Here is a 72089-nt window from a genome sequence, read left to right on the forward strand (position 1 = left end):
AAGAGAAATAGTTGTTAAGGAAAAATACAACAGTCTATCTTATCTAATTCATTATGGGGGTTGGTTGGGCACCTGTTCAGCAGGAAGTGAATCTGGGAAGGTTTACATGTTCCTCTGCATGCATTAGCCCTCCCAGAGAAACTTCTCTCTTTTTTCTGTTGGCCGAATACTTTATAGGCTTTTAACTTTAAATAACTAAAAAATGCACAAAAAAACTACAAAAACTACAGAAAACTTAAAAAAATATATATATGTCTGTCTATCTATCGTATGTATGTTTACCCGTTTCTACTGACTGAACGTAGCTGCAGCCTCTTCTTTTGTCTGTCCTCTGTGCTACTCAGCCGTAGGTTTCATCTTTCACCAGTCAGTTGGCCTCGCGTCTGGCGGGCTAGCTTGAGCCGCCCTTCACCGTTGTGATCACTGGCCATGGCGACTTGCGGGGCCAGGCTCTTGGTAGCGTTTTGCGCCTGAGCGTTTAGCACTGTGGTGTAAAGTAACTAAGTAGATTTACTCAAGTACTGTACTTGAGAAAAATATAATGAATAATTTACAAACATTTTACTACTTTTACTTTTGGTACTTTAAGTACATTTTGATACCAATACTTTTGTAATTTTACCCAAGTCATTTTTTTATTCAGGACTTTTACTTGTAACAGAGTACTTCTACATTGCAGTATTGATACTTTTTCTTAAGTAAAACATTTGAGTACTTTTTCCACCACTGGTTTAGCGGCGTCTCTCTGTCTGTCTGTCTGTCTGTCTGTCTGTCTGTCTGTCTATGGGGCGTCTGGGTGAGGTAGAGATAAAACACTCTCCCACCACCACAGCTGGGTTCAACACCCAGCAGCAAAAGCGGTGCCTCCAGCTTGGCCTGGCGCTCCATCAAACACAATTGGCCGTGTTTACGGGTGGGAACTTAAGCTGGCGATGGATCAGGTGACCGTCCTTTTTGCTGCACCGCCGAAGCTACTGACAAGTGTGTATGGGAGGATGCACACAGTAGTTTATACCTCCCCAGCTGTGGAGGTGGTGGTGCCAGCAACAGGGACCGAAGGACACTTGGGGACAATTGGGAATTGGCAACGACTAAATCGGGTTCTCCTCTCATGGGTTGTCACCTTGTCGTGGTGGAGGAGCTTGAGTTATCCCAGTGACCCAGAGAGCTAAGCTCCTGGCAGGTCCAACCATGCCGAACAGCTCGAAGGGTAGGGATCAGACTAAGGACAACCCCTAGTTAAAATATGTTACAGAAATCACCACCAGAAACCAAAGCACTCCAGCAGACGTCCAAGGATTCACCAGCCACAACAACACCTGTGCCAGGTAGGAAGCCCCTTTGGGCATGAAATGGAATCTTCTGGAGCCGAAAGAAACCATCAGAGATGGAGCCTGGTATGTAAGAACCAGAGCCATTTATTAGAGCGTTACGCCACCTCCGTTCATTTCATCATGCCAGGTCTTCTACATAGCCTTCTATTGGCGAATAGTGACAAAGCCCTGAACAGGAAGTTTAGAGAATGCACTGGAGTCTATGAGCGTTTGTCACTATTTCCAGTTACATGAACCACGTGACCGGCGCTGTGACTGGCGTAACTCTGTATTAAATGGCTCTGGTAACAACTATTATATCGTCGGTGTCCAGCCGGGACCAGCTAACTCCATTTTCAGTTTTTTGTTTTTTTTTCATAAATCGACGCTATTGAACACCCTTCACATCTGTGTAAAAAATATAAACATTTGAACCAATGAAAAGTATTAAAAAGCGCCTCAGACGAAAACTCCCAACTCCATTGGATCCTCAAACTGTCCGTCAAAAACAAACAACTCCCCCCTCTCCTCTACACAGTGCTACAGCACAGCATTAGCAGTGCGCGGTGCGCAGTGAACGAGGAGGAACAACACGTAAACAGACTCCCCGTAGTATGTTAAAACTATGCAGTGTACCTGTTTATCAAACAGCACTGACGCTAATGTTATGAAAACAAGTAATTATATTTCTAAAATCTATGAAGTGTTTAATGAGGAGAGCATTGTGATAAGAAGAAAGACGTTCATAGCATTTCTGTCACGCTAGTGTTCTACTACCTCTTAGCAGAAGTTATTGTAATATTTAAAGTCCTGTTTATTGTTGTAGGCCTATATAATAAGTGTCATGAAGCATCAGGGCATTAATTCACACGTTGTTGTGATGCATTGTGAGCTTGGAGATCCATTGTTAGCTTTTGGGAATCTGTACCCTTTTGAAACCTCTCTCAGCAGCGAGTGGAGCTACTGTTGTTTGGACACCTAACTCCATTTCAGCTTGATTTCTGCTCGTCTGAAACTTCTAACTCCACTCGCGCTGGGTAAAGTGTTGATTTACCCGCGATTTGGGTAAAGTGTTGATAATATAATGACACATGCAAGTATCTGACAATATATACAGTCACTATACCAACTTTGACGAGGTAGTATTGCTTTGTTTTAAAAATATAAGGTTTTCTTCATTTTCTGAAAAACGTATATCTTGTTTTTTCGTTTCCTGAACAATGAGCGTTTTGGAGTTAGCAGTTTCGGGCTGGACAGCAGAGATATACACTATGTGACTCATTATGCCAATGTTTTCTTAGTATTGTTAATGATGTGTTCAGAAGCTCTACTGTGAAGGAAACAGGTGTGTGAGCAGTGTTGCCATGTCCGCTTATTATAAGCGACTTTGGGATAGTTATTCTGTAAAGTCACTTGTAAATATTGGTGGTTACTGTTTTTTTAGCTTGTTTCTAAAGAGTAGTTTCTTATTTGGGCTTGCTGTCTAAAGTTGTTTAAACCAGTCATTCTCAAACATTTTGTGCCTGGGGTCCCCAAGACAAGATTTGTGTATTTAAAATCTACAAGCTCACAACCATACGTCATGCGATGCATTGTGAGCTTGTAGATCGGCTATTTTCAACCTTATCATGGCGGCAGCACCATGATTGGAACGTTTGGATTTCAGGAACATCTTCTACATTGTAAGCAGTTCTTTCATTCTGTTGACTTAATTACATTATAGTCAACGTATGGTAGCATATCTAGAGACGCTGTAGTTTATAGCCTGCTGTGTGTGATAATGCTGCTTCCATGTGCTTTTGACAGCTGTCTTGGAGGAGCTTGTGAATACTGGACTTACTCCAAAACACAGCTGCTGAACGGATATCTGGGTACTCTTTCTTCAATGATGTACTATGTTCTCAATATTAAGGTTATGGACATTGGACATTCTTTTTAATACACTATGACAATCCACAATAAAATCATCAGTGTTAATTAGGCCTGTGAGGGTATACATTTCAAAAATGGCAGATCTGCAAGCTCAACACATCGTATGGCATTGGCCACAGTTACATGGACCATCATGTATTCATTCAGAATGAATTCATTCCGAATGAACTCATTCTGAATAGAGGAATCTGATCCACTCACCTGTTTACATGGGACCTGAATAAAAGTATTCCTTGTTTATATGACCAAAGCATTCATTCAGAATATAACTTTTGACATGCGCAAAGTGGTTCCCGCCTACGCCCGGGCATGGACCAGGGGCCACTACCCGGAGCAGAGCTTCCCCTGGTGGGCATGGGAGGAGGCAATAGCCCCCTTGTGCCTCCGCGGCGGAGGTCTATCGGTCGTAGGCAGGCCGGTAAGCAACGCACCGACTCCTGGCCAGGCAGCGTTGTATGCGGTGCAAGCCTGTGTTCCTTTGTCATCGCCGTTTTAATGCAAAAGTAGCAGATCTACAAGTTCAGACCAGTTTCTTTTTTTGTATTGGTACCAGACACGGTAAAACGTAGGCTAGCCTATAGTATTTGTCACATTTCTCATGTAGGTACCGTACGATGATGTCATCGCGCATTCGCACATGGTCATTAGAGAGAGAGAGAGAGAGAGAGAGAGAGAGAGAGAGAGAGAGAGAGAGAGAGAGAGAGAGAGAGAGAGAGAGAGAGAGAGAGAGAGAGAGAGAGAGAGAGAGAGAGAGAGAGAGAGAGAGAGAGAGAGAGAGAGAGAGAGAGAGAGAGAGAGAGAGAGAGAGAGAGAGAGAGAGAGAGAGAGAGAGAGAGAGAGAGAGAGAGAGAGAGAGAGAGAGAGAGAGAGAGAGAGAGAGAGAGAGAGAGAGAGAGAGAGAGAGAGAGAGAGAGAGAGAGAGAGAGAGAGAGAGAGAGAGAGAGAGAGAGAGATCTATGATCAATGCGTTTCTGCGTTTACGTGTGGATAGGGATTTAAAAAAAAAATCTTTGTCATGTGGCCAGGGATTCTTTTTAAAAACTGAGGACTAAAATACCTGTTTAGAAAAAGATCCATATAAGTGTAGCCTAGGCCAGCAATCCTCGGAGCGTCCGTTCTCCTGGACAAGTCTGGGCTTAACCATTACAGGCTTATTAAATGACGCTATTAGAATCATTCATTTTATCCCGCAGGAGCGAGCGCTTCTCAGCACCAACCGTGGCCGAATTAGAGATTTGATAGGTCATTTTTGGACAATTCTGACAGCCCTACTAAGCACGGACATGCGCAAAGGAATGCATGTATTCCAAACAGACAGGAGCGTTTGGAATAAAGTGTTTACATGGTCAATTCCGATTGATTTAACCCGATTCAAACGGTCTATACCACCCCTCCTATTCCGAATGAAAATGCATTCGGGTCAGACTGGAATGGAATATTCTATTCCAATTGGGGTGTTTACATGAGCAAATCTATTCGGAATGAATTCATCCATTCATTCATTCCGAATAGAAGTGTATTCATTCCGAATACAACTGTCCATGTAACCGCAGCCAGTGTGTTGTGATCTTGTACACGTATTTTTCACTTTTCGTCCTATGACGAGGTTTATAGGGCTTAACCACCTGAACTCCAGCATGCCTATTCTGAGTGGGGGGAACATTCGCCAAATAGATCTACAAGCTCAACGTGCAGCATGGCAATGCATTGTGAGCTTGTATATGGATAAGTTTGCTATTCATCATATGACAAAGTTTATAGGGCTTAAGAGGTTAACACTGAAGATTTGACTGTGTAACTGCCCACTATACCAAGACATCAGAGACACATACTTCCCACAGATTACATACACATTAAGTGAGTTTGAAAACAGGACCAATGAAAAAAAAACTCCCATACCTACTGGGAGAAATACTGTACAATGTGTGAACACAGCAGCAAGATTGACTGACTACTACTAACCATTCCTGAAGGACTACTAACCATTACTAACCATTCCTGCACTATCTGTACCGAGTGGGCCTCTGACATAGACCTTCTGGCCATATAAACATACATACGGAGCTACTAGCTCTAAATACTTTTGAAATCTGAGGCTGTTTTCTCTCTCCCTGACTTAGCCAATTGTGCAGAGCTGTCTGTCAGTGGAGGATGGTGTGACGCTGATCAACCAGGCCATGAGGAACGTCAGTGTGGTGTCTTCTGCCAGGGTGCAGGCAGACACGGTGGTCGTCAGCGAGAAATCCATCAACAACTGCCTCTCTATTTGATGACGCCATACAGCTTAAAGCTCAAATGGTACAGCTACTGTATATATCTTTACGAAGATTTACAGAACAGGTGGCATTTAACCACCCAGACGTCTATACCTGGTCCCCTCCTTTTCTTCCTCTACACCAAATCTCTTTGCCAATTGCCAATCTACAAGCTCACAACGCGTCACGTTGTGGTCTTGTGGATTGGCTATTTTTGGTGAATGTTTGCAAATTTTTGCCGAATGTTAGCCTCTTATAAAATGCCCAGAATAGGGACGCTAGGGTTCACGTTTAAGGGATTTAGCAGTGCAACTGTAGAATGCACCTCAATTACTAGATCTGCTACATTACAAGTAACTAAAGTACTAGACAACATTCAGCCACTAGATATCACACTTGTACAAAACCTCTGTTACATGCTATCTGTTATTTCCCCATCACTTAAATAAGGCAGCATTAGTTGATATACTTTTTCAGTTAATTGCGTGCGCTGTTGATACTGTTGGCCAACTATTTTTAATTGTATTCAAATGTCATTTTTTATAATGTGTCTTAATGTTCTAGTAGTAATTTCTGTGGCTTGTTTTCCCCTGTAGTCCACCTGAAGCAGTGCTGCACCAGCAGGGTTCAGAGGAGCAGACCAACTGGAAACAGTCGGACACTCTGCGCTGTGAGCATATTCTCTTGTTTCATTTCCACATTCACTCCAGTGTCAACAAAGAAGGGCTGCAACTGTCCATTATTTTCTTAAAGATGTATTTTTTAAAATTCATTATAGTAGTTTAACCCATTAAGGCCTGAGGTTCCGATTCTACAAAATGTCTTCTAAATCCTAACAGTTTTTTGAAAAAACCCACGTTGCTATGTCAGTGGTTCTCAAAGTTTTTCATGTCAAGGACCCCAAAATGTACTTGTATTAGGCCGCGGACCCCCATCTCCCCAAAAAAATTGTACATCTACAAGCTTGTAGCGCGGCACTCGGTGCCACGCTATGAGCTTGTATATCTGCTATTTTTGAATAGCCAAAGTGTAAAAGAATGCTTTTTAGCTCAAATCTAAAAATGACACAGATGCGTTCCAGGTCTTAATGGTTTAATTAACTGTTGCAACCCTACATCAAAGTCCTATTGTGGGATCCTTTGTTTTTAACTGACCTGAAATGTGTTTTCTCTTCCCTCTAGAACAAAGAGGTGGCAAAGCTGGAGAGCAGTGCACTCAGCAGACCTGGGCTGTATAGGAAGAATGAGCGAAGCCTGCAGGAGCTGGACATGTTGCTGGAGCAGCTGTTCTCCCCCAGCCTGGTGCCTCGTGTACATCTGCCGTTAGGTGGCTCTCTTGTCCTGCCCAAAGAGCTGTAGGAGATCAACATGGAAGCACTGATATTGTCTCGTGGATACCGGAGCCTGCAGGTGTCACTGTGCTTAAGGCAACTTTTTTGCACTCTCCTTGTCGCCGATCTTTTGTCTTGATACCACGCCTGCTGTCCACCAGAGTTTTGGTTCTGGCTCACATGGAGTGTGGTGTTGGCTGGTTCCGGCCTAGACTAGACTTAAAGTGCCAACCCGGGGGAAAAGGCAGGTTATTGCCCTGTCAACAGACTGACATCTGTAGGAACCTCCAGACTGACACGTCGGTCTGGAAAGACTATGTGTGGTTCCAGGCCCCTACAGTCACCAAGGGCTTCTGATGGGGAATACAGTGCTTGATCTTGGGATGATCATTATCATTTTCTTTTCAATAATCTTTTCAATATTTTTTTCTCTCCAAATGTGAATCATACATTTTTCAGTCAAATGTTCAATTCTCAATAATTAGTTTCAAATTGAAATGTCACGAATCAGTCAATTTGTAATACATTCTTTAAAAACGATATATTGTTTCTCTCTTTCATTAAATATAAAACAAAATTGGTGTCATCGATCTGCTATTTTCTGGGGTGGGGTTTAAGTGGTAAGAATTGTATTGTAGATCAGTCATATTCAGTTACATAACCTTTTATATTGGAATTGACAACTCTAATATTAACTCCCTGTTTGATCTCTCAAATATCTAAAATGTAGTCTACTTTTTAATAGCTTTTCATTTTTTGCTAAATGCATTCATGGTGATTTCAAATGTAATGCATCAAAATTCATCATTGTTGCATAGGCCTACATCACACTTGTTAAAAAGGGTAAAGAAAAATGCTAATCCCTTCCATAGGAAGTCTTTGTATCGTGACTCACAACAATGCAATTTGAAAATCTTCAAATATGATTATTAAATGCTCTTCTTAGAGCACAGACTGCATTTGTTTATAACCGAGAACTCACAGTACTCAGTGCTTTGTTCTATGATGGAGTTTGCTCTACAGTGGGATGTGGAGTTTATTTCAAACACAGGGGCGGGTGAAGTGCATAGATTAATAATTTGACAGTACCTATCAATAAAATGATCAATTTAATTAATAGTTAATCTGACGGCAGCCCAAAAGACATAAAATACAGGAGTATATTGTTGTTGTTGAGCAGAAACCTTGTATCTCCATCAGTGGTGGAAACTAAGTACATTTATTCAAGTACTTTACTTAAGTACAATTTTGAGGTAGCCTAGTTTTACTTGAGTATTTCAATTTATTATACTCCACTACATCTCAGAGACAAAGATTGTACTTGTTACTCAACTACAATTATCTAAAAACCTTTAATTACTTAAGGCCAGATTTAAACTTCACATATACTCACAACGTGTCACGATGCTTTGTGAGCTTTTTTTCAAGAACGTTTCAAGAAAGACCAAATGTTTTTTTTACCAACATTTTAAAAATAAATTGTGAAGTGGGCCATTCATAATGATTACTTGTACTTTGGTACCCTAAAGTATATTTTGATGCCAGTACTTTTGTACTTTAATTCAAGTAAAATTGTGAATACAGGCCTGTTACTTGTAACATAGTATTTCTGTATTGTAGTAGTAATACTTTTACTTTAGTAAAATATCTGTCTGAGTACTTGATATGCATATTTCCATCCATATATTTGAACAGTATTATGCTACATGTATTTTAGTGACAATGTATTTTGATGTTCATCCATTCATCCAGTGCTCTTCATAGACTCAATGAATGAGGACACCTGGTGGTTGTTTCTAGTTACTGCATCATGTCACAAAAGGAAGAAGATTGGTCCCTGACTGGCTATGATGAGATTGAGAACACTTTACTGACAACAGTAACACCTGTCATAAACATGACCTAGCAGGCTTAATTATCAATTTGTCTTAACAAAGACTTCCCAAATGTCAACTTTGCATTTAAAGTGACATAAATGACCCAATGACACTTAGTGACAATCACTGTACATAAAATGTACAGTGATTGATAAACTGATCAATACTGTACAGGTATGACACTATAACTACACAGTCAAATCCTCAGTTTTAATTGAGTGTACAAAAGGCTACATTTGTACAGTTAAATTAGTACCAAGGCCTTTACTTTGTAGTCAGTTCATGGTTCTCACACATTTTCATGTCAAGGACCCCCAAAATGGTATTAGGCCACGGAGCCTGTTTTGAAAAGGTTTTCTAGACTGTGAAATAATATTGAAATTAAACTGTTATTCATTTTCCTGGGGACCACCTGGAACCCCCTCAAGGACCATTGGGTGTCCCAGGACCCCACTTTGAGAATCACTTATTTAAAGAGTACCTCTCCATAAAGCTAACAATGTGATGTCATCATGTTCTTGAAATGACACAAGACAGTAAAGAATCTGATCAACAACGGCCAATGTGTCCCCTAGTATAAATACAAATAAACTACACATGTTTATTCATCCTGAGGGTGCAGTCACACCGAACTTTATTTCCACCTATGTGGCGGATTCTGCCAATGCTGTTCAATGGGATCAGAGCGGTTTATTGCCATTTGCGGATTTCCGCAATTAAATGCTCCGTTCCAATTGAAAAGCATTGGCAGATTTGGCACTATTTGGCAGAATCCGCCGCATAGGTAGAATTTAAGTTCGGTGCGAGCGCACACTGATAGAGAAGAATTTTAATAGAATCTTTTTGCCATTTCAGGGGACCGAACAGATGTGCAGGCCGAGCATATCGTGTACTCACACCGGGAGAGCTCTAGAGCCTATTGGAGATCGGGAGAGCGGTGATTGAAGTCAGGTGCTTGTGGCACCATTACCAAACTCTCCCTCCGCTAATACAGCTCCGAGATGAGGTTCCACTGGGCTGGCTAGTGCTACCGGAATCGGTGGAAGTCTTTACACCCCAGCCCCATCCATCCAGATCCATGATCCAGATAGGCGTATATAGCTGGTCCAATCACTGCAGTCTCGCAAAGCATGAACACGTGGCTTGTCTTTAAATTATAATATGGGCTCATATTAAATGTGGAAATATGAAATAAGAAATAAAAGAGAAACAACTTGAAGAATTCTACAAACCTCCTGGTTCGTCAATTTAAATTAAATAATATATTTATACACATTCAACATATTTTGGTCATCTGCGCGAATGCTGTGTGATGTCATCAGTGTTGCCATGTCCGCTTATTACAAGCGACTTTTGACTTGTTTTTCTGGTAAGTTAACTTAACAGAAAAACAAGCCCAAAGTCGCAACTACCAATATTTACAAGCAATTGCTTGTAAATATTAAATTATTTTATAATAATGTTAATAATAATTTTCGAGTATTATTTAAACCAGTGGTTCTCAAATATTTTCATGAAAATGTTTTGTGCTCAGGGTGTTCCAAGCATTCCAAAATATTCCACATTTTATCGCAAGAGTTTTTGTAGATCTGCTATTTTCAAATAGCCAACGCATATATAAGCTCAAAGTTCTCATGTGGCCTAATAGTTGCTTCTTTTAGGCTTGTTTTCCTAGACCGGAATCTCTCTCAAAATCTGGCAACGCTGCTGTGTGATGTCATCTTCATGCGACGCGGTGAGAGAGAGAGAGAGTGAAGTTTGTTGTTAAGCTGGATTGTACTTGGAATGAATAATAAAGTCATGATGACAACATCCTCCACCTCCATCAAACAGGCTTTAAAAAGCAGCTTCGGCTTCGAGGCTTTCAGGTCCAAGCTGCAGGAAGATGTGGTTAAAGCAGTCATCAAAGGTAAAGTTAACCAGGTTACATATGATGGCTGGAGGCTAGCAGATGTTAGCTGTCTGGTAGCCTTGGATCAAGACTATCATATAGATGTATTTGATCGATTTTGACATGTTTATATCTAAAGTTAAAGTCAGACTTGATCAAATACATCTATGTTAGTCTTCTTGATCCAAGGCTAGCTGTGTAGCGTCGTTCTAGATGACAAGAAGACCACATTGGAGTCTTGTAATGGCACTGGGGATGGGGATATTTTCAGTGGTGGAAAAAGTACTACATTTTTTGAAGTATCAATACTGCAATGTAGAAATACTCTGTTACTAGTAAAAGTCCAGAATTCTAAAATGTACTTGTACAAAGTACAAAAGTATTGGCATCAAAATTCTCTTAAAGTACCAAAAGCAGAAAGTACTCATTGTGCAGAATGTCCCCATTTCACACGTTTTCAAATGTATGAAATGTATAAAACATCTTTTGAAAATAGCAGATCTGCAAGCTCACAATGCATTGTGAGCTTGTAGATCGGCTATTTTCAAATGGCCGGAATGTATATAGGGCTGAAGTTGTTAATGTTTGTTTTGTAATAATAATCAAAATCTACAAAGTAACTAGTATCTGAAGTTTTCAAAATAATTGTAGTGGAGTAAAAGTATAATATTTGCCTCTGAGATGTAGGGGAGTAGAAGTAAAAGTACAGACAATTGGAAATACCCCAGTAAAGTAAAAAAGACCTCAAAGTTGTACTTGAGTAGCCTGGTTCCAGACCATAGACCCCGCCCACTCTCTGAGTGAGCTCAGGCTGATAATCAGGCTAGTACTTGAGTACAGTACTTGAGTAAATGTACTTAGTTACTTTACACCACTGAATATTTTGTGAATATACAATATATGGTGACTAACATTCTCAGCCATAGCATCAGTCTACTTGAGGATCAGTTTAATTTAAGACAACTTGTTTTTTTTCTCTTCCTGTTGCAGGAGACAGGGATGTGTTTGTATGCATGCCCACTGGAGCAGGGAAATCCCTCTGCTACCAGCTCCCTGCAGTGTTGGCCAAGGGCATTACTCTTGTTATTTCACCGTTAATTGCACTCATTCAGGTCAGTCTTTGAAAATAAGCTATTCAAATAGATCAGTGGTCCTCAAAGTGCGGTGCAGGCCTGCAGGGACCCTCAGGGTTCCTTGAGGAGGTTCCAATTCCAAATGGACCCTTACAGCAGTGTTTCTCCAACCTTTTCATGTCAAGGACCCCCAAATTGATATATATTTGACCGCGGACCCCCACCTGAAAAGGTTTTGTGCCATGGACCCCCAGAAAGAGAAAATGTATGTTTAAAAAAGTCAAAATCATTCAAACATGTCCAAACATTTGAGTTATTTTTCAAAGATTTTCAAAAATAGCAGATGTACAAGCTTGCAGCGCGGCACGAAGTGACGCACTGTGAGCTTGTATATCTGCTATTTTTAAATAGTCACGGTAACACATTTATCTGGGGACCCCCTGGAACCCCTCCAAGGACCCCTGCCTTACAGGTCCGTAACTCTGAGAGAGTACAAATGGAACCCATTTGGTTCCATTTGTACTCTCTCAGAGTTATGGGGGTCTGTCTGTGAGATTAAAAGGTTTGAGAACCACTGAAATAAATGAATCGGTATTATTACCGCTGCTTCCCCTCAGTGTCACTGTTTGATTCTTCCCCCCCCCCCTGGGTCTAAATAGGACCAAGTTGATCACCTGAGGGAGCTGAACATACCTGCTGCCAGCATCAACTCCAAGCTCCCGCCGGCGGAGCGGCATATGATCCTAGCCGACCTGGAGAGCGAGAGTCCCCGGCTGAAGTTGCTCTACATCACCCCAGAGATGGTGGCCTCGGCTTCGTTCCAGCCCTGCCTGAAAGGCCTCTGCTCCCGTGGCCTTCTCTCTTACCTGGCCGTGGACGAGGCTCATTGTGTCTCCCAGTGGGGGCATGATTTCAGGTTGGCCTGCAGTTATTTTCTTATAGCGATTTATTTTAGCGATTGCTTTTGCGATCAATCGAATAGTCGTGAAGCACATTTAAAAAAAAAAGTTTTATATCTCAACAATATATTTCATTGCACAATTTTGTATACATCAACGATATAGTTGAAAGGGCCTACTCTGTGTGGAGTTTGCGTGTTCTCCCCGTGTCTCCTAGGGTAGTTAATACCCTCAACAAAAACATGTAGTAATCCTGGTCGCTATACCGCCTCCCCCATGACAGCCGGGGCGCCTGATGGAGGGGAAGGGAACTGGTTGGAATAACGTGTTCCTTCCACGCACTACGTCCAACCGGGGAAACTCCCCCCTGTCAGGTGACAAGAAGGTCAGTTGGCTCTCATGCATTGAAGGAGGCATGAGCTCAGCCCTGGGCTCCCTAGGCTGGTGGGGGGAGTGTAGCGCCCAGGATAACTTCGAAAAATTGGCACTGTACCATATAGCAGATCTCTTGTTTTGAGCTTGTAGATTGGCGATTTTCAAAACGTTTGTCATTTTTTGAAACTATTCACCTTTAATGACTTCCAAAATACGTATCAATTATTTGATTTTATTATTGATATTTGTTAACACGATTGATTATTAGTTAGATGAATTGTTGCTCTCCTAATTCCAGACCCGACTACCTCAAACTGGGCACACTGCGTGGCCGCTTGCCCGGGGTGACTTGTGTGGCGCTGACAGCCACAGCCCCCCAGAAGGTGCAAGAGGACATCGCTAAGTCGCTGAGGCTGAAGTCGCCGCTGTCCTTTGCTGCACCAGTGTTCCGCAGTAACTTGCGCTACGACGTGATCTACAGAGAGCTGCTACCGGACGCTTATGCCCACCTCCACGCCTTCATTAAAGACTCACTCAGCAATGGACCCAATGGACCGGTTAGTAATGTGTGCTTTGTGAGTTATATAGCGGCACTGTTAACTGGATGGTGATGGAACTGTATGCTGATTGCTCTTAGGTGGAGATCACCATGGGGTGTTGGTAAGAACAGAGTTCTCTTCGGAGAACAGAGTACTCACCGGAGTTAGCTGGTTTTGCTGACTCCAGGCTCCACCCCCTTTTGACCTTCAACCTCATTGTGAGCTTGGAGGTCCATTCAGCTGTTCTTATCAATGATGAACAAAACCTCCTAACTCCAACATTTTGGAGTTGTATAGCAGAGATATAGTCCACATGCCTTTGTGGTATTTGTCACTGTGTATTTGCATACACAGTGAAATGAGGTATCTGCATTTAACCCATCCTAACAGGAGCAGTGGGCGCTACGGGGGCAGCGCCTCAGGGAGCAGTTAGGGGTTAAAGGGATATTTCACTTTCTCAAACATGTTTGGGATACTTTTTACGTCTACTCTGGTTTTTGTGAGCACCCCAGACAGTTTTTAAGTTGCTTGATTCAGTATTTATATTTGGTATACATTTTTATCAGACACACCCCCTTTCTATACAAACCCATTGTAACTTAAGTTCAAATTCCATTTTAACCATGATAGATTCATTGAAAACACCCGTCCTTGGTTCTGGTGACTGATATTGTCCTTCTAATATGTGAGGGGGTGTTTTGTCAATTACTTTTTTCAAATATATTATTTTATAAACAATTATTATTAAAAAAATCATTAAAAATAAATAAAGTAATTGAAGAAACACAGCACCTCACGCAATAGAAGGCTAATATCAGTCACCAGAAACAAGGACGTGTGTTTTCGATGAATCTATCCTGGTTAAAATGGAGTTCCAATGTGTTTGTATAGGAAGGGGGCGTGTCTGATAAAATTAATATCAAATATCTACATACTGAATCAAGCTACTTAAAAAACTGTCTGGATTGCTCACAAAAGCCAGATTAGACGTTAAAATGCCCCCAAACATGTTTGAAAGTGAAATATTCAAGTGTCTTGCTCAGGGAGGTCTGGAATCAAACCTGGGACTTTTGTCTTCCCAGGCGGACTCTCTAACCATTCAGCTATGGCCGCCTATGACACTGCTTAGATGATACTTCCTAGCCTGGTAAACCCTCCCTCCGGAAGAGATTTCCGGAGGGAGGGTTTACCAGGCTAGATACTTCCATCCTTCTTGTCAACTTTTGACAATACTAACATTTAGGAAAGATTTGTCAACAAAGAGTCCCCACCAACATGTATTCAATAATGAATGGAATGTGGAAGGAAGAATACAGAGTAGCTTTGGATAGTGTTGATGATGATGTTACATTGTGTGATGTCTGTAAGCAGGGCTGTGGGATCGTTTACTGTCGTACCAGAGACAACTGTGAAACAGTGGCTTACGAACTGACCAAGTTGGGAGTGCTGTCCAAGCCTTATCATGCAGGTAACATGCATGACACACACACACACACACACACACACACACACACACACACACACACACACACACACACACACACACACACACACACACACACACACACACACACACACACACACACACACACACACACACACACACACACACACACACACACACACACACACACACACACACACACACAGACGTTACAGAACGCGTCATAGACTATTATTTGATTTCACACGCACACGCACGCACACACTAGGGCTGTCGAATGAGCTCAGAAATTACATTCACATTGTTGCATAGAAAACGATGCCCATAACGTGTAATTCTCTGTTTTGGCTTGTTTAGACACACTGTGGTGCATCAAAGACCGGGCGCTCACCGTAGACATGCTATCTTTTGTTCTTCTAGGTTTGAAGACGGGAGATCGCACAGAGGCCCAGAACGATTGGATGCAGGGGAACGTGCTGGTCATAGTAGCCACCATCAGCTTTGGTATGGGTGTCGACAAGGCCAACGTCAGGCAAGGCAGCATCTCTAAGGATTTCACTATCAACTCTTTGTCATAAACAAGGATGTCATCGTTGTCGGGGAGAAACCCTGTGTCTCCGTATTTCATCTTTTTACGTTTTCTTTATAAATGAATGGCATATTTTATACTCTTTCGTATGACATGGCCAAATTAGCGAGGCCAGGTTGAAAGTGGCTAAGTCTGTCTGTGGGTTTTATACATATTTAACATATTTAAAAGTAGCGCATGTAACAAAATAACTACACTGGATCCATTGGAACACAGGCTCTTTTTCCCATTTCCTGAAATGCTTTGGACAGACACGGTTTACCACCCGACAGCGACAATATATAAATATAGATTTGTTTGTTGTTGATCTCGTAACACAATTTGGGGTTTTACATCTATTCCACAGGTTTGTAGCTCACTGGAACATTGCCAAGTCCCTGGCCAGTTACTACCAGGAGTCTGGGCGAGCGGGCCGAGACGGGCTGCTTTCGTGCTGTAGAACCTACTATTCCCACAGGGACAAAGAGGCGCTGAACTTCCTGATCCGCAAGGAGATTGGCCGTAAGCAGGTCAGCAGGGATTTTACCTCACGATTTATTGTCATACAAATTATTGCGATTAATGATGTAATTGTGTTTTTAGCGGCGCTAGCCGCTCTATACCTTTAGGTATAGAGCGGTAGCCCTCTATACCTGGCTTTTGCGTCAACGTTCTGATTGGTCAGACACGTCAACAAAGTGATTGGTCAAGCTTCACGTGACACGTGGCTATAAACACATTATAAACACTTATTGATGACAAAATGTATCAAAGGCGCCGCTACCTTCACACAGGTGTGATTTTTTTTTGGCATTGGAACGTTGGAGCATAGAAATAAAAAAATAAGCCTTTTAGGCTTTGTAAACAGAGGTTGCACAGGGCGGATACGACAAATAGCTTAACCCATTAAGACCTGAGGCCGATTCTACAAATGCCGTCTGAATCAGTAGTTCTCAACACTTTCAAGATTTTTCTAAAATGTTCAAAAACAGTAGATGTGTGCCACGCTGCGAGCTTGTATATCTGCTATTTTTGAATATCCAATGCAAAAATCTAAAATGACACAGATGCTTCCCCGGTTTTAATGGGTTAAATATACAAAGAAATGGCTGACAGTGATCGGTACCAATAATCAACATAAATAATGTGCTATGTGCTATGGCTAAAACAGTCTTATAAAAATAATACATTTATAATTTCAATTCGAAAATAGCTAAAATAGTGAGCTTGTAGATAGGCTATTCTCGCAGTTTTTCAGTAGATTAATTTACGATTATGCAAAAATAATTTTGATGATCTCAAATAATTGTGTTCAGGCAATGAAGAGATCATAATTTGTTGTTGTGAATGGTTTAAACTCCTCTGTAGAAAAAGCGTGGCTCTGGAAAGGAGACAGATAAATCAGCCAAGGAGACGGATAAATCAGCCATCACAGACTTTGAAGCCATGGTGTCCTTTTGTCAACAAGAAGGGTAAGTGATCCATGCAAAGCATGCATACACGCACACAAATACGCAAGCACGCACGCACACACATACGCACGCACGCACACCAGAGGCTAGATTCACCACATTTATTTGAACAAACAATCAGTGTCACTCAGTATTGCAGTGATTTTTCTATAACATTTGTGTTAAAAGTCATTGTGGTGTCCTTTTTATAGAGAAAATAAACGTTATTGTCTCGTATTATTGTATATTTTTGTATATATATTATTATATTTATATCCACTAGACCATACCCGGTTGACGCATGCGTGGGGGGATATGCGCACATGATCTGGCAACCCGGGAGGAAGTTCGTCCCATAGCTGGGCAGCCCCGTAACCATGGCGACATTCTTTGACACAAAAGCGCTAATAAGAAGCTGAGATTTGATGAAATTGAAAAACGGGCTTCACAGTTAAGTTCAGATGGTAATGGTCGATGGCTGTGTGCAAAATCAGAGCAATTGGTCCAGCCACTGAGGAGAACCGGGTAGCTTCACCGACTCACTCACTCACCACTACAAACGGACAGAGGTTACTAGAATTATAGTAGGATAGCCAGTTGCTCCCCATCTGTACAGCAGAGGGCAGTGTTTCTTTATTTTAGTTGAGTTTGTTTTGTTGAATCTGAAGGAAGTTTGGCCCCTTCAGCAAGAATTTATCAAATCTAAGCACAACTGCCACATGCATGGAGAATGTAACAGAGCAGAGGTTTAGAAAGGGAGGCTAACTTCACTTTCTATCAGTTCTGTTGCCATCTAGGCAGCGTTGTCAACTTTACACTCACACGATTTAATTTCTTACATACCGTAAATGGGTATTTAAGAGGAACATTCACAGGTCTCGGTTCCTCAACATTGCAACAACAAGACAAAATGGCAATAAAAAAGTGTTTTATTTTTTTTGTGAGGTTCAACCACATTGACGGAACACACGAAAAAACATAAAAGACAAAGCACATAAGCAATAGTAATAATACAGTAAAAATAATTAATTTGAATATACAGTAATAATGGCACACTGAGCTTCCTATTGTTGTTTTGCACACGATTCATGTGATAGTCCTTGTATTTGCCTGTACTATTCAAAACCGCTCCTGGCGGTGCATTGAGATGGCCGTGTGCCTTTCTCAGGTGGAAGGCATCGTTGTTATTGGCCGGCCTACAGAGCCCAGGGATGCTCTGGGGAATGTTGCTACTCCTGAATGCCTGGAAGTGTTTAGTGGGTGTGTTTGGCAGCCTGTGTTAACACACCCTCCCAAAGTGTTTTATCAGCAACCATTGTTCAAGGCTTGGGCCCCTAGACACATCTCACAACCCCTGTATGAGGGCCTCATGCCTTATTATAGTGCCTAGAGGCACTAGAAGGCTCCCTGTGAAGTATGTTAAGTACGTTACATTTAACTTTCCCTACTAGAGCAGTAGAGAGAGTCTGTCTGTTCGGAGGACCTGTCTAGAATGTGAACCACTCCTTTGCATGGTTCTCGTCCTTTGGCGAATCGAATTCCGATCTGAATGGATGTTCCTCATGCTGCGTTAGGAAAGGGAAAGGGAAGTATAGTATCGTCGTCCCAACGGGAGGGGAAATGACTTTTCTGCATTCCCGCAGTAGATGACTTGCTCAGATTAGATGGCAGTAGTTCAGACGTAGGGCGCCTTGGTTGTGGTCCTGCGTTGGCAGCAGCAAGATACACAGGTCAGCAATGTCATGAGCACCACCACCACTGGAAGAGAGCACATGAACCATAGAAATAAAAGCATGGAACAGAACAGCTTACATTGATAGCAGCGCTGTGCTTCTGTGTCAATACGGATATGTTTGTTTGTTCAGTATGAACAAACAAAGGTTATGGTATCCTTAGCCATAAACATCACCAGGTTGCCCCAGTAAAGCAGGGGGCTGTGAACAGAACACTGACGTAGGGCGCTTATGACCTATCTATACTTTTATGCTATGACATGGACAGTAGTTATTGTTGTCAATCAGTCATTTCAGATGCATCTGTACTTGTTGTTGTCCCACCCCCTCCCAAATAAGGCCAGAGGGACATTTCTGTTCGACTAGTTTTCAATGCCAGGGGTCTAATTAAATTACACACAAACTTTTGAATTTTCCAAAGGTAAATTTGTTGCATAATGAAAGAGCTTGCAGACTTATTAAACAAGTAAAAACGTTTTACTCTTTAACTTTCCACTTGTAGGAAGTATTCACTGAATATTTGAAATGAGAAAACAAAACACCCAAAACTGTAAACTTGTAATCCAACATTACTGCATTTTCTTTCTTTTTTTTTTGTTTTACGTTAGCGACAGTCCATTTTTCAGTACAACCACAACTCAGCGATTACGACCTCTCGAATCGGTCACTGCAACTTCACAAATGTGCTCTTTCGCATCACAAAGTGGTGACTTTCGCAACATAACATAAGTATGTTGCAAGACATGCACCTGTTGTGGAATTCAGTGGAAATGAGAGGGCACTCTCACTTCCACCACAGCAACTGTCACTGTCAACAGCTATCTACAAATTCAAGTTTTGCAACACATAACATTTATTGCAATAAGTTCCAAAAGTCAAGGCATGCAGATTCGTCACTTGCGAGAGAGCATTTGTGAAGTTGGAAAGTAAAAAATAAGAAATGTTGGATTACAAGTTTGCAACTGTCATTGAATGTACAAATATCAATATACACATTGACATTTGTGAATGTTTCTTTTAGCATTTCCAACAACCGAAATCAATGATATATTGACAGAATATTGATCACAAATATTCTGTTCCTCCAGTTAATCTGTCATGTCATAACATGACTAAAATAATGTGGGGGTGGGTGGAGACCAAATTGTGAGTATACTCTTGCAACATACAGTTACTATTTTACCTTCATAGATACGTCATAGTAATTGCATTTAATCACTGACACCTGTGTAAGTAGAGACACGAGGAAAAGGCAATGCATTCCATTGGCAGGAATCATGATGTAGACGGAACTCACAGATGAAGGTCATAATGATGACGAAGCCTCCCTTGTCCACAGGGTCGGCGGTGGGCAGATTTTGCAGTTTAGTCCAGAGTCTGTTCCAGAGACTTAACGCCTGGTCTTTGGCATCCATTTCTGTTGGGGCAGAGAGAGTAGCACTGGCTGAGCAAGGCTTTCACAGTCTGTTTGTTTTCATTAGAGCTGGTCTCTAATCAAAACAAATGTGAAATATGGCTGGGCATGACCAACCAAATATAATATTATCCAGGGGTATTATCCATAAATATCCATATATTGTGTAATACCCCTGCCCTGTGCAATGTCCTTTCATCAGGACACAAGCTTCCTGGCCTGCGACCAGCTCACCCAGTTGGCTGAGATGATAAGTGTGGCACATGCACACAAGTTACTGTATTGCACTGCACTGTTTGTAAATGCTGGTTGTTTATCCTGGAAGGGGATGTAGCTGTTCCTAATGAGCTGCTGGGCAAACAAATAACCCAGTGGTTTTCAAAGGCCCCCCCATAACTCTGAGAGTGCACAAACGGAACCAAATGGTTCAAATGGAACCAAATGGTTCAAACGGAACACCCGTTACCCCACTGTAAAATTCTCAGGGCCCTATTTTGACAACGCTACTTAACGCCTGGCGCAAGGTCTTGCTGTTTTTAGGTCACTATTTTTGTAATTTAGCATTTTTTTAACACAAATCTTCTATTCTGGGGGTCCCTGGCACAAAACATTTCAGATGGGGGTCCGCGGCCAAGTACACATCAGTTTGGGGGTCCTTGACATGAAAACGTTTTTGAGAACCACTGCTCTAGAATGCCCGTTGCGCTGAGTGCAAGGTGCTGAATGGCCCTGAATTGGTCCTGGATGTGTCTTGGAATTTCTATTAATAAAACCAATCAGAGTGTCAGCGGAGATCCTTGGTGGCGGAGATCAGAAGACTTATCTTCAGTAGCGATGTCCTGCATTAAGTGAAAGCACACAAGCTTAAAAGCTAGCAGCCTAATAATGTGATATAATGGAGATGCAGGGGGAAACAGAATATCTCTGCTCATTAAAGTGATACATGATGGAAACAAGAGTTAAGTTGATGTGCCGCCTAAGAGATGTGATATCTTGACATTTTGATATTAACATGACCATTCTCAGGTAATGTTTTTAAACTGCATATGAAAGCATGAGCCAGTGGGAACGTGCTTCTCTCACACTTCACTGATTACAGAGAACTTTAAATCATAGCAGTCGGTTCAGAATTGCCTGCGGTATGGATGGATTAATGAAACTGAACGGTGTGGTTAGCCCAACTGGTGATACAAACACAATTGACACAAGGAATTAGCAGTCACACTTTTGCGGCTTACATAAACATTTGGATCACAGGTATTAGTTGAGAATTAGGTGTGAGTAAGTGTATCCATGCACGCTCTCTCTCTGAACTCGACTTGGATACGTAATAATGACAGGTGGAGGCTTTGATTCATGACATTCTTACATGAGGAGGTATTTGAGGATATTTTATCAGCTGAAATCAACTGCTTATTGAAATCAACTGCATGAAAATGTCTCTACCTCTGTCTGTCCCCTCTCTTTCTTTCCTCGCTCGTCTCCAAAGACGGATACATAATATGCCTGATTTGGTTGCACAAGCCGTGGTGCTGCTCCAAAAATATCTGATCTTCAAGCTCACAAGGCATTGTGCTGTGACCCGTTGTGAGCTTGTAGATCATATATTTTCTGTGCACACGGCTGCGCCACGCAACCACATAAACTCTTTCCATCACTGCTCGTCTGTCAAGCAATTTTTTTGTTTCATTTCCTGGATTCCTATCGACACAAACCAGGCGCTATTTGTGTGCGTCTTGGCAAAGATATCATAGCGTTGGCACTAATTTTAGTTTTAGCGCCTTCCCGGAAGATAGTGCATGGAAATGTTTTACTCTGAGAATGTACAAATGTAACCACATGAACCCGTAAGGTTCCATTTGTACACTCTCAGAGTTATAGATCTGTATGTGTCCATATTTTTTTCATCAATAATTTAGCTTGGGACAGCTCAAACCCCCTCAAGGACCCATAGGGGGTCCCCAGATAAACTAAGTTAAATAAAAAAAGATGCATCCTGTTCTTTTTTACTTGGGCAGAATAAAAGACTCTTCGGACCTTTCTTCATCTTAGTGTGCGTCATTGTATTTATATATGTAAATGTGTTATTTCAATGGGTGGAGTGAGAGTTAATGCATCAGTGTTGACTGTTCTCCTGTCAGCTGAGTGTACTTTGCAGTAGATTCAAACAACCTTGGGTGTGACAGCTATTAGCTGCCAGGACAGGATCCTGGTCCGGTAGATTACCTCACTTGGCTCTGGAGGCCACTGCAAGTGTACCGGTTCGATCACCGGCTCCCCCTGTGTTAGTGTCGAAGTGCCCTTGAGCAAGTCGCTGAACCCCCAACTGCTCCCCATGAGCAGGTTTGGTACCTTGCCTGGTTTCCAGCGCCACCGTCGGTGTGTGACTGGGTGAATGTAATGTACATTGTAAAGCGCTTTGGATAAAGGTGCTATATAAATGCACCATTTACCTTTTTGACTGGAGAGTAGCTCCAGTCTAATGAAGAGATGTGTAGTAATGATCGGAATGTGGGAGTTAACCTCTCTAGCCTTATAAAGAGGGGCGGGGCGTCAGTGGAAAAGGGGCGGGGTTGGGTAAGAAATTCTCTGTTTGTAGGAAAAAGGGGGCGGGTAAACTAAAAAAGGGTCTGGAATGTGTCATCATTTGTTGGCCGTCCACCGATTGGTTGTGATATTGCCCTGACAACCAACAACAACCAATCAAACCTATGACTGTCCCTTCGGGCTATAGCATCTAGCTCCATGCTAGTAGCCCCTCCCCCGTGACAATCTTGTGTGTGTGTGTGTGTGTGTGTGTGTGTGTGTGTGTGTGTGTGTGTGCGTGTGTGTGTCTGCAAGGCAACAGCGCGAGCATTGTTACTCCTCCTCCCTCTCTGTCCCTCTCGTGTCTGTCTCTCCCCCTCTCTCCCTCCCCCTCTCTTTCTCTCTCCCTCCCCCTCTCTTTCTCTCTCCCTCTGTCCCTTTCTTTCTCTCTCTCTCTCGCTCTCTCTCTCCCTCTCTGTCTGGGACGCTCCGTGCTCACTTTTTGTCTGTGTGTGTGTGTGTGTGTGTGTGTGTGTGTGTGTGTGTGTGTGTGTGTGTGTGTGTGTGTGTGTGTGTGTGTGTGTGTGTGTGTGTGTGTGTGTGTGTGTGTGTGTGCTCGCGCGCGCGAGCCCTGCCAGCAGCCACGCTAGTAGTAGTCACGTGACAACAACACACACACATGTTGCACACACACATTAAGCCTGCACTTTTTCTTCACGGCGCTTGTGACTCAAAATGAGGAGTTTTTGTTTGTGTGTTACACACTGGATTGGAACTATTTTTGCAATATTATTCTTCACAGTTGACCTCAAAGAAAGGTAGGCCATAATCTTTTTTTGTTGCTGGCTGGGGTGAGGATCATGACGCTGCTGTCTTGACTTCTTGTGTGTGTGTGTGTGTGTGTGTGTGTGTGTGTGTGTGTGTGTGTGTGTGTGTGTGTGTGCGTGCGTGCGTATGCGTGTGTGTATGCGCGTGTGTAGCATGCGTTATTGTGTTTGCCAGAGATGTCGTATATGTATGGTTCCTCATCCGTTTATTCCGTGTTGTTCAATACAAAGCATTTTAATTCGATCGACGGCCATTTCCTCATACAGTTACAATGTATCAGAGTGCAATACACCTCCCAACCGCTAGGGTCGCTTAGTTGAATGCATGGAGAAAATTTGGAGAAAGAGGCCACTGATCGAATTAGAATGCTTTTCATTGAACAATACGGGTGACACGGGTACTTCTGATGGCCCATATATAATTGTAACATCCATGGCCATGTGGTAAGCACTTTATATTTGGAACCTGAACGTTTATGTAGATGTACGGGTTGTAATGGAGAAAGTGCAAAAAACAGGTTGACGTTCAGCCATGACGCTGATGACGGACGATGCGATCGTGTTTCCACAGTGTGTTTCTTTTTTTCTGTATAGTTATTGTTTTGACAAGGTGTCACCTGAACTACAACAGTACTAGGCTAATGTTAACCTTGCTAGTTATAGTGTTATGTGCACACTACAGTAGGTCTATGTACATTATGTGAAGGCCTGTTATGTGCGCAATAGGCCTACCTTTTATTATTTGACAACTTCAGTTACTAGTTCCTTTGTAGATTTCGATTATTATTACAAAACTTACATTAACCACTTCACCTTCATATACATTTTGTCCATTCGAAAATAGCTGATCTACAAGCTCACAGATCTTGTAGATCTGCTATTTTCAAAAGATGTCATACATTTGACAACTTTTGCAATGGGATATTCTGCATAATGAGTAGCCTACTTTCTAGTTTTGGTACTTTAAGTACATTTAGATACCAATGTTTTTGTACTTTTACTCAAGTACATTTTTAATTCCGGACATTTACTTCTAACATAGTATTTCTGCGTTTTCTACATTGCAGTATTGATACTTTTACTAAAGTAAAAAATGTGAATTATTTTTCCACTGACTGTATGTCCATGTCCAACCACAAGGTTAGTGCCAGGGACCAGCATAACATTTGTGGTCTAAAAATGTTTGCAAAAACATTCCACGTTTTTCACATTTTGTCAAAAGTTTTTGTAAATAGCAGATCTACAAGCCCACAACGCGTCACATACTCTCACATTGGATAATATGTTATTCAATGTATTAATTCAGATCCAAACTATGGTAAGTACGTAGCTACAAAATACTACATTTCACCATAGCAGATCCAAACTATGCCATCAAAATGTATTGAAAGTATTAAACGTAAAAATGCTATATGTCACAATAGCAGATCCAAACTATGCTAAGTAGGTAGCTAAGCTACCGATCGTCCATACTGCCAGTAAGTACATGTTTACCATAAATAAATAAACTTCCTCTATTGTCTACATGACGAAAATGTGCTAATATATGTAGGGCTAAATCACCTGTTGTCGTGGGTTCCTTTTGTGGACCTGTAATGTTCATATAATCATCATAACAATAACTTGATATAACATGCTACTTGTGGCCACAATTAATTTTGTAAGAACAAATAAAACATTATCAACCTGTAGATTCATGTTACTTGAATGCTGTGATTGGTAAGCTAGGAAGACATAATAGTCTACTATGTGGTCATTAGCCTAAATGACTATCTAGGCCAGTGATTCTGGCTCTTTAATTTATAGGACCCCCGTTTGATATGTACCAGGGCACAGGTCCCAACATTTTCAGAGAGAGAGAGAGAGAGAGAGAGAGAGAGAGAGAGAGAGAGAGAGAGAGAGAGAGAGAGAGAGAGAGAGAGAGAGAGAGAGAGAGAGAGAGAGAGAGAGAGAGAGAGAGAGAGAGAGAGAGAGAGAGAGAGAGAGAGAGAGAGAGAGAGAGAGAGAGAGAGAGAGAGAGAGAGAGAGAGAGAGAGAGAGAGAGAGAGAGAGAGAGAGAGAGAGAGAGAGAGAGAGAGAGAGAGAGAACACACAACTTTGTGTGCAGCTCATTCACACCTCGCGGTTAATTCGCTCATGCGTTAATGTGTCAATAACGCGCTAACTTTGACAGCACTAGTTCTGTGTCTTTCCTCCAGGATCCTTCTCAGATCATGAACACAGAAGCCACGTCCTAGCTCTCCAGTCAAAATGACATCTATTGTATGTCATTCCTCCTTGTTTTCCTTTATTCAGTATAACCTTTTTTTTTTTAAATTGAGACCTAGATCTGCTGGACTGTTAAAGGGATAGTTCACCCCCAAAATGTTTATATCGATTAGTCAACCCATGGAGATATTTGTTTAGCTTTTGTCAAGCCAATAATTTGATGACCAGTAGCGGTTCCAGTAGGAGACACAAAGAGTGTCCTTTGTGTCTCCTACTCCTAATTGTGTCTCCTAATTATTGGCTTAGGAATGCGACAAAAACAAAAAACTATCCATGAATTAAAGTCTCTATGGGGTGACTAATTGATAGAAAAAAAAATGTTTTTGGGTGAACTATCCCTTTAAAGTTGGTGCATACTACATTAGCTAGGGTGACCAGATGTCCAGGATTGTCCCGCTTTTGTGTCCCGAGAAATATCTCTGAAACACCAATATGTCCCAGTTTTCAACATTCACCACGAAATTGCCCCAGTCCACTGTTGGAGCATCACAAACTGCATGCAAAAGTCTGTTTAAAGCCGCAGTGATTAATCGCTCATTGCTTAACAAAAGGTGACTGGGATGGTGAGTCACCCAAAAAATACTCCCCAAAAATGTTAAGTACAGAAATGGGTACCGATTTTGGTACTGTATCGATTCAAAGGTGAACGGTACTCATCCCTACCTACTCATAGCATGAGTGTTCTTTTGTAAAACCCTTTCCCCCTTGTTGGCCAGCATTCTAATGCCCTGGTTCTAATTCTACCGAGTCCAAATCCTGATAATACAAGGATTTTTTTGAAACAACTGTAACAAGTTAGTCTAATCCCATTTAGTTTTGCTAGTCATCAAGAGAATGAGAACCCTGTCCCTGGCAATCAATGACTGTACCAGTTGACGATGCCAGGCTATTTATTGATAACAGACTTGATTCTTTCCCGCTAAAGCTGAAGCACCCACACACAACACAGTGTTTTATATAGTGTACATATTACGTTTATAACGCTACGGTCTACTTCAGGTCTTGTCTGCAAATGTGTTTATTTTTTCTCACTCATCACTTCTTTCTACACCCATTACATTCCCCAAGGCAGACTTGCATCCTGTTTAATCATTGACATGTCTGACTGTTGTGGTGATGGGATTAGGTCCGACAGTGAGTGGATTCAATTCTTTCAGGGTTACGTGGTTAACAGGATCTTTAACCACATCAACCCTAGCGCCCTAGTGTCCCTATTCTGGGGTGAGAACATTAGGCAAAAATAGCCGATCTAAAAGCACACAGCACGTCACTTTGCGGTGCATTGTGAGCTCATAGATAGGCTATTGTCAGCAAAGAGATTTGGTGTAGAGGGAAATACTACTGGGCCTTAAGTTAAAGTGGTTAACAGCTAGTCTTCCCTCAGCAAGAAATGAATAAGAAACTCATCGCACATCCGGCTGCAGCATAATGACTAACCCCTCTAAACTGTGTAGTTATTGTCACTATTTTACACCTAACAAGGCTGTGTATCTACTACGGAAAAGCACATGTTGACATTCTTTGCATTCTTCTAGCTGTTTAGTCTCTTGCACTCACCCTGCACATAATACAGACACGCTATCGCTATGACTTCACTCACCTGAAAGTTGCGTTGTGCTGAGTCAACTAAGTCCAGGCTGATTATAAAATGATGATAATAATCACATTAGCGCTCTGAGAGCTGAGCGGACCAGTTGGTTGAAGACGAGACGGAACAAGCGTCTCTTGTTACCTGAGGGATTGAGACTGTGTGAGATTGAGCAGCACATGCAGCCTCCTCAGCAGAGTGGGAGTGTATGTTGTTGGGTTGAGCGACGCGTGTGTGTTTGTTGTTGACTGAGCCAGCGGTGTGGGTGCGTCAGACAGAGAGAGAGGAGGAGGTGTCCTGAATGAGGTCCAGCCCCGAGCCTAGCAGTCAGTCCAAGATTAGGGTCAGCAGCCGGGATAAGTCCTCAGGTATTGATGGTACTTACAGTAGCGTATACACTCAAAGAAAGAGAAACAATGAGAGAGGCTCTGCTTTAAAAAACACTTTGCCGTTCTAGTGTCTTGTGTTTGTTTTCCTGGGACTCACCGGGTCAAGAATGTCATTACGCAAAGTTACAAAACAGACTGAGATAGAACCTTTCCAGTCCTGTTCCTATTTTTCAGGAACCGGTTTTACTTTCTCTCGGCGTGTACCAGTCTCTTCAGGTTTAGTTGTCCTGGAGTGTTATAGTTGTGAAACACAGTGCTTAGATGTCTCCGCTCAGAAAGGACCCCTGCCGTGGTTCTGTGAAGTCTGGACTGTTATTAGGCCATTTTCTGTCTTTATGTCCTTGAGAATGACCGTTGCTTCAGAGTGTGTCTCTCTCTCTGTCTCTTATCTCTCTCTGTCTTTCTCTCCCCTCCTCCCATGATGAGACTGCCCACCCCCCTTTGATAGTTGTGAAGAGTGGGTTTTCATTTCATGTATTAATGTAGAAGGGGGGGGGGGGCTTCTAAAAGCAGGCTCTGCCCCATAGTGGTCGTCTGTGTTTGTGACTGCATGTGGTTGTGTGTGTCGCGTGAATACAAGCCATTACATAATAGTGGATCAGATACAAGTGGTGAGAGGGATCACAACAATCCCTATGTAGAGTCAAAACGCAACAAAGCAAAGGGCTGTCTTCCCATTTGAAATGAACGGCAACGCTGTGTCCAAAAGCCTGATATCACTTCTATCTGAGAAAACAAAATGGGTCAGGTGAATTGACTTTGATAGCTTCTTGCAATCAATGAAACCCACACAGATCCACATTAGTGAGTAACATTTTTCATAAATGACCCAAAAGAGCAGAAAATAATTTTGGTGCCACTTTGCCCCCATTTGATATCCATATATTTTTAAATAGCACTTTTGAAAATGTTTTGAAAACTTTCACCTACAATAGGGACTTTGAAATTGAAAGTGGTTAATTTGAAGCCAGAGCTTCAAGTTTGTTTTTCTTATTCAGTATTTGCTGAGAGCTTGTCAGACACTCACCACCCTTTAGTCCTCATCAGACAAGTTTCTCTGAATGCTATGAAGGGGTGTGGAGTTAAAAACGGCTTCATATATCTGTGTGGCAGACAGTGGTGGACAGTAACGGAGTAAATGTACTTGAGTACTGTACTTAAGTACAGATTCTGAGGATCTGTACTTTACTTGAGTATTAGATTTTTTGATACTGAGTGCTGAGTGCACTCAGTATCAAAAAGTGCTTTTAAGCCACACCACACCAATCGCCAAGCAACTCCTTGCAACAACATGCAACTACTTGCAATATCCCCAGAGAGTGTACTATTGGCAGTTGCAAGGAGTTGCATTGGTGCGGTTGACCTTACAACGGTTTTGTTGCAAGGAGTTGCGACTAGTTGCATTGGTCCGGTTTGTCCTTTAGGTTGGCTGTTTTTTTTCCTTCCCTAAAATGCAATTGGCCACAATTCTGCTCTCACACTAGCCGTGTTTCTGGCTTCCCCCTCTACTCCGCTTGCCTCTTTGTTACATCTTGCATGGGTGTATTGGAGTAAAAGTATTTAGTTCTGGTTCCTCAGTGATTTCTATGTTTTTATAGGTGTTTCTGCAGGCTTTGTAAAACGTAGTGCTAGCGGTTCTACAAGCAAGCACATCAGTGCATGCATTGCAGGTGGTTTCAGAGAGGTACAGTACTTCTGTGAAACAAGAGTTACAAGGTCCTATAGAAGGTCCAGCATATTAAGAAATGTACTTCTACTTTTACTTTAAGTATTTTTCAAAGCATGTACTTTTGAATACTTAAGTATATTTAAAAGCAATGACTTTTCTACTCTTACTTGAGTAGCTACTTTTACTTGTAGTGGAGTAAATTTGACCAGGAGTATCTGTACTCTTACTCAAGTACTGGGGTTGAGTACTTCGTCCACCTCTGGTGGCAGACAGTATACAGTGCTGGTATATTATTTGACTTGATGCTGTATGTGCTTATGGTAAATGTAATGTTATTTGATTTACTGATTTACTAATTTCGCACAGTACTATGATTATCAGAAGTGCGTTTTGATTATGTAGGAGCCTCATTTGATGACAGTCACACATTGATCACGGTAGTGGACCATAGTTACACAATAGCATATTGATTACTGCTGTACTAGTTGGTGTAGCCAAATAATATTGTGTGCATGACAATGAATGATTTTGTATGTTCCCAAAACATAGTGGATGGCAAGATCTTTGATTGAACTAAAATGTTTAGTATTTTCTTTTACATTTAGTCTTTATGCATTATGCCACATTTTATTTTATCTATTGTTTCGTAACTGCTGAGACTCATTATGTCAGATTTAGCTCATTTAGCGTGTGTTGAGGAATTCTGTATCAATCGCTAAATATTGAGGCAATAGAATCCTGGCCTGATGGATCCAGGCAATTGAGGCAAAACCTCCAATTAGAAATGTGGTGGCTTAGGCAGAGGATGAAGAACAGGTCACACTCTAATCTAAAGTACTATCTCTTCACCCTCAGCTGCCGCCATGCAACCATCTCCAAGTTTTTTGGGGACCAGAAGCCGGATTGTGCCGGTGCGTGTGACTTCTGCCGCGACCCCAAGGCCGTACGGGCTCAGCTGGCCAGGGCGGCCAGCCTCACCTCCAGAACCACTGTAGCCGCGAGCACGGAGTCCAGCGGCCCGTTCGGCTTTGACCGCGGCCTCTACGCCGGAGGGAGGAAGGGCTACGGCTTTGAGAGGTACAGTAGGGTGCAGGGCCGGGGGATATGACTTCAAATCAATATCAGGATTATTCCAAACCTTTGCCTCTCACAAGCTCGTATGACACTATTGTATGTAGTGGTTGATCAGACTAAAGAAGTTGATCATAAAAAATAAAAAAAAACAATAAGTATTTTTTTGTTTTGTTGATTTATAAATAATACAAATAAATAAATAAAACCTGCTTCTTTTTTATTCAATTAACCTACATGAGCAGTTATTGGTTCATTGTGTGCTGTCAGTGAAAATGTCTGGACTCATTTTAAATGTATTTTTTGCAACAGCTGTTGCAACGCGAACGCCAGAGAGTACGGATGAGTAGAATAATGGCCGACATCTCTGCCCTTAGGCATGATGAGGAGGATGAGGAGGGCAACAATGATGAAGATAATGCTGAAAAGAGGAAGAAGGTGTTCGGTAACACCTTCAAGAAGCAGATGAACATGCGGAAGGTGAATCATCGCCAGAACACACACTTCCTGTTTTTAACAAATCCATGTCTGTAGGTTCACTCTGGGAAAATAACCCCATCATAATGTTGCTGCTCTCTCTTCTTGTCCACATCTGTCTGCCAGCTGTGGGCATGCAGGAAGGCATGGTATGGGTATTTGGGGGCCCTGCCGCAGCTTGTGGTAAATTGTTCCCACATGTGCGGTGGAACTGCCACAGGGCTGTAGGAAAGTTCCACTGCAGAGCCGAGTGCAGCCTGCCCAAAAGAATGTTTGTAACACAGGATCAATACCCGGACCACAGGTCCAGAGAGCAAATGGTCTCTCTTAGTCGGCACAGGGCCCGTCTGGCCAATTAAGGAAAATTGGTTTGATAAGTTCCAGGGTTTGAAAAGTTTCAAAGCGCCAAAATAAGTCTGGAGAGTATTAGGGCTCTTAACATGATCTTTGTTTTGAGAATGAAGTCCGGTCGTCAGTCTTACTGGCCGACTACCATCAACATGCATTCTATTGCAAACTGAATGTTGTTTACCACACAATTTAGAAGTAGAACATAGCCTATTCATCATTACTGACAGTACGGGCAGTAGCACATTTAGAAACCAGAGAAGCTATACAATCTAGACCCACTAAAGCAAAATGTGTACTTTTTTAGACTTCATATACACATTTTGACAGATAAACTTGCTAAAAAGCCTAGCAGTGGAACCTACAGTAGCAAGTTCATACATTTGCATAATGTCCTCATTTCTAAAACCAGACTTCACACCCACATATGTCTCAGAAATGCTGAGGAGATGTATTTGTTGCTGTGTGTTATTGGAAGTGTTACATACAGTGCGTATTTCACACTGAGGAAACCAAAACAACCTGGCCTAGAATTGTATTGAATGAGAACAGGGCAGAGAATATAAATAAAGTTATATTTAATTGCGCTCAGGTGTTGTGCACCGAAAATAGCCGATCACAAATAAACACAATTAGCCTTATTTACAACGCGTCGCAGAGCGATGCACGACACCCGCGCGTCCTTCAGTATAAATCAGCCTTAACAAGGCCATTCTTTACATCTCTGATAGTAATCATGATGAACAAAAACACATGAGGAGGTGATCTACGATGTAGAAACTGTTGATTTGGCAGTCGTGAGGTTTTGGGGCTTGGGGTGTGAATAGCTTAACACAAGTCAGAAGGAGAGAGATGGAACTAGTGTTGGAGAGAGGAAAACATCCCAGAGAGTCTCTCCTCTTTAGCAAGCAAGCATGTCCCAAGGAGATGGAAGCATGCCAAACTTTGTCCAATCCTTAGATAAGATAATAGATAACCTTTGACTACAATACTATCATCAACTCCTGGCTGGTGCTCCGGCATCTGCCATCAGACCTCTGGAGCTTGTTCAGAAAGCTGCGGCTCGTCTGGTGTTCAACCGCCCCAAGTTCTCTCACACAACTATCCTTCTCCGTTCTCTACACTGGCTCCCCGTAGCAGCTCGCATTCAGTTTAAAACCCTGGTGCTAGCCTATAGGGCAGTGAAAGGAACAGCTCCTTCTTACCTCCGGGTTTTGGTCAATGCCCACACCCCTGCCCGACCACTCCGGTCTGCCACCTCGGGCCGACTGATTCCCTCGCCACTCAACGGTCCTTCTGGTCGATCGACACGGTCACGACTTTTTTCTGTTCTGGCCCCACAGTGGTGGAATGAACTTCCCACTGATGTCAGGACAGCAGAGTCACTGCCCATCTTTCGCCGCAGGCTGAAAACCCACCTCTTCAGGAAACACTACCCTTCCTCTTTGCCTGGCCTACTTGTTGTTAACTAGTTGTAGGAACTATTGTTGTATTGCTGTATTGGATCTTGCTTAGTCGATACACTTTTGTATTAGCTCGTGCTCATCTGATTTGGCTATTTTATCTCATGTGTTTAAGAAAGTAGGTAGCTGATATATTGCACTTTTACCTTAGCGCTAGGTATACTCTTGGTTGCTTGTTTTTACAGGAAATGCACTTAAGACTTCTGGTGATTAGTAGTTTCGTTCCCTACCTATGTTGAATGCACTTATTGTAAGTCGCTTTGGATAAAAGCGTCTGCTAAATGACTGTAATGTAATGTAATCAACATGCATCTAGAGGGCATTCTACTGCTACTGCCTTTGCAAATGTAAGTGATCAGTGGCTAGGACAGGTGGAACTTTATCCTATATTAGACAACCTTTGGTTGTGGAAAATACCTATTCTTGACCTATTACCAACTGCAGTTGTCCCTGCATCAGTCCCTGATTTACACGCGACCAGCGTTCTCCCCCCCCCGCTCGCAGTAGCGGGGGGCCGGGGGGGGAGAGAGCATAGAAAATAATCGGTCCCATGAGGTGTGGGTAGGGAGTCTAGTGATTAACGAGGCAAGCCACTGAGGCGGGTGCTGAGATAGGGTATTCGGGCTGTATTAGTATGTGACAACGCCCACAGTTCCCAACTCTTCTAATGTAGAGCGTAAGAAGCCCCGCCCAGTGTTATGTGGAGTGTTAACTGTTAAGTAATACGGTTTCTGGTTATTTTCAAAGTTATTCACCTTTTTGTAATGATCTTCCTTCGCCTATGACAAACTTTTCCACAAAGTTAAAGGTGGTGTAAGTTATTATTAATGTAAAACAGCTCTTTACTGATAGTTATCATTGGTAAAGAGCAGGGGTCTTCAACGGTTTTCAGTCCAAGGACCCCCCATGGTACTGCACAGTTTTATGAAACTGCTTTTTTCACTTTATGGGAGAAAACTGAAGACAAAAGAGATGTATGACTAAGTTACAGAAGTGGTCAGTTTTATCACCAACTTCATGTCATGGGTGGACTGGAAACAAAAGTTGGCCTGGGAATATTAATTACAGCGGCCCTCATATTTGTTATTTTAAAAATTAGTAGTGAAATCTCATCTGTCAATCAAATGAATACAAATCAATAAGGGCCCCAGCATGATAATTAATCTATAGGGGAAGGCCCCTACGGTCTGTTTTATAAACCAGTATTGTACTGCACATGATTATGAAACTATTGTCATATTTTTTTATACTACTTGACTTTTTTTCACATTGTGGGAGGAAACTGATTACAAAAAAATAAAATAAGAGAGAAGTGACCAAGTTACAGAAGTGGTACATTTTATCATCAACTGTATGTTGAAATGTATGGACCAGTAGATCATATCTCACACTAAATATAAACAGTGTTAAATAGCATAAAAAGTGTCTTGTCTGTGCGTGCGTCCACTATACAGAAACAAGAGGCTACGTAGAAGGAGGCATGGCTTGTACAGTATCAATAGTGCAGCAACTGTGTTGCAAATATTCAGATGTATTGAAAAACGTATATATTTGTGACAACACTAAAACTGCAGATTAGAAGCAAATGCATAAAAAATGTCCACTGAAAAAAAAAAGTTATATCATAATGATTATTATTATATGATAAATGGACTGCTTTTAAATTTAAAACTCCGATTGCGCGGAGGGAGAGATTCCAAATGGGTCTAAATTCCAAATGGATTTCGCATCATAACATGGGAATTAATGCCCTGATGCTTCATGACACTTATTATATAGGCCTACAATAATAAACAAGACTTTAAATATTACAATATTTTCTGCAAAGTGGGGTTCACAGAGTTGGAGTTGTTTCAGTAGAACTAGCGCGACAGAAATGCTATGAACTCCTTTCTTGTCACAAGGCTCTCCTCATTGGAGTTGCATGGTTTTGATGGACAGTTTGAGGATCCAATGGAGTTGGGAGATTTTGTCAGAGGCGCTTTATTAATACTTTTCATTGGTTCAAAACATTCTTTTTTAATGTAAACATAAAGGATGTTCAATAGCGTTGATTTAAGGGGAAAAAAAGAAGCTGAAAATGGAGTTAGCTGGTTGGTCCTGGACACCGACGATATGCAGACCATGTTTCACTTTCCTCAAATTTAAGCTGTTTATTCGAGTTTTTGTGTAAACACCGGAGATTCAGATTTCAGGCTATAGGATCTGTTGTCATGGTTACAGCTGGCTATGGGATCTCTATCTGCTACATAGACTTGTCTTTTACACCCACGCTGCCAGAGAACGCCAGGACAGACAGACGCTGCCTGCAAACTTATAAAGGACTGTTTTATGAGCGGGAGGGCGCTTTATCATCTCCATAGCACTAGCACACAGACTGACACGTGCAGTGTTCAAATCCAGGTTGTATATTATTAGCACACATAGCTTAGCTGAAACAGCGTAAACATCAACTTCTCATGGTTGTGGGTGGCAACGATTCCATGTCGGGTCATTGTTATAAAGCATTATGCGTATTTACTTATTTATGAGTTCTCGTACAATGTTATAAGCAGATTATAATGCATTTTAAAGTATGTTTACTGTATAAGGTATTATAGACAGGATTCATTGGAAGTGTCACCGGTTAGGTCACACTTTCCCATTTGCATGTTACGAAAAGATATAAGAGGTCTCAGTGTCTTACCTGTTTCAATGTTGAAAGCCTGATGTAGGTCTGGAGAGACAGAGGAAACACAGGCTATGAAGGTTCATCAACAAGGACCAGCTCACTCGCTTACACATCTCTGGTGTCTCCCATCTCTGGTGTCTTTTTATATATTTCAGTGTGCAATTCCTTCAATGAGGGAAGTCACAAGTCAGAGATCTATCTCTATTGTTTACATGAAGAGAGGCCGTTAATTATAAATACTGTGAAGGGATCATGTGACCTGATTAAGCAAAGTCACATTTGCATCAAGGAAGACGAAAGTAGGAAAAACACAATCAAGGATTGATCTAATAAAGGTTCAAGAGTTAACTACTGTAACTTCATAGTAACATTTATTTGGAATTCTATCCGTCTGTCTGTCTGTCTGGACTGCAAGTTCATCCAAACTGATCAAATCTGCATTCTCTACAGGAATATATCGTTGCTGTCGGACAGAAACCTATTATCTCCATATTTTAACTTTTTGTGTATTTTCGTAAATGAACGCCCTACTTGATCATACAACAGCGTCACACAAAAGCATCAAAAGTAGCAGATCCACACGCTCGAAACACGACGCGAAGCGAAACGTTTTGAGCTTGTAAATCTGCTACTTTTGATGCTTTTGAATTTGAATCCTGAAAAGTAACAGTTTTGGACACATGAGGTGTCCACCCGACAGAGACGATATCCACCATTATGAATAAAATGATTTCTGTCATCTTGTCAATCAATCATGTTCTTTCACCAGAAAGGAGTGCATTCCATACACTGTAATTATGATTTTTCTCTCTCTGTGATCCATCTGTTCAGAGGCAATATGCATAATTGTTGTGTGAAACTTGTGTGTGCTATTGTCCTCCTTGGCGTAGCGGATAGACTTTTAGCAGAAGAATATTTGACAGCTGGACAAGGGCAATCTAGTTGGAAGTGTATTTATTGATTTCACTGCCTCATTTGATCTTGCAGATCATAATGTATTATTGGGAGACTACTGGAGAATCTGTTATCGTTTTGCCTGTAATTTGTGCCTTGTCTTTCATTTCTCTCTTTTTTTTTCTTTAGGGGTCTGAGGGTCACAAAGAAGCCTTTGTTCCCCCAGGTGGGCACTCTGTCTTTAATTTAAACAGACTGAAAATACATACAAGAATAAGTTAAGGCCAAATCTGCATGTCCAAAACAACAGCATTCTTCCGCCCTAGTCTTGTGTATGTTTATTTAAAACGAGTGATGTTGTGTAGACTAGAGCACTGGTTCTCAGCGTAGGATCCAGGGATCCCCAGGGGTCCTTGAGGGGTTCCAGGGAGTCCCCAGCTAAATGATGGATAGTTAGGAATAGGAACCAAATGGACCCTTACATATCTGTAACTCTGCTCAGTGTACAAACAGAACCAATTGGACCTGTAAAAGTGTCATTTTGTTAAATTAAAAGTGTTGATCGGAGCCTCAGAGATAACCAATTGTATCAAATAAGGGTCCATGGCCTTAATGCATATCAAACTGGGGGTCCTTGAAATAAAACCGTTTGAGAACCAGTGTTGTAGAACTCTCAGTACTTTGAGCCAAAACCATAGACCTTTACTTGGGAGCACTACAAAAGCTGTCAATCTGCTGTTTGGAATGTTGATATTGTAATACTTCAATGACCTTACGGGTGGGGCCTTTAATAATAATGTACAGGTTGCTAGCTGGCACATCCTTGCATGATGTAACACGTGTTCTGATGTAACTAATGTTGGTGTTTGTAGATGATGACTGCCCCCTCAGAGACGCCAGCAGCCAGAGGATTCCCAGGCTCACAGTGAAGGTAATGTTACTCACACATAACACTGCAATATTATAGAAGAGACTCGACACATTCCTCATGCTTGCTCTGTCAATTAACACCTCCATAGCAAATACAGTGACTCATCGTGCCCTTTGAAACGCCAAAGTATGGCTGCTTGTTCATTCATTCATTACTTATTTATTTATACAAAAAAATGCCCAGGGACAAACACATCAATCAAAACATCAGTGATGTAAATGTGCCAGAGAAACAAAACATTACAACAAAACATATACAAAACACAACGGTTACATTATAATGAAAAGAAAAATGTCAACAATTGTTGTCATTGGTGGTATAATTTTCCATGATTGCAAATTTGGTTTGCTTTAAGCCATCTCTTAAAGTTTGAATTTAAAAGTTACATAAATGGTGCTCTCTCTTGATTCGGTGGGCAGACTGTTCCTTTAGTGGGAACAGAGAAGACTGTTTGTCCAAACGTGCCACATCTGTGTTGTCCAGTTATAGTCCCCTGTGGTAGTTGTCCTTGATGCCCTGCCACCACTGTCCGTCCGCCCTGTGAACTGACTCAGTGGAGGAGGTGCAAGTCCATTTAAAACCTTAATACAACTATCAACATTAAATGAACTGTACTGAACTGTATGGCAGTGATGATAACTATTGGGCCTTCTATCAAATACGTTTAATGTTTGTCTGTAATGAGACAATTTCAGAGTTGTCAGACTTGTCTGTGACCAGGTTGTAAAACAATATGTAAAATGAGAAACGATCATAGCGTGCATAAAGATGTTAGCTTTTCAGGGACGTTTATGTCCCTGAAATTAAACTGATTGAATTTGATTGTATTTGCATTTTTTTAAATGTGAGGTTTGAGTCTAATGTGATACCAAGATATTTAAAATCAGATGCTACCTTAATACTTTCTCCTTTAACAAAACTGTTAGGTTCATGAGTCTCTGTAGGGTTGCATGGGGAGAATAACATACAGACATACAATATGTTGTACAGTACAGCCTCTCCATAACCATTCAATGACACCATGTGCAGAATAGAATATGTTATTGGCAACAGTTAAAAGCATACAGCATCACCGTTAAAAGCGACAAAATGGATAAAATCCCCCAAAAAACGAAGCTTGTTTGAATTGTGGTCCATTTTACAAACTATGCAAACAGTGCAAAAACAAATAATAATACTAACAATTAAAAACGTTACACATAGCATCATGTGTCACATATGTCATGTTCTGAATGGGTTATCATCATAGCACGGCAGGAATTAAACTAAATCACATTACTTTCAACTAAGATGTTTTCTGCCACCATGTGGTGCATCTTGGCATTACACAGCTTTGAACCAGCTCATGTAATAAATGGCCAAAAGAATATCAATACAGTAAATTCAGAAATAGATTTTGACTAATTGTGCATAATGGCTAGAATTTTGCTTAAGATGCATGTGACTAAAGGCATTTTAAACGACATATAGTGTATTTTCCAATGCACGTGCAAGTCGTGCATGTACATTCTATATTTGAACTTCCGGCTGGATTCTCGTTAATTTACAGTATTTAAACATTTCTCTACAGATATACTTACATAGTTACCTACAGTATTTAATGATTTAAAATACTCAAAACAAATTTTAATATATTTCAGGCCAGAGAGCACTGTTTGTCTCTCTTGCAAGATGCGCTGAGCAGCCAACAGAGGGCAGACCACTCATGGAGGTAATCACCACAATATAGACTGTTAGTTTATATTGTGTATATTGTACACACAACCGGCATGCAGTGTCACTGCTATATCAATAAAAATTGGTTGACACAGACAGACACAGAGTTTTAAAACAAAACATGGTGACCAACCTTGAGTCATTATGCTACACATAGTTGGAACAAACTTCCAGAGGATCTAGGACTTGCAGCAGTTTAGACTACTTTTAAATACAGGCTAAACATACTCTATTTCTACACTACCTTTCAAATGATCAATCAAATGTTTTTGTATTTATCCATTATTATATGCCTGTTTTGTTTTATGGATTTTGTAAAGCTTTTGTAATTGCCATTGAGACGTGCTATACAAACACATTTTCCTTCCCTTCATTCTGCTCTTCTCCCGACCCCCCACAGTGACGACCTCTCCATGGCAGTTGATGCTGAATATGAGCTGTTCAAGAGCAGCAAGTCTTCCAACCTGTACAAAGCAGCCGTCCTGAAGAAAGTAACTCTCACCCCTTTTGTTCCTTTCCACAATGTTATTATACACTATGGTTGATGGGTCAATAACCCCACCCACACCTTATTCCACAATGTTATTATACACTCCACTTGATGGGTCAATAACCTCACCCATACCTTATTCCACAATTGTATTTGACACTATACTTGATAGGTTTATCACCTAAACCATCCCTTATTCCGCAATGTTATTTTACACTATACTTTATGGGGGAAATCACTTAACCCATCTTTTATTCCAAAGGTAACGGAGTTTAAGAAAGGAGCGGTGGCTCCACCAGGAGATAAAGGAGTAGAGGATAGGACCTGCGTCGACACTCATGTCACAGAGCTGGAATCGAAACCCAAAGAGGAAGCAGCCTCTTCCTCCTCTTCCCTCGTGGAGGCGCATCCTGGGTTCACGACTGCCTCTCATGTCTACTCGGTAAGACGCAGGGTGCTCTGGAGCTCTGCTTTAAGTATTCCTCTTGTTTTCACCTGCCTGCATCAATGTTTACGTCGCAACATCAATGCACTGCTGAGACTTAATTCTTATGCTATTAGGACAGTTTTTTCTCCAATGCTGGTTGAAATGTGTAACTGTGTAAGCCATATTCCTGTGTCTGTTTCCCACACTAGTTGAAGCGTAAGAGAGTAGGAGCTGGCCTGAGGGGCTCTTCCGACCCATTCCAAACAGCCAGGGAGCTGCTTAAGTCCTCCGACCAGGGAACGGAGAGTGGAGGAGGGTTCTGCTCCGACAGCCTCGGAGGCTCTGGACAGCCAGCTAGCCAGGAAGAGGAGGAGAAGAAAAAGAAAGGCTCGAAAGAAGAGTCAAAGACAGATGCGTGTTCAGCAGTGACCTCGTCCATCAGAGCCAAGGCCAGTGCTGTGGCTGCGTCTCTGAACAGCCCCACCAAGGGGGGAAGAGCCCTCAGCAAGAAGCAGCAGAAGCTAGCGGAGGCCGCCAAAAACTCGCGCAGCATTTCCCTGTTCTTCGGAAAGCAGCAGCAACCGGAGAAATGCAAGGAGGCAGAGTCTGAGAAGGGAATTACCTCGTGTAGGACTGGTGCTTTGAGCCCCGCGGCGGAATGTTCACCCGCCTCTGCGGAAACCACTGTGGATGCCATTTCTATGGATACCAATTCCATGGATACCAGTCCTATTGAACCATTTACAGAGGACACTGCCAAAGCAAAGGACATACAAACAGAAGTCATTTGTCTGGGTGACGACGATGATGATGATGATGACGATGAGAATGTTTTCCAATCTGAACAGATGGAACTAATTCAAGATAATCCTCAACAGGATACAGAGTAAGATGCCGTTATTGTTCCAGGTTATCAAAGTGTTTGCATTTTCACTGTCACATCAAAGTCCTTGTCTCCTCTCACTTATTAAAAATGATAATTTGTGTCTTGCACAGGCCAAATATACTTGAAGAAAAATCTAAATCACCTCTAATAGAAAAGGTAGGTGATTCTTGACTACGTGAATCATATATTTTGAGTACGTCAAAATCTGACCACGCTTAAAACATGTTTTACATATTGTAGGCTGGCAGTTTTTCCAGTGCCTTATAAGAATGCATTGGGAAGTGTTTCTATCAGAGATGGCCTCATAATAGAACTCTATAGTTTCTCAAAGTGGGGTCCAGGGATCCTTGCGATTCCTTGAGGCGCTTCCATTTGTACACTCAGAGTTATGGGTGTCCTTGAAATTAAAAGGTTTGAGAACCACAATAGAATGATAGGATTCTGGTGAAAACTTCAATGTGACGTTGGTGCTAATGTGATACACTTGCATCTTCCAGCTGTCAGATGACAGGAAAGCCAACAAGGAGGAGTCTTCCCCTCCAGCAAAGTGTAGCCGGACCACCCAGGACCGAGGAGGCAAGAGGAGGGTGACCTTTAACCCCAACGTACAAGAGAGCATACTGGACCTGTCTAATGACCCCCCCAATCCTGCCACCAAAAAGGAAGTGGCTGACATTGTTGTGCGCTGCCTGGACCCATTTTACTCTCAGGGGAAGTTTGCCACCAAGGTGAGAGTGAGAGACGCCTGACTGGAGTCAACCTTTTTTTTAAGGGATGGGGATTATTAAGTCAATTAATCGATCGACAGAAGAGAGGTTTAATTACATTTTAGAAATAATCCAATAATCGTTCACCAAAAGTGAAGTGTGAATGCTTGTGTTTGTGCCATATTAAAAAAGTTATGTGTTCGATGGCTGGGTAAAGATATTTATCATTTTCAAGATGTTTGGGTTCAGTACTTTACCTTATTTTACCATTATTTCATGATCTAAAAAAGTTTATCACATAGATAGATGAATCGAATAATCGGGGAAAATAAAGCGATCAATTGAAGAAAATCATTCATTGCAGCTGCTTTATTTTCCTTGTTTTGGGGGTCATTTTAGGAGCTGTTCAAGTCATTTGCCCGCTACTTGTCCCACCTTCTTGCAGAGGGGAGGAGTCGGGGTAGAGGTCAAGGTAAGTAGGGCGTCAAATATAACATGGCACGTGCCTAGTTGCACATGAGGGCCATAATCTAAAGCCTCATTTATAAACTCTTTTGTATGTTGATTGCTAATAAGGGTTGATCTTCAAGCTAACCTCAAGCTTGTCGGTGTAAACCGTAAGCTTGAAGATCAGCTTTTGTCAGCAAGCAACACTGCCACGTGATGGAGTATAAAGGAAGCTTAATGCTTGTTTTTTTTTGTCTACAGTGAAAGTGGAGACCAAGGCTCTGGTGAAGAAGTTCTTCAGCAGCGTGAAGCGCTGTGAAAGCGAGATAGACTGGAAAGACCTCAAAAGACTCAACAGGTCCGATAACTCCTAGGTGGAGGAAAGGGTGATATTGAAGTCAAAGACCATCCTCTTCGTCAGTGCCTCCCAACTTCAAGCATCAATCCATACAAGGCTTTTAAACAAGCCTTTAATGACCAACATGATTTGCTGCTACACGCTCACTGTTTCCAGCCTTGTTGCTGCTATCTTAAGTGCATCCCAATAACGAAGCAATAAAACAGGTTTAGCATACACTATACTCTGGCTGCAGACGAAGACCAGGCCTAGCTGTGTTTGACAAGTTACATACAGCAGGAGTGTCAGGTCTTTGGACTGCTGGTACATGGACTTTCACTGCAGGAACGCAGAACAGAGGAACTAATATGAAAGTGCGTCACTCACCGACCGTCTTGTTATATTTTATTTAAAAGCTGTATTTGAATATCATTTTTTATCTTTGTTGATAGCTGTCCTCATGGCCGTAACAATGACACTGTAACACAGACAGTGGGCTTTTCAGTTTTATTATTTGAAGACCTGCAAAAAAAAACATTCTCAGATGTAGGGAATTAGTGGTTGGTGGTGTTTCCCGCTGGACATTGTGGTTCACTGAGTGCCTGTTGGGGGGGACAGACTCCTAGATGCCATATTCTGTCTCTTTCTAAAAGCCTAATTCATTACTTTGTTGCACAAGGAACTGTAAATTAGGCTCAAGTCATCTAATGAAATCCAAAGAGCACTTTTGAAGCACCAATGAGCGCGAGGGCCTGCCACGCAAAGAGATACTTAGCCGTACTGTTTGCTCGTAAATGTTTACAATAAAATCCAATGCTGTGTGTCAGTCACGCTTGTGTGAGACGTCTCTCATTGTCAATTCATGAATGGGTCCTTGAGTCCGTCTTGAATTATAGGGGTTTTATTAAACAGAACGGGCCTGTGTGTGTGTTTGTGTGTGTGTGTGTGTGTGTGTGTGTGTGGACAATTAGGTTCTCATACACTACAGTGAGTGGGACTGGACCCCCAGGGGACCAGTGGGGGCGGGGTGGAAGAGGAGAGACATCGGCGCAAAGCACGCTCTTGCAAGAGGCGTGTCCATTGAAACAGCTGGGAGGAAAATAGCAGATCTACAAGCTCACAGCGCATCTCACCGCAACGCGCGGCGAGCTTGTAGATCGACTATGGCCGGCTATTTTCGGCATGATGACGGTAGTCGGGACACCGTCGTACGACCAAGTATGTGATTCAGGCTGACTGAGTGACATCATCGTCAGTGCTGGCACAAGTGATGCCATGTCCGCTTATTATAAGCGACTTTGGGCTTGTTTTTCTGTAAAGTTGCAGGTTGCGGTTTTTTGGGCTCGTTTCTAAAGTGTAGTTGTTTATTTGGACTTGTTTCCTAATGTTGTTTGAACCAGTGGTCCTTAAACATTTTCATGTCAAGGAACCCCACATCAATATGCATTTGTCACCACGGACCCCACATCTGAAAAAAAATTGTGCCAGGGACCCCTGTACCAGATGTGTTGTTAAAATGTTTCAAAACACTTTTTTTCCCAAGATTTTTTTCTGAAAATAGCAGATCTACAAGCTCACATCACGACTCGATATGCATTGGCTATTTAAAAATGGCAGATTATTAGGCCACATGAGCACTTTATAAACCGATATGATAGTAAGAAGTGTTATTGTATAGTGTCACTTACATTAAAGTAACACATAAGGGTCAGTCGGATATATAGAACTGAGCGTACTGGCCAATACAAAGCCAATACGTGAGTGCACTCCCGGTGCGCATATTATGCATTATAGTAGTATAAAGTGCTCAGTGGCCTAATAATAGTCGCTTCTTTTGGGCTTGTTTTCATAGACCCGGTTGCTTATTCCTCACGCACAACCTGGCAACACTGGCCTGGCACACATTTCTCATTCATTAAGCTGAGTCTGGCTGATTGGCAACGTCTTTCTGTGTGTGTAGTGTACCTCTTCGAAGAATGATATAGGCTATTGATAGATAAAGGGAACAAAAAATATACATTTGTTGTCAAGGTAAATTGGATGTCGAAGTTATTCAAAAACGACTCTCGTATTTATCGCAAGCTGTTCGTAATTCCGATTTGATTGAACCGGGTAAAGGTTGTATTAGTCTCCGTCGGATCGCAGCAGATGCTGAGCTAGGGAGCAGGTGCGCTGAGTAGAGCTTCCAGTAAAGGGTTAAACCCCGGCCGTCAGGGAGGCTGCGTCCTAAAGGCTTTTTGTTCGCTGTCTTCCGGACCCGGCCGTCGTCATCATCATCATCATCATCAGAGCACTTTGCATGGCAAGAAGAAGACGCCGGTGAAGCAGCGTCTCCATCATCGCTCCGCCGAGCCTCGATGCTCCGTGCAGGCGGGATGGAGGAGTTTGTGACGGAGGACGAGGAGCCCTGGTACGACCAGAGGGACCTGGAGCAGGGTGAGTGTGGAGACAATACAACACATGGTTGTTTCAGTGAGACTGACTGTTCATACGAGCTTACACACGGGAGTGTTGTGTTTTCACTACAACGTTAGCTATCATGATCGCAGTGGGCTTTAGGAAAAAAAAATGCATTCGATCATCAGTGAAGTAAAAGCCTACAGACAAATTACTCTTGAGGTAGTCGTCTATCCATGTTTTTATACGGTGAGATTTGTATGGTATGGATATAATTATACTTTAAATACATCAATTATAGTGCCTCTTCTGAAGGGAGAGTGTCTCTCTCTCTCTCTCTCTCTCTCTCTCTCTCTCTCTCACGCACGCACACACACACACACACACACACACACACACACACACACACACACACACACACACACACACACACACACACACACACACACACACACACACACACACACACACACACACACACACACACTAGCCCTCGATCACTGCTCCCATGGCCAATTATTCAGATCTTGTCAGTGATGCCTCCTAGAATAGCCCCTCTGTCTGACAGATTTCTGTCCTCCCCTTCACCACCAAGCCAAGGGATAGAGAGAGCGGTGGATGGGGGTGATGGAGGGTCACATCATCCATTCTCTCTCCATTGTCCCTCCTTAAAGATGTATTAATAATTATAATTCCCTCTGGGCTCTAATAATGTTGAGTTGGAGAGGTTGAGTGACATGGAAGGATATGTGTGAGTGGACTGACATCATGGATGGCTATGTGAGTCAGATGCCAGTGGCAACACCATGTAGGATGTTCTGAAGAAAAACAGACAAAAAACATGATTGGAATTCTCAAAGATGTGGAAAATGTTGGAACAAAGAAAGAAGTCATTGTGCAGACTGTTCTGAAAGGGCGTAATACGCCGTAGTTCGTACCCTCCCTGCCAGTGGTGGAAAGTAACTAAGTACATTTACTTAAGTACAATTTTGAGGTATGTATTTGTACTTGAGTATTGCCAATTTCCAATACCTTTACTGCTACTCAAATACACCTTGGATCCAAAAATTATACTCTTACTACAATTATTTGAAAAGTTTAGTTACTACTAGTTAAAAATTGGAGTACTTTTACCACCACTGCTCTTTCAGTCATTTTGACAGGGACTTTAGAGGGACACTGAAATAGACTCTAGCTTGTTTGTCTCTGACCATGACCTTTATATTTGACATGAACAGGCTACAGGTTAATGAGATTATTTGGAGAGAGAAAAACATCCTTACCGTACATCACAATGATTATTAGATTTATCTAATTCAATTGGCCCTGATATAGATCTGCCTTTCACTAAATGCTTGTGTGCGCGTGTGCGTGCACAGCATATCCTGAGTGTTAATTTAGCTCTGAGAGGAACTGAGTTCAATTAAGCTGCATCAGGATTTCACTGTGGTTCTCAAAGTGGGGTCCAGGCACCCTCAGGGTTCATCGAGAGGGTTCCAAATAGACCCCTACAAGTCTGTAACTCAGAGTCATGGGGGTCCTTTAAATTAAAATGTTTGACAAACAATGTTTTTTAGACTAATGTCCATCTGAGAGAAGAAAGAGGCTGTGAGTAACTACATGAATGGTTGAATACAATTTGTGTTAATCATCCCCCACTTTTTGTTCCATGTAACCAGCAACTTCATTCGCTCATCTACATAGTCCTTCCTCCTCTCCCCACTGCCCAAGGACAGTCTGTCATTTCATGTTTTATCTGATAACAACACACTGGTCTGGGCCGCTTGGTGATAAGTGTGTGTGTGTGTGTGTGTGTGTGTGTGTGTGTGTGTGTGTGTGTGTGTGTGTGTGTGTGTGTGTGTGTGTGTGTGTGTGTGTGTGTGTGTGTGTGAGCGCTGTGCATGCGTGATCGCCCCGCCCGTCTGTGTTAATACAGAGCCAGTGCAGTGAGTGTTCGCCCCCTCTGTGCCAGCAGGACAATTTCCATTCCTACATGACTAACCCACACGTGCGCATCTAAATGCATCGGCCTCATGTCTGGAGCTCACATCTAGTTATTATATAACTTGTTTTCCCTCAAAGACCACACAACAACACGGCTCCTTAAGGATATGGCAAGCAATACACTGTGGAAACCCCAGTCCTTGGAGATCAACACCTGTTGCCTTCAGGGAGGACAGAGAATGTGATTTTCTCTACTCAATTTGCTAAATAAACTCAATAATGCCATATTCAATTGCATCCATCTATCCCCAGTTCAGTCACGCTCTGAATCGTGCATTAACTGTTGGCACACATTATGTGTTCCAACCGTTGATGCACGACTCTGAGCGTGACTATGGAGATACGTGACATATCTCTATATTCCCTTTGATGTGTGACTCCCATTCAGTGGGAGGGCCCAGGGGGGTGGTGGGACATCACAAACACAATGTTAACGGTTGCACACATGATACTAACGTGACATTTCTGTCCAAATCCAGACGTCACGTTTGTGAACCTGGAGTCGCATATATACAGTATATTATGTCACGTGTTGAAACTGCATTTCCAGACCCCACGAGAGGCCTAAAAATGTAGGTGTGAAGGCTGCTCGGTGGCCTGAACATCTAGTATCTATATATTCCCTTTGATGTGTGAATCTCACATTCTGTGGGAGGGAATGGAGCTGAACTAACTACAGCCATTGAACATGACATCATCACACCGTACCATCTGCCCAGAGATGCTACTGTTCAGTTACTAATGAGCGCAAGGCTCACCTGTGTACCGTAGAACTTGCATATAACAGCATTGTTCCCAAAGCAAAATGTGCCTGCACAGCTTGCAGCGATTACCATGCATGGTCACAATATGAGGTCATTAGTTTGGAGCAGTGAGTGTTTAGATCAGGATTGCAGAAAAGTTTCCCACATAACCTCCAAAGCCTGAAATGTCTGATCGTGGCACTGAGAGGTGCTTTTGTTTATAGACTCCTAATCAGATCAGCTCAATGCTTCGAGGCCCGATATTGAATAAAGCCCAGATCAGATACCAAGCCCAGCGGACACACACACACACACACACACACACACACACACACACACACACACACACACACACACACACACACACACACACACACACACACACACACACACACACACACACACACACACACACACACACACACACACACACACACACACACACACACACACACACACACACACACACACACACACACACTAGCTGAGTACACCTGCCTGCCTCTTTTCTCTCTTACAGGTCATGTACAGTGGGATGATGAGGCTCAAAGCTGCTTTGGTAAGCTTTGAGTCGGGTGCTGAGGTCTATCCCACAGAGAGAGACACTCACACATATACAGTAGTCTAACAAGTCCATAGACACCTCTGGAGATGTGTTGTTACAGTAGCACGCTGGTATTTTGTGCATTTTAGAGATTCCACAGAGCCAGTATCACAAAACCTCGGTCACGGTTTGGCATAATTTGAATGTAGATGAGGTCCACATGTGGCTAGACAATATTACAATGACCTATTTGTATAATTCGGCTTAATAATCGGCGGGTGATTTCTCTCTCGCGCGTACACACACACACACACACACGCACACGCACCCCCACACCTACTCTAAGCACATTGCTGAGACACACACACAGCCAGCCTCCTCTCCAGACGGGGCAGACAGTAAATCATATTACTCCCAGGTGACTTACCCCTGTGAGGAAACATCCTGTATGTGTGTGTGTTACTGTCAATGCTGACACTGTACATTGTGGTGATAAAATGCTGCATTACTACTCTATAATGGAGGTCAATGCCTTTCACTTTGTCTTCCCCAGTACCCCTCCCCTGCTGTAAGGGCTGTTAGTACGTTGGAGCCAGCAGAATCCTCGGGCCAACTAGGCCTTCTCTCTGTGAGAGGTGAATAATGTATACGTACGCCCAACTGAGGCTGTAGAGCAGTGTCTCTCAAACATTTCCATGTCTAGAACCCCCAAATTGATATGTAATAATAGGCCACGGCCCCCCATCTGAAAATATTCTGCGCCAGGGAGGGACCCCAATAAGATAAGTTTGTGTTGTTAAAGGTAGGGTAAGTGATTTGCTTTTGTTAAAATAAGTGTTAAATAGCTCTATATTCTGATAGTACTCATTGCTATAGAGTGTTTGTTCAGTAACCGGAGTCTCCTTGTCTCTCCACCTCTTTATTAAACAGAAAATGCATTTTCGTTTAAGTTTCATTTCCAATTTTATCCAACCAGGACAGAGAACTCAATCAGGATACAGATTAAACAAGTGAAATTGGAAGTGATGACACTAAGAAATGAGCTGACAAAATTGGAACTGGAACACTATACAAATGAAGCTTAAAAATGGGTACTTTCTCCTGATTGGCTGAGATTTTGACACCTACCGGAAAATGTATTTTCTGTTTATTAAAGAGCTGGAGAGACAGGGAGACATCTGTTACTGCACAAACACTTTATAGCAATGATTACTATCAGAATATAGTATTTTAACCTTTTAACAAAATACTTTTTGTTTTAACCAAAAAATATCACTTACCCTACCTTTAAATGTTGACCATTTTGAATAGCTGAAGTATCAATTTTAGTTCAAGAGGTTGAAGTGATTTTGATGCGATATTAACTAATTTAGCTGGGGACCGCCTGGATCTCACTTTGAGAACCACTGCTGTAGAGAACAGGAAAATCCCCGGGGATTTTCGTGTGTGTGTGTGTGGGGTCTTATTAGGAGCTCAGGCTCCTGCTGTAGATGGCTTCCGGTGTGTGTTGCCCTGTATTGACTGGCTGCACTTATACAATAGATCAAACACTGAATGGTCCCATTCAGTGTTGTGTTGACGTCCATGACTCCATGCCCAATTCACGTTCCCCACTTTCCTCAGCTTGTTGTTGGGAAATTGGTTCAGCAGGACTCAAAGCCTAGGTTTTTTTGGGATTGTTGACTTTTAGTTACTTTACGCAGAAGCAGGTTTACTTCATTGTCAGCAGAGCAGACAACTTGTCTTATACCCATGAACTGTAACAAAGAAAAACACCACACCCCCACCTCCAGGTACAGTACACAGTGAGTCCCCCCGCGTGGTAAAGAGACAGAGGAGGTAAACTCATCCCCTGACATCTAGATCACGTTAGTCTCCGGATGCTCAGAGTAGTCTTACATATATGCGTCTCCTGTGCCTTTTTAGTATTCCAAGTAAACAAGCCCAGTTGCTAAGTAGGTCTTTCCTCCCAAGGCCTTCCTCTTTCATCTAGGTTTTCTTGAGCTCATCTTGTATGGGGTCACGGTGGCTTGTCTTAATCAGAAAAGACAGGATTTAAACAGAAAAAGCCCCTATAGGCAGAATAGAGAAAGGGATCTTCTCTTCCCTTGTGATGCATTTTCAATTAATTTGACCTGAATCGGGGGTGGTTGCTGCAAATGAGCATGGCCTTGTCAATCATGAAAGTCTTTGATTTTTTTCCCTCCTTTTTTTTAAAGGCTAAGGGTGATGAAAATATGGTGTCACATCATAAAGTTTAATCATAATGTTATCACTAGGGTTGGGATCCTTTAGGATTCCAACCCAGGGTTGGGATCCGATTCCGGATCCCAACCCTAGTTCTCTCTAACCACTACTGTATCTCTTGCATGTTTGTACTCATTTGTTTGTGTCTTTTATTAGACCTGCACCTGGCAGCAGAACTGGGCAAGACTCTGCTGGAGCGCAACAAGGAGCTGGAGGACTCTCTGCAGCAGATGTACATCAACAATGAGGAGCAAGTGCAGGAGATTGAGGTAACCGTGGTCCAGAGTGCAAGCCATCATGTGTGTGATATTATGAACATCAAGGAAAAATGCCCCAGTTCGATTCACTTTCAGTGCAGTTGAGGACCTGCACTTTAACCCTTTTAAGACCTGGAACGCATCTGTTTAATTTTTTTATTTGAGCTAAAAAGCATTATTTTACACTTTGGCTATTCAAAAATAGCAGATATACAAGCTTGTAGATCTGCTATTTAAAAAAAAATATGATTCTGGGGGTCCCTGGAACAAAATATTTTGAGATGACGGGCCGCGGCCAAATACATATCATTTTGGGGGTCCTTGACATGAAAAAGTTTGAGAACCACTGATATAGCAACATACGTAAAAAAAAAAGAAAACAGATTTAGAAGACATTTTGTAGAATCGGCCTCAGGCCTTAATGGGTTAACATACTCAAATGTCTCTCCCCTCTGCAGTACCTGTCCAAGCAGCTGGAGATGCTGAGGGAGATGAATGAGCAGCATGCCAAGGTGTACGAACAGCTGGACGTCACGGCCAGAGAGCTGGAGATCACCAACGAGAAGCTGGTGCTGGAGAGCAAGGCCTCGCAGCAGAAGATAGACAGGTGAACGCTCGAGTAGTTCACACTGAACCCATTCAATCCGGGAACACATCTGTGTCATTTTAGATTTTAGCTATAACCATTATTTTGTACTTTGGGCTATTCAAAAATAGCAGATATACAAGATAATAGCACAGCACAAGTGCCGCGCTATGAGCTTGTAGATCTGCTATTAAAAAAAAAAAATCGTGAACATTTCTGCAAATCTTCGAATATATATACATTTGTAACTCAAATCTTTGCTTCTGGGGGTCCCTGGAACTAAATATTTGGAGATGGGGTCCTTGACATGAAAAAGTTTGAGAACCACTGATATAGCAACATCGGGGTTTTTCAGAAACCTGTTAGGATTTAGAAGACATTTGTAGATGCGTTCCCAGAATCTACAAATGCCTTCTAAACCAGTAGTTCTCACTTTAAAATATTTTTCAAAAATGTAAAAAAATAGCATATGTACCACGCAGTGATGCGCTGCGAGTCGTTTTTGAATAGCAAACGCAAAAAATCTAAAATGACACGGATGCTTTCCCGGTTTTAGTGTTAAACATCCAGTGCATGAGTGCAATGACTTCAACTTAGGCAGGAGACGTTTGATATTGATTTCAATGCGCATCGTTCCATTCAGGTCTTGACCATTACATTTTGATGCAAATACTTGTAGGACTGGAGACCTTCCCTAGCACTTCACTGTCCACTTCTTTCCCATCATATAGTTAGGAATATCCAGGGCTGATTAAAAGAATAGATTGCACTATGAAGATTTCTTATTTCTTTTGCCCCCTAGTCTAGTTTGGTAAATGGCTGGCTGTTGTGTGTCTGACAGACTGATTAACTATGCATACTGTCGACCAATCAATGCATTCATTAAAACCTGGACAGTAGCCAACACCACCACCCACACACAGAAGTTCTTTATTTGTATGCTGGCTATTATGCTATTTGTATTTCATACGAAGAAAACAGCTTTACAAGCAGACACGCGACAGATGCAGACGGAATGGGTGAAACGGAGGGCAAATAAACCCAAAATTAACAGGAGAGATGGTATGAAGGCAACTGTGGCATTTACAAAACATACCAGTCAAAGGGATGGTGTGCAGTGCACTCAAAACATGATCGAGTTTGTTTCTGTTTTTGCTCATTTCCGATGCAGATAAATCATGCACAAACGTGTCTGCCCTCTGGCCAGCCTAGCCTATGTCATCTTTTCAGTTCAGAATGTTTTTACCACAGTAAAGTGGTTAAAAAAAAGTGACAAAGACAAATAATTAATAAATAAACTGTGTATCAGGTGTTATTTTCTCCATAGTGATTTCCTAATCACAATAATTAGGGATTTTAGATTCAGATTACTAGTCTTAGCAATGGCTAATAAGATTACTATGTGAATGGTTTCCTCTGTTCTTAATGCCCCATCCAGACCTTCTGTTCAGAACACTGGCTTTAGGAGAATGTTATGTTGATAATTTATTATTATTTAACAGTATTGTTACATTTGCACTCATGTGTATGTACGCCCTTGTACTTAATATTTCTGATGAACAGCCCACACAATAAGCCCTTGTGCTTTTGAGAGTGAGCTCTGGAGACACAAAACATATCGGGAAGTTTTATATGAAATTACACAATCGGTGAAGTCACCCTTTACAGTTAGGGTAAGGATTAGGGTTAGATACTGTATGTCATGGTTCTCAAAGTGGGGTCTAGGGACCCTCAGGGTTCCTTGAGGGGGGTTCCAAATGGACTCTTTGAACGGTGAGGTGTACAAATGGACCCTTACCAGGTACATTTGGTTCCATTTTTGTAGTTGTTACGAGGGTCTTTGAAATTCAATTATTTTGAGAAACACTGCTGTATGTAGTAGTGAGGGTCCTCGCAAGTATAGTTATGCAAATGCATGTGTGTGTTTGTCTTGTGTGCATAGGTTGACAGGCACTATGGAGGGGTTGCAGAATCAGGTGGACAGTCTGACCTCTCGAGTGGACGAGCTGCGTTCCCTGGAGGAGCTGAGGGTCCGCAGGGAGAAGAGGGAACGACGCAAGACCGTGCACTCCTTCCCCTGCCTCAAAGAGCTGTGCACCGCACCCAGGTTAATACCCAATGAATGCAGTCGCTGAGTATAGTTTCAGTAAGACTAGTGTTAATCACAGTGGCGTGACGTAGTGACGGCGGGCCCCAGTGCAAGCTACTTGGGACAGGCAGGCATGTGCCATTGATGCACATGTAACTGGAACCGAATGTTTGAGGGAATGCATTGCAGTGAACGAGGGCCAGCTGGACCGGCTTATGAATAAACAATAGTTTTTGAATGAATGCGAATTCTGTCGTATAAATTAAAGGAAGACCATTTCACACACCGTTTTCTGATCACTTGTTTTTCATAGTGCACACTGACTATGTTATTTCATGGAGGCAAATCTAATCATCTATCGTTTCTGGCTTGGCGGTATTGAGAGAATTGGTTGATGGGCTGTCAATGATTGACAGTCTTGACAGCTCATACTTACAGCACAGTCAGAAACGTTCGCTGTGCCGTACGAGCTTGTATATCTGCTATTTTTGAAAAATCGTGAACATTTGTGCAAATCTTTGAATACATGTATTTTTTAACATAACATTTTTAACTCAAATCTTTGATTCTGGGGGTCCCTGGAACAAAATATTTTGAGATGGGGGTCGGCAGCTAAATACATATCATTTTGGGGGTCCTTGACACAAAAGAGTTTGAGCACCCCACTGATATGGCAACATTTTAGGACACAAATTAGGATTTAGAAGATATTTTGTAGAATCGGGTCCTCAGGTCTTAATGGGTTAAATGCGTTCCCTGCTCTCTGGCAGGTACGAGGACGGCTTCCTATTGGCCAACCCGGGCAGCGTGGACCTGGCGGAGCGCCGCCCGGCGGACGAGGAGAACGACCGGCTGCGGGACATCGTGGCGTCCCTGCGCGCCGCCATGGCGACCGAGCGGGGCAGGCGGGAGGGCGCCGAGCGCGAGTGCACCGCCGTCCTCCAGGAGTTCGAGCGGCTGGAGCAGCGCCTCCTGGGGGCCGAGGGCTGCCAGCTGCGCGTCCAGGAGCTGGAGGCCGAGCTGCAGGAGATGCAGCAGCTCCGACGCTCCCGGGTCTGTCTGATGGGTGGCGTGGAGGTAGGCATGTCATCGCCATTGTTATTATTATATAATCACATGACTGCTGTCATTTGAGATGATCACAATAGGCTCTATGCACAGCGGCCATTTTGGAGAAAAATTGGGTCTCTTCTGACTTCCTTCACAGGTGTTACCAATGATACTAATGAAGGCTCTGTTCCATTCTGGTCAAACAGAGTCAGGGTGCTGATATTGTGCATGTTGGCTCACTAGAAATACTAGTGGGTCTCAAAGTGTGGTCCAGGGACCCTCATGGTTCCTTGAGAGGGTGTAACTCTGAGAGTGTACAAATGGAACCAAATGGACCCTCCCGGGTCCATTTGGTTCCATTTGTACACTCTCAGAGTTATGGGGGTCCTTGAAATTAAAAGGTTTGAGAACCACTGTGCTCCACTAAATTGGAACAGAGCCTTCATTAGTGTCATTGGTAACACCTGTGAAGGAAGTAAGGAAGGGGCCCAATTTCTGTCCAATATGGCTGCTGTGCATAGAGCGGTTACATGGCGGCTTTCCGACAAAAAACACTCCGCCTGTAAATTCACCAGAAGTTCACTGATTTACTGATTTCATATCTCAGTTAATAAATCAAAAGGTTAGATATTAGATATTTTAGAAAATCTTCAAAAAGAATACAATGCTTAAATGCATGGCACGTTCTGGCCATAGTACATTATTCATTTTGATTATTTGTAAAGGTCATTGTCTGTCAATTCTGTGTACATTTAGTTATTTGTCTTATCTGCTCTTATCTGTTGTGTTTTTGGCATTGAACAAATCAAATTTACAACTAAAATATCCTGATGTTGACAGCCCTACGCGGAGGACGGCCTGGAGCAGACGCTGCTCAACAACGCCCCAGAGACCGACACGCCGGACGCGGGCACGGGGCCGCAGGAAGGAAAAGCGGGCGGCGCCGGGGAGAGCGCGCCCGGCCAGCAGGGGGTCCCGGTGAGGAAGAGCTGCAGCGACACGGCCCTGAACGCCATCTCGGCCCGCGACGCTTCGGGCAGGCGCCAGGGCAGCTACGCGCTCCACGCCAACGGCGTGCGCAAGCGCGGCATGTCCATCCTCAGGGAGGTGGACGAGCAGTACCACGCTCTGCTGGAGAAGTACGAGGAGCTGCTGGGGAAGTGCCGGCGCCACGAGGAGAGCATGTGTCACGCCGGGTCGCAGACGTCGCGGCCCGTTTCCAGGGACCCGTCCATGAAGGACTACAGCATGGTCTCCTCCTGCGGAGCCTCCACGTCAGGGGCCGCCTGCGCCTCCTCCTCCGGCCCTCCCACGCCCCCTCAGACGCCCTCCACCCCGGAGGCGCTGGAGGGGATCAGCCGGCAGGTGGAGCAAGTGGACAAGCGGCTCGGCCAGAACACGCCGGAGTACAAGGCTCTGTTCAAGGAGATCTTCTCTCGTCTGCAGAAGACCAAGAGTGACCTGAACCCCAGCAAGGGCAGAAAGGCCAGCAAGTCGAGCAAAGGAAAACCACCCAAAAAATCCACTCTGACTGAAGATGAGACTTCATGATGCACTGAAAGACAAAACCTCAAAGACAAAGTTATTTGTCTCCCTGTTTTGACTGCTGCTGGTTTGGCCACTCATGTCTGAAGCCTAATCCATGCTATGACACTGCCTCTCAGCGAAAATCTACACTTTTTGCCAAGCAACACCATCGGGCGACAGACTGTAAATTAGGCTTTAATGACAGGATGCCTGTTGTCAGGGCAGAAGGTGTTTAATGTTGCATAGTCTGTTGTGGATAGTCTCACATGGCCACACGATGTGAGATCTCTGCCTACCGAAGTGTCTGGGGAAATCTAAAGTCATTGTAGGGGCTAGAACAGCAGAGAACTCTCTGCTAACCACCCTAAGTCTACTGCTTTGAAAACCGATACTGTCCCAATACAAAAGATAAATCTCTGAATTGCAGCCACCCAGTTTTACTCCCTACAATGAATTGAGATTTTTCACCTGTCGTATTGGAAGGCGGAGATGTCTGATCATGTGGCTATGTGAGTTGTTATGGATGCCTTCTCTGCACTTAAGACACTAGCTTGATTCAACTTCAAACTGCCAAATGTTACATATCACTACATAGATGAAAGGTTCCACTGCTTTGGCTGGGTGACAGGTTGTGAGATAACAATTCTAAAGACTTTAAAGACAATCCAGTGTGATCTACATGGGATTTGTTATTGATGGAGGATGGTACTAATGCAAACATGATTTAACTCTATTGCCAATGACTCCTTTGGAAACCATGATTACTTATGCCAAGTCATTTATTTAAAAATGGATGGAAATAATTTTTCTGATGTTCTGATACTAATTATGCCAAGAAAGTACATCCGGCATGATGCATGAATGGATCCATTAAAAGAAGAAAGACATAGGCCTACTATTTTACCTGATTTAAGATCAACAAACGGTCAAAACCTCAAATCCGTTGTCTTGAATATATAGAAGACTCAGTGTGACGATGCAGATAGAAGTAACGTTAATGATGTATAAAGTTGGGGGTGTTTTGTGTGTGGATTTAAGGAATTGTCTGGATAGCATTCCTTCACAAGACCTCCCCGTTATGTTGCCAAAATGTGTTGCACATAAATATTCATTACATTCAAGTAGACTGGGTTATCTTGTTTGTTTAAATGGTTTACCATAACGTATTTGGTGAAGGCACTGACTCCGGAAATGCTAATGCTACAGAGGTGTTGTTTAACCACATTTAACCCTGACGTCCATATTTGTCAAAAATAGCGAAAATAGCCGATATGCAAGCTCACAACACGTCACGTTGTGACGTGTTGTGAGCTTGCAGATCGGCAATTTTCGGCATTTGTTGTATGACCAATTATGTAGCGCTTAAGTGGTTAGCAACTATTAACGGCATGCATTATTACGTAAGGGAGCTTTTAGCGGCCATGTATTGTTGCATTTGTACGTGGGGTTTTGATTTGTGTTAGATGTTACACACTGTGTACACTGTGAAATCTCCACGTCAACGTTGACATCTTATTTGTAGTTGTAATGAATGAGTCATTTAAAATGTGTTCCCGCACAATTAAAAACATGCAACACCTGGAGGCTTTGGTGGTTTAAAGTGTCCAGGGCCAGCTGGTCTGGAGCTCTCAACAATGGAAAAACAATGTTAAACAAAATGAGTTTGTTTGACTCTCACACACACGTTCATATTACTATACTAGTAAGGACATCAACACTTAAGGACGGCGATTTTATGAATGACATTTTACATTTTTTGACCATTTATCTAACCCTAAAGCTAGAGAAGATCTACGTATTGTAGTGAGCTTGTACTGTAGATCGTCTATTTCCGGTGCGTAACACTGCCATCCAAGTATAAATCAAGCAGAACTCCAACCTTAACCTCTAAATGCCTAATCCTAGCCCTGATTGTAAACCTTACTCCCCAAACATGTTTTAACCCAGAAAACAACTTTTGTGACAGCCAGTAAAATTGTGCTTAATGTCTATGTCTATGTCTATTTCGTTTCGGTAGTGACACAATGGTGAAAAAAAAAAGTCACTACAAAGTACTACCAATCAACTCTAAATTGCCTGAAACGTACTCCGGACGATTTTGGCCTCCACACTTAGTGATTTTTTCGGATTTAACTTTCGTTTCGGTAGTGACAAACTTTCGTTTCGGTAGTGACACAATGGTGAAAAAAAAAGTCACTACAAAGTACTACCAATCAACTCTAAATTGCCTGAAACGTACTCCTAACATGTTTTTGGAGGGACTATTTTGGCCTCCACACTTAGTGATTTTTTCGGATGTAACTTTCGTTTCGGTAGTGACAAACTTTCGTTTCGGTAGTGACACAATGGTGAAAAAATTAATTTACTAAGTCCAGAGCTCGATGAATGTTAGGGACCAAAAAAAGTCACTACAAAGTACTACCAATCAACTCTAAATTGCCTGAAACGTACTACTAGGCGTAAGTATGTAGTTGTAAGCCTGCCTTTAAATGTCCATTGGCCGCATTGACAATACATTGGGCGCTTAAAGTTAAATATCTCCAAAACTACAAATGATTTCAAAGAAAAAAATCTCAAGCATGCATGTCCACAGTAAGGTGGATTTTGAACAGTGAATGGAGTTTCTAGGTGAAAGTGTTTTTTTGAGGTCCCAAATTCGTCCATCGACCTCCATTCTAAATCTCTGAACTTTTAAAGGAATACAATTCTAAAACTATTAAACATTTCAAAGATTCCTTTTCAGGCAAACATGTCCATATTAGGATGAACATTTTAAAGTTTGAATGGGGTTTCCATTCTATATATGACATTTTGAATCATTACAGTCAGTTCACCTTCTTTTGGGTCTTGAGTCGAACCAATTACTCCCGCGGAGACATCAAATTTCTCTTTTGGTCCTTGAGTCTTGGGACTCAAGGCCCAAAAGAGAAATTTGATGTCTCCGCGGGTGTAAATGGTTCGACTCAAGACTCTTTTGGGTCTTGAGTCTTGGGACTCAAGACTCAAATCCTGGAAATGGCAAATCAGCATGTGTGGGATTTGAAGGTGCAAGAGTCAGGTAAAAGTTGGAAAAATGTCCAAGAGGGATTTGAACTGGGAACCTTCCGGTTGTAAGCCCTGTACCTTAACCGCTGCACCACAGTGATTTTTACTGACTTTGTCCACTTGCGTGTTCTTCACTAAAAGATTAGATAAAGGTGCAGGAGTCAGGTAAAAGTTCAAAAAATGTCCTTGTTGGATTTGAGCCAACAACCTTCTGGTTATAAGCCCTGTATCTCAATCACTGCACCACTGTAATTCATCCTTATTCTGTTCACTTGCATGTTCTTCATTGAAAGGTTAGATAAAGGTGAAACAGCCACGTAAAAGTTGGAAAATATTCCTTGTTGAATTTGAATCGACCTCCATTATAAATCTCTGAACTTTTAAAGGAGTACAATTCTAAAACTATTAAACATTTCAAAGATTCCTTTTCAGGCAAACATGTCCACAGTAAGATGAACATTTTAAAGTATGATTGGGTGAAAAAATAAATGTACTAAGTCCAGAGCTCGATAAATGTTAGGGACCAAAAAAAATCACTACAAAGTACTTCCAATCAACTCTAAATTGCCTGAAACGTACTCCTAACAGGTTTTTGGGGGGACGATTTTGGCCTCCACACTTAGTGATTTTTTCGGATTTAACTTTCGTTTCGGTAGTGACACAATGGTGAAAAAATAAATGTATTTGTCTTGTTTGTTGTTCAAGTCAAAGCACCAGGAAGGCTGTATTTCTTGTCCAACAGTTAGCTCAATGGGTTGAGACACAGTATTCATGATCCAGAGGCCATGAGTTCAAATCCCACTGGTGTCTTTACTGTGATGCTTCCCTTTGCAGACTAACTTCTAGAAAAACAAGTTAAAATCACCAGGAAACCTGTAACTCTCAGCCAACAGCTTAGCTCAACTGGTAGAGCGTCTGTCCAATAACATGTCTTGAGTGGGTTCGATTCCCACTCGAGTCAAGTGTCCCCGGTAACTTGGGGCAACGGATTTAATTGACTGATATCCTTAGTGATGCTTCCCTTTGCAGACTAACTTCTAGAAAAACAAGTTAAAACCACCAGGAAACCTGTAACTCTCAGCCAACAGCTTAGCTCAACTGGTAGAGCGTCTGTCCAATAACATGTCTTGAGTGGGTTCGATTCCCACTCGAGTCAAGTGTCCCCGGTAACTTGGGGCAACGGATAAATTGACTAAAACCACATCCACAGCATCTTTAGTGATGCTTCCCTTTGCAGACTAACTTCTAGAAAAACAAGTCAAAACCACCAGGAAACCTGTAACTCTCAGACAACAGCATAGCTCAACTGGTAGAGCGTCTGTCCAATAACATGACTTGAGTGGGTTCGATTCCCACTCGAGTCAAGTGTCCCCGGTAACTTGGGGCAACGGATAAATTGACTGATATCCTTAGTGATGCTTCCCTTTGCAGACTAACTTCTAGAAAAACAAGTTAAAATCACCAGGAAACCCGTAACTCTCAGCCAATAGCATAGCTCAACTGGTAGAGCGTCTGTCCAATAACATGACTTGACTTGAGTGGGTTTGATTCCCACTCGAGTCAAGTGTCCCCGGTATCTTGGGGCAACGGATAAATTGACTGATATCCTTAGTGATGCTTCCCTTTGCAGACTAACTTCTAGAAAAACAAGTTAAAACCACCAGGAAACCTGTAACTCTCAGCCAACAGCATAGCTCAACTGGTAGAGCGTCTGTCCAATAACATGACTTGACTTGACTTGAGTGGGTTCGATTCCCACTCGCGTCGTGTCCCTGGTATCTTGGGGCAACGGATAAATTGACTGATATCCTTAGTGATGCTTCCCTTTGCAGACTAACTTCTAGAAAAACAAGTTAAAACCACCAGGAAACCTGTAACTCTCAGCCAACAGCATAGCTCGACTGGTAGAGCGTCTGTCCAATAACATGACTTGACTTGAGTGGGTTCGATTCCCACTCGAGTCAAGTGTCCCAGGTAACTTGGGGCAACGGATAAATTGACTGATATCCTGATAACATGACTTGAGTGGGTTCGATTCCCACTCGAGTCAAGTGTCCCCGGTAACTTGGGGCAACGGATAAATTGACTAAAACCACATCCACAGCATCTTTAGTGATGCTTCCCTTTGCAGACTAACTTCTAGAAAAACAAGTCAAAACCACCAGGAAACCTGTAACTCTCAGACAACAGCATAGCTCAACTGGTAGAGCGTCTGTCCAATAACATGACTTGAGTGGGTTCGATTCCCACTCGAGTCAAGTGTCCCCGGTAACTTGGGGCAACGGATAAATTGACTGATATCCTTAGTGATGCTTCCCTTTGCAGACTAACTTCTAGAAAAACAAGTTAAAATCACCAGGAAACCCGTAACTCTCAGCCAACAGCATAGCTCAACTGGTAGAGCGTCTGTCCAATAACATGACTTGACTTGACTTGAGTGGGTTCGATTCCCACTCGCGTCAAGTGTCCCTGGTATCTTGGGGCAACGGATAAATTGACTGATATCCTTAGTGATGCTTCCCTTTGCAGACTAACTTCTAGAAAAACAAGTTAAAACCACCAGGAAACCTGTAACTCTCAGCCAACAGCATAGCTCGACTGGTAGAGCGTCTGTCCAATAACATGACTTGACTTGAGTGGGTTCGATTCCCACTCGAGTCAAGTGTCCCAGGTAACTTGGGGCAACGGATAAATTGACTGATATCCTGATAACATGACTTGACTTGACTTGAGTGGGTTCAATTCCCACTCGAGTCAAGTGTCCCAGGTAACTTGGGGCAACGGATAAATTGACTGATATCCTTAGTGATGCTTCCCTTTGCAGACTAACTTCTAGAAAAACAAGTTAAAACCACCAGGAAACCTGTAACTCTCAGCCAACAGCATAGCTCAACTGGTAGAGCGTCTGTCCAATAACATGACTTGACTTGACTTGAGTGGGTTTGATTCCCACTCGAGTCAAGTGTCCCCGGTATCTTGGGGCAACGGATAAATTGAGTGGGAATCGAACCCACTCAAGTCATGTTATTGGACAGACGCTCTACCAGTTGAGCTAAGCTGTTGGCTGAGAGTTACAGGTTTCCTGGTGGTTTTAACTTGTTTTTCTAGAAGTTAGTCTGCAAAGGGAAGCATCACTAAGGATATCAGTCAATTTATCCGTTGCCCCAAGTTACCGGGGACACTTGACTCGAGTGGGAATCGAACCCACTCAAGACATGTTATTGGACAGACGCTCTACCAGTTGAGCTAAGCTGTTGGCTGAGAGTTACAGGTTTCCTGGTGATTTTAACTTGTTTTTCTAGAAGTTAGTCTGCAAAGGGAAGCATCACAGTAAAGACACCAGTGGGATTTGAACTCATGGCCTCTGGATCATGAATACTGCATCTCAACCCATTGAGCTAACTGTTGGACAAGAAATACAGCCTTCCTGGTGCTTTGACTTGAACAACAAACAAGACAAATACATTTATTTTTTCACCATTGTGTCACTACCGAAACGAAAGTTTGTCACTACCGAAACGAAAGTTAAATCCGAAAAAATAAATCAGACAATTTAGAGTTGATTGGTAATTTTTAAAAATTTTAACGAAACGAAAATTACCAATCAACTCTAAATTGCCTGAAACATACTCCTAACAGGTTTTTGGGGGGACGATTTTGGCCTCCACACTTAGTGATTTTTTCGGATTTAACTTTCGTTTCGGTAAAATAAATTTTACCGAAACGAAAATGACCTATCAACTCTAAATTGCCTGAAACGTACTCCTAACAGGTTTTTGGGGGGACGATTTTGGCCTCCACACTTAGTGATTTTTTCGGATTTAACTTTCGTTTCGGTAAAATAAATTTTACCGAAACGAAAATTACCAATCAACTCTAAATTGCCTGAAACCTACTCCTAATAGGTTTTTGGGGGGACGATTTTGGCCTCCACACTTAGTGATTTTTTCGGATTTAACTTTCGTTTCGGTAAAATAAATTTACCAATCAACTGTAAATTGCCTGAAACGTACTCCTAACAGGTTTTTGGGGGACGATTTTGGCCTCCACACTTAGTGATTTTTTCGGATTTAACTTTCGTTTCGGTAAAATAAATTTTACCGAAACGAAAATTACCAGTCAACTCTAAATTGCCTGAAACTTACTCCTAACAGGTTTTTGGGGGGACGATTTTGGCCTCCACACTTAGTGATTTTTTCGGATTTAACTTTCGTTTCGGTAAAATACATTTTACAGAAACGAAACATTTTCCTGATTTTTTGGGGTAGGCTAGAAAATTGGAAAAATGGCAAAGACATTCTTTGATTTTTATTCTGGGATGAAAGATTTGAAAAAAAAAAATATTTTGAGCTTTTCTCAGTGTCAGTCCCAAATCAAAAGAAGCCAAAATACTAAGCAGAATATCAGAAAAATGGAGCATTTTCCTGATTTTTTGGTGGGATAGAAAATTGAAAAAATGAAGCAATACGATACGATACGATACGATACGATACGATACGATACGATACAACTTTATTGTCAGCTTTCACCGAAATTTGCTCTGTGTCCATGACGTCACCGTTCAAGATACAGGCAGGACATACACAATACATTACACAAAGTACATTACAGGACATACATCACAGAAGCATACAGAAACAAGCAATGTTTTATTTAGGTTCTGAAACGAAAATCAGTAAGATAGACTTGAGAAGTGAATTCGAATTGAATCTCAGATTATACTAAGATACCTTCACAGGCCCGGGGGATCTTAGTATAATCTGAGCTTCAAATTGGAAGTGAATATTTGAAAAATTGAGCAATATCTAATTTGGGGTCTGAAAGGAAAATCAGTAAAATAATTGTTTAAAAAGTGAATTGGAATAGAATGTGAGATTATTCTAAGATCCCCTGACCATGCATGCTTGAGATCTTTTTCTTTGAAATCATTTGTAGTTTTGGAGATATTTAACTTTAAAGGACAACTTTGGTTTTTTACAACCACGGTTTATATTTTAGCTTGTAATTATAGTAAATAAAAGATGAGTGTTATTTTTTTTTCATTTACTGCTTTCTATAGTTTTAGCAATTTTCGCGATCTTTTTTACAGTGGGCGGGGGCATTCTGTCCGGTGGCTAAATATGCCTTTTTTACACAATAAAAAAGGTCCTGTGGTCTTTGATGGCCAGATGTGAGTTATTGGGGGCTAGAAGAGCTACTGTTAATAATAATAAAGAAAACACCGGGTTATTGTGTAAAAAAAGATATTTAACCACCGGACAGAATGCCCCCGCCCACTGTAAAAAAGATCGCGAAAATTGCTAAAACTATAGAAAGCAGTAAAAAAAAAAAAAAGGTTAACCCTCATCTTTTATTTACTTTAATTACAATCTAAAACACAAACCATGGTTGTAAAAAAAACAAAGTTGTCCTTTAAGTCCATTTTGATGCCAATACTTTTGTACTTTTACTCAAGTACATTTTGAATTCCGGACTTTTACTTGTAACAGAGTACTTCTACATCGTAGTATTGATACTTTTTTTAAAAATGCTGGTGACGAAAAATGACAAAAAATGCTGGTGACGAAAAAAATGCTGGTGACGAAAAATGACGAAAAATGCTGGCGACGAAAAAAATGCTGGTGACGAAAAATGACGAAAAATGCTGGTGACGAAAAATGACGAAAAATGCTGGTGACGAAAAAATGCTGGTGACGAAAAATGACGAAAAATGCTGGTGACGAAAAATGCTGGTGAGGAAAAAAATGCTGGTGACGAAAAAATGCTGGTGACGAAAAATGACGAAAAATGCTGGTGACGAAAAATGACGAAAAATGCTGGTGACGAAAAAATGCTGGTGACGAAAAATGACAAAAAATGCTGGTGACGAAAAATGACGAAAAATGCTGGTGACGAAAAAATGCTGGTGACGAAAAATGACGAAAAATGCTGGTGACGAAAAAAATGCTGGTGACGAAAAAATGCTGGTGACGAAAAATGACGAAAAAATGCTGGTGACGAAAAATGACAAAAAATGCTGGTGACGAAAAAATGCTGGTGACGAAAAATGACGAAAAATGCTGGTGACGAAAAATGACGAAAAATGCTGGTGACGAAAAGTGACGAAAAATGCTGGTGACGAAAAAAGCTGGTGCTATCGTCACCAGCATTTTTTGTCATTTTTCGTCACCAGCATTTTTTCGTCACCAGCATTTTTTTCGTCACCAGCATTTTTCGTCATTTTTCGTCACAAGCATTTTTTCGTCACCAGCATTTTTCGTCATTTTTCGTCACCAGCATTTTTTCGTCACCAGCATTTTTCGTCATTTTTCGTCACCAGCATTTTTTCGTCACCAGCATTTTTCGTCATTTATCGTCACCAGCATTTTTTGTCATTTTTCGTCACCAGCATTTTTCGTCATTTTTCGTCACCAGCATTTTTCGTCACCAGCATTTTTTCGTCACCAGCATTTTTTCGTCACCAGCATTTTTTTGTCATTTTTCGTCACCAGCATTTTTTCGTCACCAGCATTTTTTTCGTCACCAGCATTTTTCGTCATTTTTCGTCACCAGCATTTTTTCGTCACCAGCATTTTTTGTCATTTTTCGTCACCAGCATTCTTCGTCATTTTTCGTCACCAGCATTTTTTCGTCACCAGCATTTTTCGTCATTTTTCGTCACCAGCATTTTTTCGTCACCAGCATTTTTCGTCATTTTTCGTCACCAGCATTTTTTCGTCACCAGCATTTTTCGTCATTTTTCGTCACCAGCATTTTTCGTCACCAGCATTTTTTCGTCACCAGCATTTTTTCGTCACCAGCATTTTTTTGTCATTTTTCGTCACCAGCATTTTTTCGTCACCAGCATTTTTTTCGTCACCAGCATTTTTCGTCATTTTTCGTCACCAGCATTTTTTCGTCACCAGCATTTTTTGTCATTTTTCGTCACCAGCATTCTTCGTCATTTTTCGTCACCAGCATTTTTTCGTCACCAGCATTTTTCGTCATTTTTCGTCACCAGCATTTTTTCGTCACCAGCATTTTTCGTCATTTTTCGTCACCAGCATTTTTTCGTCACCAGCATTTTTCGTCATTTTTCGTCACCAGCATTTTTCGTCACCAGCATTTTTTCGTCACCAGCATTTTTTTGTCACCAGCATTTTTCGTCACCAGCATTTTTTCGTCACCAGCATTTTTTTATCACCAGCATTTTTCGTCATTTTTTGTCACCAGCATTTTTCGTCATTTTTCGTCACCAGCATTTTTCGTCATTTTTCGTCACCAGCATTTTTCGTCACCAGCATTTTTTCGTCACCAGCATTTTTTCGTCACCAGCATTTTTTTGTCATTTTTCGTCACCAGCATTTTTTCGTCACCAGCATTTTTCGTCATTTTTCGTCACCAGCATTTTTCGTCATTTTTCGTCACCAGCATTTTTTCGTCACCAGCATTTTTCGTCATTTTTCGTCACCAGCATTTTTTCGTCACCAGCATTTTTCGTCATTTTTCGTCACCAGCATTTTTTCGTCACCAGCATTTTTTGCAATTTTTCGTCACCAGCATTTTTTCGTCACCAGCATTTTTTCGTCATTTTTCGTCACCAGCATTTTTTCGTCACCAGCATTTTTTCGTCACCAGCATTTTTTGTCATTTTTCGTCACCAGCATTTTTTCGTCATTTTTCGTCACCAGCATTTTTTCGTCACCAGCATTTTTCGTCATTTTTCGTCACCAGCATTTTTTCGTCACCAGCATTTTTCGTCATTTTTCGTGCTGGTGCTGGTGACGAAAAATGACGAAAAATGCTGGTGACGAAAAAATGCTGGTGACGAAAAATGCTGGTGACGAAAAAATGCTGGTGACGAAAAATGACGAAAAATGCTGGTGACGAAAAAAATGCTGTTGACGAAAAAATACCGGTGACGAAAAATGACAAAAAATGCTGGTGACGAAAAATGACGAAAAATGCTGGTGACGAAAAAAATGCTGGTGACGAAAAAATGCTGGTAACGAAAAATGACGAAAAATGCTGGTGACGAAAAATGACGAAAAATGCTGGTGACGAAAAAATGCTGGTGACGAAAAATGACGAAAAATGCTGGTGACGAAAAAATGCTGGTGACGAAAAATGACGAAAAATGCTGGTGACGAAAAAATGCTGGTGACGAAAAATGACGAAAAATGCTGGTGACGAAAAATGACGAAAAATGCTGGTGACGAAAAAAACTGCTGGTGACGAAAAAAAAATGCTGGTGACGAAAAATGACGAAGAATGCTGGTGACGAAAAATGACAAAAAATGCTGGTTACGAAAAATGACGAAAAATGCTGGTGACGAAAAAATGCTGGTGACGAAAAATGACGAAAAATGCTGGTGACGAAAAAATGCTGGTGACGAAAAATGACGAAGAATGCTGGTGTCGAAAAATGACAAAAAATGCTGGTGACGAAAAATGACGAAAAATGCTGGTGACGAAAAATGACAAAAAATGCTGGTGACGAAAAATGACGAAAAATGCTGGTGACGAAAAAATGCTGGTGACGAAAAAATGCTGGTGAACAAAAATGACGAAAAATGCTGGTGACGAAAAAATGCTGGTGACGAAAAATAACGAAAAATGCTGGTGACGAAAAATGACGAAAAATGCTGGTGACGAAAAAAACTGCTGGTGACGAAAAAAAAATGCTGGTGACGAAAAATGACGAAGAATGCTGGTGACGAAAAATGACAAAAAATGCTGGTTACGAAAAATGACGAAAAATAATGGTGACGAAAAAATGCTGGTGACGAAAAATGACGAAAAATGCTGGTGACGAAAAAATGCTGGTGACGAAAAATGACGAAGAATGCTGGTGTCGAAAAATGACAAAAAATGCTGGTGACGAAAAATGACGAAAAATGCTGGTGACGAAAAATGACAAAAAATGCTGGTGACGAAAAATGACGAAAAATGCTGGTGACGAAAAAATGCTGGTGACGAAAAAATGCTGGTGAACAAAAATGACGAAAAATGCTGGTGACGAAAAAATGCTGGTGACGAAAAATAACGAAAAATGCTGGTGAACAAAAAATGACGAAAAATGCTGGTGACGAAAAAATGCTGGTGACGAAAAATGACAAAAAATGCTGGTTTTCGTGACGAAAAATGACAAAAAATGCTGGTGACGAAAAATGACGAAAAAATGCTGGTGACGAAAAAATGCTGGTGACGAAAAATGTCAAAAAATGCTGGTGACGAAAAATGACAAAAAATGCTGGTGACGAAAAATGACAAAAAATGCTGGTGACGAAAAATGACGAAAAATGCTGGTGACGAAAAATGACAAAAAATGCTGGTGACGAAAAATGACAAAAAATGCTGGTGACGAAAAAATGCTGGTGACGAAAAAATGCTGGTGACGAAAAATGACAAAAAATGCTGGTGACGAAAAATGCTGGTGACGAAAAATGACGAAAAATGCTGGTGACGAAAAAATGCTGGTGAACAAAAATGACGAAAAATGCTGGTAACGAAAAGTGACGAAAAATGCTGGTGACGAAGAAAGCTGGTGCTATCGTCACCAGCATTTTTTGTCATTTTTCGTCACCAGCATTATTTCGTCACCAGCATTTTTTTCGTCACCAGCATTTTTCGTCATTTTTCGTCACAAGCATTTTTTCGTCACCAGCATTTTTCGTCATTTTTCGTCACCAGCATTTTTTCGTCACCAGCATTTTTCGTCATTTTTCGTCACCAGCATTTTTTCGTCACCAGCATTTTTCGTCATTTATCGTCACCAGCATTTTTTGTCATTTTTCGTCACCAGCATTTTTTCGTCACCAGCATTTTTCGTCATTTATCGTCACCAGCATTTTTTGTCATTTTTCGTCACCAGCATTTTTTCGTCACCAGCATTTTTTTCGTCACCAGCATTTTTTGTCATTTTTCGTCACCAGCATTTTTTCGTCACCAGCATTTTTCGTCATTTTTCGTCACCAGCATTTTTTGTCATTTTTCGTCACCAGCATTTTTTCATCACCAGCATTTTTCGTCAGCAGTTTTTTTCGTCACCAGCATTTTTCAGCATTTTTCGTCACCAGCATTTTTCGTCATTTTTCGTCACCAGCATTTTTCGTCATTTTTCGTCACCAGCATTTTTTCGTCACCAGCATTTTTCGTCATTTTTCGTCACCAGCATTTTTTGTCATTTTTCGTCACCAGCATTTTTTAGTCACCAGCATTTTTCGTCATTTTTCGTCACCAGCATTTTTTGTCATTTTTCGTCACCAGCATTTTTTCGTCACCAGCATTTTTCGTCACCAGCAGTTTTTTTCGTCACCAGCATTTTTCGTCATTTTTCGTCACCAGCATTTTTCGTCATTTTTCGTCACCAGCATTTTTTCGTCACCAGCATTTTTCGTCATTTTTCGTCACCAGCATTTTTTCGTCACCAGCATTTTTCGTCATTTTTCGTCACCAGCATTTTTTCGTCACCAGCATTTTTCGTCATTTTTCGTCACCAGCATTTTTTCGTCACCAGCATTTTTTTTGTCACCAGCATTTTTCGTCATTTTTCGTCACCAGCATTTTTCGTCATTTTTCGTCACCAGCATTTTTTTGTCACCAGCATTTTTTTCATCACCAGCATTTTTCGTCATTTTTCGTCACCAGCATTTTTTCGTCACCAGCATTTTTCGTCATTTTTGTTCACCAGCATTTTTTCGTCACCAGCATTTTTCGTCATTTTTCGTCACCAGCATTTTTTGTCATTTTTCGTCACCAGCATTTTTTCGTCACCAGCATTTTTTCGTCACCAGCATTTTTCGTCATTTTTCGTCACCAGCATTTTTTGTCATTTTTCGTCACCAGCATTTTTTCGTCACCAGCGTTTTTCGTCACCAGCAGTTTTTTTCGTCACCAGCATTTTTCGTCATTTTTCGTCACCAGCATTTTTCGTCATTTTTCGTCACCAGCATTCTTCGTCATTTTTCGTCACCAGCATTTTTTCGTCACCAGCATTTTTCGTAATTTTTCGTCACCAGCATTTTTTGTCATTTTTCGTCACCAGCATTTTTTAGTCACCAGCATTTTTCGTCATTTTTCGTCACCAGCATTTTTTGTCATTTTTCGTCACCAGCATTTTTTCGTCACCAGCATTTTTCGTCACCAGCAGTTTTTTTCGTCACCAGCATTTTTCGTCATTTTTCGTCACCAGCATTTTTCGTCATTTTTCGTCACCAGCATTTTTTCGTCACCAGCATTTTTCGTCATTTTTCGTCACCAGCATTTTTTAGTCACCAGCATTTTTCGTCATTTTTCGTCACCAGCATTTTTTCGTCACCAGCATTTTTGCGTCATTTTTCGTCACCAGCAGTTTATCGTCACCAGCATCTTTTTCGTCACCAGCATTTTTCGTCATTTTTGTTCACCAGCATTTTTTCGTCACCAGCATTTTTCGTCATTTTTCGTCACCAGCATTTTTTGTCATTTTTCGTCACCAGCATTTTTTCGTCACCAGCATTTTTCGTCATTTTTCGTCACCAACATTTTTTCGTCCCAGCATTTTTCGTCATTTTTCGTCACCAGCATTTTTTCGTCACCAGCATTTTTCGTCATTTTTCGTCACCAGCATTTTTCGTCATTTTTCGTCACCAGCATTCTTCGTCATTTTTCGTCACCAGCATTTTTTCGTCACCAGCATTTTTCGTCATTTTTCGTCACCAGCATTTTTTATCATTTTTCGTCACCAGCATTTTTTAGTCACCAGCATTTTCCGTCATTTTTCGTCACCAGCATTTTTTGTCATTTTTCGTCACCAGCATTTTTTCGTCACCAGCATTTTTCGTCATTTTTCGTCACCAGCATTTTTTGTCATTTTTCGTCACCAGCATTTTTTAGTCACCAGCATTTTTCGTCATTTTTCGTCACCAGCATTTTTTGTCATTTTTCGTCACCAGCATTTTTTCGTCACCAGCATTTTTCGTCACCAGCAGTTTTTTTCGTCACCAGCATTTTTCGTCATTTTTCGTCACCAGCATTTTTTAGTCACCAGCATTTTTCGTCATGTTTTCGTCACCAGCATTTTTCGTCATTTTTCGTCACCAGCATTTTTTCGTCACCAGCATTTTTTGTCATTTTTCGTCACCAGCATTTTTCGTCATTTTTCGTCACCAGCATTTTTTAGTCACCAGCATTTTTCGTCATTTTTCGTCACCAGCATTTTTTCGTCACCAGCATTTTTGCGTCATTTTTCGTCACCAGCAGTTTTTCGTCACCAGCATCTTTTTCGTCACCAGCATTTTTCGTCATTTTTGTTCACCAGCATTTTTTCGTCACCAGCATTTTTCGTCATTTTTCGTCACCAGCATTTTTTGTCATTTTTCGTCACCAGCATTTTTTCGTCACCAGCATTTTTCGTCATTTTTCGTCACCAACATTTTTTCGTCACCAGCATTTTTCGTCATTTTTCGTCACCAGCATTTTTTCGTCACCAGCATTTTTCGTCATTTTTCGTCACCAGCATTTTTCGTCATTTTTCGTCACCAGCATTTTTTCGTCACCAGCATTTTTCGTCATTTTTCGTCACCAGCATTTTTTCGTCACCAGCATTTTTCGTCATTTTTCGTCACCAGCATTTTTCGTCACCAGCATTTTTCGTCATTTTTCGTCACCAGCATTTTTCGTCATTTTTCGTCACCAGCATTTTTTCGTCACCAGCATTTTTCGTCATTTTTCGTCACCAGCATTTTTTCGTCACCAGCATTTTTTGTCATTTTTCGTCACCAGCATTTTTCGTCATTTTTCGTCACCAGCATTTTTTAGTCACCAGCATTTTTCGTCATTTTTCGTCACCAGCAGTTTTTCGTCACCAGCATCTTTTTCGTCACCAGCATTTTTTGTCATTTTTCGTCACCAGCATTTTTTCGTCACCAGCATTTTTCGTCACCAGCAGTTTTTTTCGTCACCAGCATTTTTCGTCATTTTTCGTCACCAGCATTTTTTAGTCACCAGCATTTTTCGTCATGTTTTCGTCACCAGCATTTTTCGTCATTTTTCGTCACCAGCATTTTTTCGTCACCAGCATTTTTTGTCATTTTTCGTCACCAGCATTTTTCGTCATTTTTCGTCACCAGCATTTTTTAGTCACCAGCATTTTTCGTCATTTTTCGTCACCAGCATTTTTTCGTCACCAGCATTTTTGCGTCATTTTTCGTCACCAGCAGTTTTTCGTCACCAGCATCTTTTTCGTCACCAGCATTTTTCGTCATTTTTGTTCACCAGCATTTTTTCGTCACCAGCATTTTTCGTCATTTTTCGTCACCAGCATTTTTTGTCATTTTTCGTCACCAGCATTTTTTCGTCACCAGCATTTTTCGTCATTTTTCGTCACCAACATTTTTTCGTCACCAGCATTTT

The 72089-nt window shown here is 41.7% G+C and overlaps 2 protein-coding genes and 1 long non-coding RNA gene across 5 annotated transcripts; 2 read left to right on the top strand and 1 right to left on the bottom strand.

Annotated features, from left to right (window-relative positions):
• The first annotated feature begins 10454 nt into the window (after positions 1–10454).
• recql5 (RecQ helicase-like 5) lies at positions 10455–43056 on the top strand. 2 transcript variants are annotated; one of them, XM_084071754.1, is made up of 20 exons: positions 10455–10616; positions 11589–11710; positions 12331–12587; positions 13244–13502; positions 14853–14952; positions 15349–15460; positions 15864–16026; positions 16865–16968; positions 30217–30438; positions 30810–30912; positions 36475–36511; positions 37158–37216; positions 38857–38927; positions 39333–39423; positions 39685–39864; positions 40059–40735; positions 40846–40891; positions 41233–41463; positions 41842–41914; positions 42151–43056. In XM_084071754.1, exons 1-20 carry the CDS (start codon positions 10493–10495, stop codon positions 42261–42263), a joined length of 3144 nt encoding a protein of 1047 aa, XP_083927880.1. In that variant the 5' UTR covers positions 10455–10492; the 3' UTR covers positions 42264–43056. The 2 variants fall into 2 exon arrangements, with proteins under 2 accessions (XP_083927880.1, XP_083927881.1); XM_084071755.1 differs by having other exon boundaries at positions 14856–14952.
• LOC311055534 lies at positions 17859–27674 on the bottom strand. Its single transcript, XR_014601798.1, has 3 exons — positions 27316–27674; positions 19978–20097; positions 17859–18705 (listed from the first exon to the last, which is right to left on the bottom strand). It is a non-coding gene; the product is annotated as an uncharacterized lncRNA (long non-coding RNA).
• A 1322-nt stretch (positions 43057–44378) lies between the features above and the next one.
• cdr2l (cerebellar degeneration-related protein 2-like) lies at positions 44379–56904 on the top strand. 2 transcript variants are annotated; one of them, XM_084071815.1, is made up of 7 exons: positions 44379–44662; positions 48468–48549; positions 50318–50430; positions 50877–51025; positions 52947–53111; positions 53864–54170; positions 54984–56904. In XM_084071815.1, the coding sequence occupies exons 3-7, from the start codon at positions 50392–50394 to the stop codon at positions 55692–55694; spliced, it is 1371 nt and encodes a 456-aa protein (XP_083927941.1). In that variant the 5' UTR covers positions 44379–44662; positions 48468–48549; positions 50318–50391; the 3' UTR covers positions 55695–56904. The 2 variants fall into 2 exon arrangements, with proteins under 2 accessions (XP_083927941.1, XP_083927940.1); XM_084071814.1 differs by lacking the exon at positions 48468–48549.
• The last annotated feature ends 15185 nt before the right edge of the window (positions 56905–72089 follow it).

The sequence above is a fragment of the Gymnoscopelus microlampas genome (genome assembly GCF_963454915.1).
Source record: "Gymnoscopelus microlampas genome assembly, chromosome: 11".
Classification (NCBI taxonomy): domain Eukaryota; kingdom Metazoa; phylum Chordata; class Actinopteri; order Myctophiformes; family Myctophidae; genus Gymnoscopelus; species Gymnoscopelus microlampas.

Excerpts from the sequence above, each read along its gene's own strand:
- cdr2l (XM_084071814.1), top strand. The coding sequence starts at position 44,584 with ATGCTCCGTGCAGGCGGGATGGAGGAGTTTGTGACGGAGGACGAGGAG. Across the intron at positions 51,026-52,946 it reads TCGCAGCAGAAGATAGACAG|GTTGACAGGCACTATGGAGG; the intron begins GTGAACGCTCGA and ends TTGTGTGCATAG. Across the intron at positions 54,171-54,983 it reads GTCTGATGGGTGGCGTGGAG|CCCTACGCGGAGGACGGCCT; the intron begins GTAGGCATGTCA and ends TGATGTTGACAG.
- recql5 (XM_084071754.1), top strand. The coding sequence starts at position 10,493 with ATGAATAATAAAGTCATGATGACAACATCCTCCACCTCCATCAAACAG. Across the intron at positions 38,928-39,332 it reads AGGGCAGACCACTCATGGAG|TGACGACCTCTCCATGGCAG; the intron begins GTAATCACCACA and ends GACCCCCCACAG. Across the intron at positions 39,424-39,684 it reads AAGCAGCCGTCCTGAAGAAA|GTAACGGAGTTTAAGAAAGG; the intron begins GTAACTCTCACC and ends TTTATTCCAAAG.